Genomic DNA, 72,089 nt, shown 5'->3' on the forward strand with positions numbered 1-72,089 from the left:
GATAACTAATAAGACCTACTGCATAGCACAGGGAACTCTACTCAATACTTTGTAATGACCTATATGGGAAAAGAATCTAAAGCAGTGGATATACGTATAACTGATTCACTTTGCTATACAGCAGGAACTAATATAGCATTGTAAATCAACTATACTCCAATAAAAATTAAAAAATAAAAGTAGTGAAGTGGTGAAAAAAGTTAAAATATACAGTAAGTTCCTTACACATGAACAAGTTCTGTTCTGAGAGTGCGTTTGTTAGTTCAATTTGCTCACAAGTCCAACAGAGTTAGCATAGGTACCCAACTAACACAATCGTCTGTAGAGTACAGTACTGTAATAGGTTTATAATACTTTTCACACAAATAATACATAAAAGACAAACAAACACAAAAAAAGTAAAGAAAACATTTTTAATCTTATAGAACAGTACCTTGAAAAGGACAACAGTACAGTATAACAACTTGCACAAAAGGACACATTTGCATCTTTGGAAGTTTGCAACTTGAAGTTACTGGACCTAGCATGGAACTAGGTATTTGTCCAGAGAAAAAGAATGTATACATCTATACATAGATTTATATAAGAATATTCATAACAACTTTATTTAATAGCCAAAACTGTAAATAGCCCATATATCCATCAAAAAAGCTGTGGTATATTCATGCAATGGAATACTATTTACCAATTTTTATAAATGAACTGTTGATATACAGAACCACATGAATGAATCTCAAAATGCTTACACTGAGTGAAAGAAGGCAGCAAGAAATAAATACAAACTGTATGATTCCACTGAAATTAATTTTTTTTCTTTCTTTTTTCTTTAAGTCACTGTAATGTCCTACCCTTTGTGACCCCAAGGACTATACAGTCCTTGGAAATCTCCAGGCCAGAATACTGGAGTGGGTAGCCTTTCCCTTCTCTAGGGGATCTTCCCAAGCCAGGGATCGAATTCAGGTCTCCTGCATTGCAGGCTGATTCTTTACCAGCTTAGTCACAAGGGAAGCCCAAGAATACTGGAGTGGGTAGTCTATCCCTTCTCCAGCAGATCTTCCCAACCCAGGAATTGAACCGGGGTCTTCTGCATTGCAGGCAGATTCTCTACCAACTGAGCTATCAGTGAAGCCCAGAAGATGCAAACTAATCCATGTGGCAAAAACAGATCAGTGTTTCCCCTGAGGACAGATGAGACGAGCCAAGAGAAAAGTAGGGTAGGTACCAGAGGAATTCATGATCTTCATGGTCTGCAGTGATAGTTTCATGGGTGTACACAAATGTCAAAACTAGTCAAACAGTGTACATTAGATATACAAAGTTTATTGTATGTCACTTACACCCCCCCAAGTCTGGGTGTTTTTAAAGAAACAATTAAAAAAACAAGTGTGGCCCTGTTATTTCTCTGTTGAATCCCTTTTTATAAGGGTTCCCAAATCCTCAGACTGAAAACCAGAAAGTCTACTATAATGGTTAATTTTATGTGTCAAATTGGCTAGGCTGCAGGACCCAGATATTTGGCCAGATACAACTCTAGATGTTTCCACGAAGCTAATTTTTGGATGAGATTAACATTTCAGTGCTCAGACTCTGATAAAGGAGATTGTCCTCCATAATGTAGGTGGGTCTCATCCAATCAGCTGAAGGCCTTAAGAGAAAAACTGACCACCGCCCCCCCCCCCCCAAAAAAGAGGCAAGTCTGTTCTCAGACTACTTTCAGACTCAAACTATAACTTTTCCATGGGTTTCCAGGCTGCCAACTGACCCTGCTAACTTTGGACTTGTTAGTGTCTACAATTACATGGACCAATTCCAATAACACTCTTTCTACACACACACACACACACACACACACACACACACACACACACACCCCATTTGTGCTGTTTCCATAGTGAACCTTGACTAATACACTTGCTATAACCTTAAGTGCCCTACAGATCTGCCCCTCTGATATCTCTAAGCTTATTGCCTACCATCTCTACCCAGCTCAGCCCTGTCCAGCTGAACAGGCCCCTCAATGTCCCTGGAACAGGCCAGGCACCCTCTCACCTCAGAGTATTTCTAGGTGCTAATGTCCATGCTTGGAATACTTTTACCCAGATACCCCCATGGCTGGCTTACCTGTCCTCACTAATGTCTTGTTTTCTTGTTTGTTATCTTTCCAACAAGCTCTACCTCCTGGACCATACAATATTAAATTATGAACCCCATCCCCAGCATGCTTGCCCTCCCTTTTTATGCCTCCATTATTCACAGAAGTTTTTGCCTACAAGCAAAAGTTAGAATTTATTGCAGATGCAAAAATCATCTTCCATAGAGCTCACATTCCAATAAAGAAGCAGTAACAATTAAAAAATAGGTAAAGCTTATGGTGTGTTAGTTCAAAACTGCTATGGAAGAAAAAGGAGTGTTATGAGCAGAATCAGGAGTGCTGGAATAAAAAGTCTAAAAGGGGATCAATTTTTTTAACCTGTATTCCCAGAAAGTAGAAAATTGCCTGGTATATAGTGCCATGCAGTAAATATTTTTGTGTGCAAAAATTGTAAATTTATGCATTTAATTTTTTCCTATGAGAAGTGAGAACTCTGTTTGGGAAGAAGACAACACTCATTTTCCCAGACTAAAATTAATCAGACAGCTGAAGGCTGTACTCAACACAGAAATTCAATTTAGAGGGAAAATTATAGTCTTCCTAGAATGGGGAAATTTGGTAATTTGATTGACTACTCTGTGGTTCCCTATTGTCAGAAGCACAGTAAAATTAAAGTTTACTTCAGTTTTTTTTTAATTAGTTTATTTTCTATTTTTTAACTTTACAATATTGTATTTGTTTTGCCATACTTCAGTTTTAGCAAACCATCAAAAGCACTTTATAACTAGATACTGTATTGAAAAGGTAAGCATTCTGGACTTTATTGAAACTGCATGTGAGAAACTTAATATCTGTAGCTCTGGAAAACACTAAACAAGAAAGAAGAAATATGAAGTTGGTTTACATCTCATTTATTTCAACAGAAACTGCAGATTATAAAGAAAAGTTATATCACCTATTACTAAGGATGGTTCTTTAACCTAGCAAAAGAATATTACACAAAACTTAAACTGGTTCTACTTGAGATTCCAAATGTTCACCATGGAAAAGTAAAGTGCTATAACATATTTGAGAATCCTGATCATCTACCACGTTGAGATTAGAAACTCAGGACACGAAAATGTATAGCTTGGTCCAAAATAGAATTGTGTTTCATGCCTCTAAGCCTAAAACAAACCTGGTTTCACCGTTAAAACAGAAGTATAAAATGTCAGCATATTTTCCTTTTGAGAGTGATGGTTGGTGTATGTTGTCATCTTAAGTCTTTCTCTCTTCAGGAAGATAAAACAATAGTGTAGCATATTCAGAACAATAAGTCACATATCTGACTAATAAGGAATTGGGGGCTTTGAAGACCACAAGTTGCATGTGTGTTGCTGGCAATGCCATATTGAGGATTATGGAAGAATAAATGGGCAATCAGTTAAGTTCAGTTCAGTCACTCAGTCGTGTCCAACTCTGCGACCCCTTGAACCGCAGCACGCCAGGTCTCCCTGTCCATCACCAGCTCCCAGAGTCCACCAAAATCCATGTCCATTGAGTCGGTGATACCATTCAACCATCTCATCCTCTGTCGTCCCCTTCTCCTCCTGCCCTCAATCTTTCCCAGCATCAGGGTCTTTTCCAATGAGTCAGTTCTTCACATCAGGTGGCCAAAGTATTGGAGTTTCAACTTCAACATCAGTTCTTCCAATGAACACTCAGGACTGATCTCCTTTAGGATGGACTGGTTGGATCTCCTTGCAGTCCAAGGGACTCAAGAGTCTTCTCCAACACCACAGTTCAAAAGCATCAATTCTTCGGTGCTCAGTTTTCTTCACAGTCCAACTTTCACATCCATACATGACCACTGGAAAAACCATAGCCTTGACTAGATGGACCTTTGTTGACAAAGTGATGTCTCTGCTTTTTAATATGCTACCTAGGTTGGTCATAACTTTCTTTCCAAGGAGTAAGCATCTTTTAATTTTATGGCTGCAATCACCATCTGCAGTGATATTGGAGCCCAGAAAAATAAAGTCTGACACTATTTCCACTGTTTCCCCATCTATTTCCCATGAAGTGATGGGACTGGATTCCATGATCTTAGTTTTCTGAACGTTGAGCTTTAAGCCAATTTTTTCACTATCTTCTTTCACTTTCATCAAGAGGCTCTTTAGTTCCTCTTCACTTTCTGCCATAAGGGTGGTGTCATCTGCATATTGAGGTTATTGAAATTTCTCCCGGCAATCTTGATTCCAGCTTCTTCTTCATCCAGCCCAGCATTTCTCATGATGTACTCTGCATAGAAGTCAAATAAGCAGGGTGACAATATACAGCCTTGACGTACTCCTTTTCCTATTTGGAACCAGTCTGTTGTTCCATGTCCAGTTCTAACTGTTGCTTCCTGACCTGCATACAGGTTTCTCAAGAGGCAGGTCAGGTGGTCTGGTATGCCCATCTCTTTCAGAATTTTCCACAGTTTATTGTGATCCACACAGTCAAAGGCTTTGGCATAGTCAATAAAGCAGAAATAGATGTTTTTCTGGAACTCTATTGCTTTTTCAATGATCCAGCAGATGTTGGCAATTTGATCTCTGGTTTCTCTGCCTTTTCTAAAACCAGCTTGAACATCTGGAAGTTCACGGTTCACGTATTGCTGAAGCCTGGCTTGGAGAATTTTGAGCATTACTTTACTAGTGTGTGAGATGAATGCAATTGTGCGGTAGTTTGAGCATTCTTTGGCATTGTCTTTCTTTGGGATTGGAATGAAAACTGACCTTTTCTAGTCCTGTGGCCACTGCTGAGTTTTCCAAATTTGCTGGCATATCGAGTGCAGCACTTTCACAGCATCCTCTTTCAGGATTTGAAATAGCTCAACTGGAATTCCATCACGTCCACTAGCTTTGTTTGTAGTGATGCTTCCTAAGGCCCACTTGACTTCACATTCCAGGATGTCTGGCTCTAGGTGAATGATCACACCATCATGATTATCTGGGTCGTGAAGATCCTTTTTGTACAGTTCTTCTGTGTATTCTTGCCACTTCTTAATATCTTCTGCTTCTGTTAGGTCCCTACCATTCCTATCCTTTATTGAGCCCATCTCTGCATAAAATGGGCAATAGATATGACTAAAGTGAAAGGAATTCAACCAATAACATTGTGACCACACTTCAAGGACAGTTGGGAAGATGCTAGAGACATGTGTGGTGAACATGCAACTTTTCAAGAGGGTATATCTGACAAGGTCAGTGGGTGAAATAAGAACATGGTTAGGTGATTCTCATTGGATGAAAAAGTTATTGCTTCTAAAAAGAATTCGCAGAGCCAATTTCATGTCTCTGTTCCTTAGGCTATAGATGAAGGGGTTCAGCAAGGGGATCACCACTGTGTACATCAGTGAGGCAATCATGTCTTTGTCACTGGACTTGCCTGAAGAGGTGGAAAAGTACAGTGCCATAATGGTTCCATAGAATAGAGACACCACAGAGAGGTGGGAGCCACAGGTGGACAGCGCTTTGCAGATCCCCTTGGTAGAAGGGACACTCAGGATGGAGACCCCAATGAGACCATAAGAGACCAGGATGCCACTCAGTGGAAGAATGACAACCGCAGCCCCTGCAGTGAATATGACCAGCTCGTTGATGGAGGTGTCAGAGCAGGACAGCTTGAGCAGGGCAGCAAGGTCACAGAAGAAATGTGGGATAATGTTGTCTGCACAGAAGGACAGCTGAGCCAGGAGGATGGTGTGGGACAGGGCACTGACACAAGAGAGGAGCCAGGATCCAGCCAGCAGAAACATACACAGCCCCTCCCTCATGATGGTGGTGTAGTGGAGAGGGTGACAGATGGCCACGTACCTGTCATAAGCCATCACTACAAGAAGAAGGTTATCAATGCACCCAAAAAGTAGGAAAAAATACATCTGTGCTACGCACCCTGCATAGGGAATGGATTGGTCCTGGGTTTGCATGTTTATCAGCATCTTAGGGACGGTGACAGATGAGAAGGAGACGTCAGTGAGGGCCAAGTGGCTGAGGAAGAAGTACATGGGGGTGTGGAGGCGACGGTCCAGCCTGATGAGCAGGAGGATGAGCAGGTTGCCCAACATCGTGGTCAGGTACACACCCAGGAACAGGGCGAAGAACATGCCCTGTTGTTCTGGCAGGATGGGGAGCCCCAGGAGGAGGAACTCGGACACACTGCTCTGGTTCTCCCTCTTCATTCTCTTCTTAATTTATGCTGAAAAGTGGGGAATGTGGGAAATGTCAGTGAACATTCCATAATATCATAATGTCTTTTTTTAGTATGAAAATTCTTACTTTTTGCTACCTTTCTTTTTATGTCTCCTAATCGTTGGTGAATGAATCAGTCTGTCCCACTCTGGCTTTCATAATGCATCACACCCTCACATTAACCAAGTCTCTTTCCAAAAACACCAAAGGACATTATTCTTTATTCAATAAATATTTATCAACAAACAGCTTCATCCCATATTAAGCACATAATAATGAACAAGACATGAGAAGTCTCCATGTTTAGGGAGTTTGCACCTTTATATCAAGCAGGGTTCAAACCTCTGTAGTTTACTAGGATGAAAAACGTGAATGGAAATAAAAAGAAAAGTAAACAAGTGGGACCTAATTAAACTTTAAAGGTTTTGCACAGCAAAGGAAAGTATAAACAAGGTGAAAAGACAACCTTCAGAATGGGGAAAAATAATAGCAAATGAAACAACTGACAAAGGATTAATTTCAAAATTATAGAAGCGGCTCATACAGATCCATACCAGAAAAACAACCCAATCAAAAAATGGGCAAAAGACTTAAACAGACATTTCTCCAAAGAAGACATACAGATGGCTAATAAACACATGAAAAGATGCTCAACATGGCTCACTATTAGAAAAATGCAAATCAAAACTATAATGAAATATTACCTCACACTGGTCAGGATGGCCATCATCGAAAAATCTACAAAGGGAACCATCTCACACTGTTGGTGCGAATGCAAATTGATACAGCCACTATGGAGAACAGCATGGAGATTCCTTAAAAAACTAGAAATAAGACCACCATAAGACATATACCCCGAGGAAACCAAAATTGAAAAAGACACATGTAATCCAACTTCCATTGCAGCTGTATTTACAATAACTAGGACATGGAAGCAACCTAGATGTCCATCGACAGATGAATAGATAAAGGAGCTATGGTACGTATATACAAAGGAATATCACTCAGCCTTAAAAAGGAACGCATTTGAGTCAGCCCTGATGAGGTGGACGAACCTAGAGCCTATTATACAGAGTAAAGTTAGTCAGAAAGAAAAACAATTATTGTATACTAACGCATCTACGTGGAATCTAGAAAGATGGTACTGATGAACCCATTTACAGAGCAGCAGGAGAAGGGCACGGCAACTCCCTCCAGTATTCTTGCCTGGAGAATCCCATGGACAGAGGAGCCTGGTGGGCTACAGTCCATGGGGTCACAAAGAGTCAGACACGACTGAGTGACTAAGCACAGCACAGCACAATGGAAATACAGATGCTGAGAACAGACTTACGGACACGGCTGGGGGTGGGGAGAAGGAGAAGGTGGGAGGTGTGACGAGAGTACATGGAAACATAAATTACCAAGTGTAGAATAGACAGCCAATGGAAATTTGCTGTATGACTCAGGGAACTCAAACCAGGGCTTGGCAACAACCTAAAAGGGTGGGATAGTGAGGGAGGAGGGAAGGATATTCAAGTGGGAGGGACATGGGTATACCTATGGCTGATCATCTTGATGTTTGGTAGAAACAATGCAATCCTGTAAAACAATTATTCTTCAATTAAAAATAAATAAATATGTTTTAAAAATGTGAAATAAATAAATATGTTAAAAAGACGTGAATACCAGGTCAGAGGTATCAGTCATTTCCTCATCAAAAGGATGTGCAACTCCCTAAACTGAAACAGAATTACTAAAGCTTTGTCATGGGCTTTCAGTATAATTGGCTGCATCCTACTTGCTTTGAGTCACTTAGAATTCCCTGTTATCAAAAAGTGTCCAGGGACTTCCCTGGTGGTCCAGTGGCCAAGACTCCGCTCTACCAAAGCAGGAGGCCTGGGTTCAATCCCTGGTCAGGGAACTTGATCCCACACGCCTCAACAAAGTGTCCACATGCCACAACTAAAGAAAAAAAATCACACATGCCACAACTAAAAGGTTCTGCATGCTGCAACTAAGACTCAGTGCAGCTATATAAATTAAAAACAAAAAAAGTGGTCTCCAAACCAACAACAACAATAGTACCAAGCACTATTCCAAGTGTTTTACATGTACTTTCAAATGAAATCTTCATGATAACTCTAACAAATGAGTATTATTAAACACATTTTAGTCACAAGAAAGCATAAGTATGTAACATTTACTTTGCTTTTATTTTTATATTTTGGCTGCTCTGGGTCTTTTTTGCAGTTGGTGTGCAGACTTAGTTTCCTGGCAGCATATGGGATCTTAGTTCCATGATCTGGGATTGAACCTGCATCTCCTGCACTAGAAGGCAGATTCTTAACCTCTGGATCACTGAGGAAGTCTCAAGTGTACATTACTTAAATGTGCAAAGATACACACAATTAAGTGCAAAAGATGGAATCACAACATATGTCTATCTGTCCAGAATCTATCTCTTAACCACTCTGCATAGAAATTATATCCTCATTAATTAGAATATTCAGAGAAGCTATGTTATGTTAGTTACCTTTCTCCAAAATGTTCCTAACTCACTCTAAGAAAAATTTACCACTCATGTTTATACATTATACAATTTACAAAGGACTTTCACATGGATTTTAACCTCTCAAAGCAATAATTATATATTCAGGGACTACTTAGTTACACAAGGCAAATGTTATGTCCTCATCTTATAGATGTGAAAATGAAGCTAAAGAGATAAATGACTTACCTAGGGTGACTCAGCTCTTTCATGGTGGATTCCAGGTTTAATATTTCTTTGCAAGTTAGGTTACATGTAAGGATTACTAACCACATGGACCTAAAGAGGAAATCAAGACTGACATTCTCCCTGAAGCAGGGGAGCAGGACAATGAGTCCCCATCAGAGACTAAGAGGGAAGAACAAATCTGACTCCATATTGGATCTATTTAATTTACTTTAACATTTGTATTCTATTGTTTTTGCTACAAGCTAAGAATGTTGCCTAGGGACTTCCCTGGTGGTCCAGTGGCTGAGACTCCAAGTTCCCAGTGGAGAAGGCCTGGGTTCAATCCCTGGTCAGGAACTAGATCCCACGAAGATTGAAAATCTCGTGTACCATAATGAAGACCTAGAACAGCTAAATAAACAATTTAAAAAAAAAGGAAAGTTGCTTATAGCCTTAAATATAAAGGCTAGCCCATTCTCAAGGCTCTGATCTTTAAAGATATAATACGTTTCTATTCATATAAGGATAAAAAGTTGCAGAATAGAATAGCATTTGTCTTATTGGAGGTTTACAGGAACATCTTGACCTGACCTAAGTGGACAGCTGCAAAAACACAGGATTCAGACCTGAAGAAGTTTGCAACAACTAACCACATCCCCTTCCCTTTCAGTATAAAAGAAGCCTGAATTCTAACTGGGGGAAGATGTTTCCTTGGAACACCATCTTCTCAGTCTGCTGGCTTTCCAAATAAAGTAATTATTTCTTGCCCTAACAATTCGTCTCTCAATTTGTTGACCTGTCATGTGGCAAGCAGATTTATTGAGCTTAGACTCAATAACAGGACCACGAACTCTCTCAGGGGCACTGGCTTTTTTTTAGTTCACGGCCACCAAGGAAGACAGTGACTTGATTCTTACGGGGAAGCGTGGCTGCTCACCAGCACACATTGTGTCAGTCCTTGTCAAGAAACCAGAAGAAAGCAAGATGACCGGAACCAAACAGCAACCTTGATTCAAGTAGGAGCTTGTGAAAGAGGCAGCGGGCCACGAGCCCTGGAAAGGTCAGACCCTGATCTTGAAGTATGACACAGGGCCTCTGGATGGGGCTGTTGTCTTATTTTACCAGACAATGGTGAAAGAGGAAGCTCCGTGACACATCCATGGGGTTTGGGGCAACATAATAAAAATATCCCCTTTTTAATGAGTACCAATTATTTGCCAGGCTTGGTGCTGAATAATTTGTATGTATTGGCTCAAGTAATCCTCAAAATATCACTGTGAAATAAGAGCAGTTATTTCTTCTTTGCTAGGGAGGATTCTGAACCTCAGAGAATTGCAATCAGTTCCTAAGACCACAAAAACATTTAAGGGCCAGACTGAGGATCAGGCTCTGATCTGACACAGTGCAGACCCTGAGCTCATATCTGTTAGTATGTGGAAGCTACCCAGGGGTTTTGGAAATGCACGTGAACCTTCCCCACTCATTGCAATGATACGGCCACTGTTGAAAGACAGTTAAGGGAATATTTGGGTCATGGGGTGAGTCAGAAGCCCCTAAAAGTTGCACATGAAACACACATTCGTGTGCACACTTAAAACACTGATTTGTGATTTCTTGCCACCTGTGACTTATAGGACAGTAACTATGGCTTATAGATCAGTTATTCAAAGATTCATAAAAATAAATTCACAAAGAATATGTAAGATGGTACTCACAAAATAATCCATATAAATACACATAAACACTTGTATAATCTCAGCACAAACATAAAACAACCAATAACTCATAAAAATTATATATCAGATGTAAACTCTAACTCTGAATAGAGACTTGTACATGCAAACACACATATTAAATAACCAAAAAACACAAGGTCACACATATCACACAGAAGTCATATAAGAAGCACACCATGGCACAGACAGGCTTCTTCACAGTCAGGCAACAAACAACATACATGGTCACACACATATACTCTCATTGCAAAATGAAATGTTTCAAGGCTTCCCTGCTATCTCAGATGGTAAGAATCTGCCTCCCAAGCAGGAGACACAGGTTTAATCCCTGGGTGGGGAAGATCCCCTGGAGAAGGTAATGGCAACCCACTCCAGTATTCTTGCTTGTAGATTTCCATGAACAGAGGAGCCTGGTGGGCTACAGTTCATGGGGTCACAAAGAGTTGGATACAACTGAGTGACTTTCACTTTCAGCCTCCACTGATCTACACCCAATATAGGTGAAGGCGGTGAGTGAGACACTCAGGCTCCATTCACTAGGAAGACCTAGACACTGTGCTGTGCTATGCCTAGTCGCTCAATCGTGTCCGACTCTTTGCGACCCCATGGGCTGCAGCCCGCCAGGCTCCTCTGTTTTGGGGGGTTCTCCAGGCAAGAATACTGGAGTTGGTTGTCATGCCTTCCTTCAGGGGATCTTCGCAACCCAGGAATCAAACCCAGGTCTCCCACATTGCAGACGAATTCTTCCCAACTGAGCCACCAGGGAAGCCCCCAGTAAATACTACCTGTAGATAAAATGTAGAGTAAATACACACACACACAACTCATGAAGAAAACATACATGTATCTACATTAAGGAGCAAAGAAACATCACACAGAACCACGTGGAATGGTACGCAGACTTCCAGACACAGACACACCTTGCCCACCTAGAATTCCCAGCTCCCTCTGTCCTGTGCCACTCCTTAGTGAGTTCAGGCACCTTCTAATCCAAGCAGTTTCCCAAGTCTTGAGCTTCTGATGAGAACGCCAGGAACAAAAAAGTAAGAAGGAAGCCTCTGTGAGGCCATAACCTCCTGAGCTTCCTGTGTCTGTCCTTGAACTCCAGAGCTACAGGCAGGAGGAGACCATCTTACAAGCCTCAGAGAGGATTCCAAGAAGTCCCTCAGCTCTTGGTTGAGGAAAAAGTCAAAGTTGACTAATTGCCTCCAATTCCTACCAGACCTTGGGGAGGAGCCTGTGCAGGGGCTGAAGGGACTGAGCTTCTAAAGCCACCTGAGAGGGTGCCACAGACCTGAGGGATGCCCTGGGCTCTTCTCTGCCTGCTCCAAGTTCCAGCGAAGAAGTAGGAATGGCTTAGTCATCCTCCATCACTAATGCTGCCAATGCACTGGGTCAGCTTCTCCCAACAGCATAGAAAGTCTGGCTTCTGCAAACCCCCACACCACTTACACTTGCTACCACGTGAGCACAAATCTAGCTTTGACTTCACATCCTGCAGGAACCTTCTCTCCCTTGGGAAAGACTCCAGAGCATGGAGGGGAGCCTTTCTAAGAGAGTGTAGGGGAAGGAGATTGAGTCCTTGGTCTCAGTACTCAGAAGAACTGAGTCTGGGCTATGCCAGCTAACTGTTGGCCCTGAGCAAATTAAGTGCAGCCCTGTTTCATCAGCTGTATAATGCAGATAATAACTGCATTGTCGTCTTGAAGTTATTATTGAGATTAAATGAGATGATTCATGCTTAAACACACCATAAGTGCACCATAAACATCAGCTCTTGACATTATTATCTTTGTATCTTCCAAAAATATATAATTACATCTAGGATCATTGACACTGATATAGCACTCATATTGAATGATGAATGAATTAACTGATCAATGAATTCTGACTTAATCTATTAAATCAGATTTAATTAAATCTGATTCTTCTTAGTAAAAATCTTGCCCAAGATCCTTGACATGACTCATATGATCATTTATGTCTTCTTGATTTCTTAGATCTTTGCATATGAATCAAATGTTTTTCTATCATAGGCATGACCCTATGCTAGTTTTGTAAATCAATCCAGTTGTTGGGTCTGTGACCAATTACCTGTGTCCAGCACTTCTGGGTTACCTTGGTGAATGTTTCCACTCCAAGGCTCTAATTGGTTGGCCCTGAGGAAATTTACTTCAAAAGAAAAATTATAGTCATGTTCAGGTCACTGTTGATATCACTTGATGGACTCCCTTCACGTGGCCAATTAATAATGCCTGCTCTGACCCTGGCCATAAAAATATTTTGTTCTATTACTCAAGCTCAACTAGAGCAACAAGCAAAGTTTCAGCCAAGGAAAAAAATCTCTTGCGATTATGGGATGGATTCATGTAGATAACACCAGGCTATGGTAATTTAAGTTTAAAATCTCCTCTATGTAGTGAACAATTAAATCATACTAAGGATAATCAGTCTAGTAACACTAGGAAACTGGGCTGTGTACCTTATGGACAATGTCAACATATAATTTCCCTGAAAGATAAGGATGGTACAGAGTAGACCAAGTCAGATGACCTGGGATATACCGGGCTGCACCTCATGGAAGCTCTTAGCTTAATTCTTACTTATGACCGCTAGCTATGTTATTTGTATGGAACCTGTTTTACAAAATTTCTGCTTCTTACATTAAAAAAAAAGACCCTTAAGAGTGAGAGCAAAGTGTTTGTATCTTTATGTCTCATGTCAGTAGCCACCAGGGTGATGGTAGACAGCCCAAACCCACTTCCACATCTTGGTCCCTAAACATATATATTCTGCACACAACACTATACAATGGCCAGGACTAGTGTCTTAGCGCCCTCCTGGTCAGTTACCATGCAGGGCTCTTAATCAAATATGAGGAACTGAGAATTTATTTTGAATACTTGAGAAGAAAGGCATGAGTATCCCCAAAGATGAATTCTTTTTTTAATACAGTAAAGACAAGAATGTCATTTGATTACATAGGGATAATTCTCGGGCTAAATAGTATTGCTATGGTAACTGGTACGTATGAAGTGACTATAATTGTGCAGGAAAAACAACTTGGATGTACTTAAGTAAATCAAGAAACAGGTTCTGTAAGCCTCTATAAGGAAATATTGCCTAAAACATTCTTCTCGTGTCCCTTTCTTGAAATCCTTTCTGTCTCTGGGGGGTCTGGGACCTCTTAATGACAGTAGCTAACTTTTGCTACCTTATGTGTGTGTGTGTGTGTGTGTGTGTGTGTGTGTGTGCTCAGTTGCTCAGTCATGTCCCATTCTTTGTGACCCTACAGACTGTAGCCCACCAGACTCCTCTGTCCATGGGATTTTCCAGGCAAGAATAATGGAGCAGGTTGCCATTTCCTATTCCAGGGGATCTTCCCAATCCAGGAATCGAACCCACATCTTCTGTGTCTCTGGCATTGGCAAGCAGATTCTTTGCCACTGTGCCACCCGGGAAGCCCCTTTGCTACCTTAGGGCCCAGTTAAAACATATAGGTAGATATAGGTTAAAAATAATTTCTGTATTTTTAAAATATATATATATATAAACTTTTTAAAATTTAGAATATAAAATAAAGTGTAATTATTAGTTTTAGGACTACAATAAGTATCATTGGGGCCTATAAGTATGGCTATAAGATCAGACATTTTTCTCTTCCATTAAATGATAGCAGATACACTCAGATACACTTGGTTCAGTTTGAAAGCCTGCGAAAAAATATAAGAAATAACAAAGAATAGTCAGCTATCATTGAAATGGCAAAAACAAGATGCATATCCATAGAGAGGAAAGAAAAAACCAGGAAAGAATGTTTGGCCAACTGGGTCTTTAGGGAAAATTATGGAGCATCTGAAAACTCTCAAATATTTATCTGTGGAGAGTGTCTCTGTGTAACGTTTGCCAGTGTTTTTTCACCTTCATTTCCAGCTTAGATAAGTCATGGTTGCACCATTTCTGTCATTAAAATTGCTCAGTAAGAGTAACAGTCAAACCTCCTCACCCCTTAAGGTAGTTGAAAGGATTAAATGAGTTGAAACACATGATGTGCTTAGAACATTGTCTGTGTTAGTTGCTTAGTACTGTCAGACTCTTCGTGACCCCATGGACTGTAGCCCGCCAGGCTCCTCTGTCCATGGGATTTTTCAGGCAAGAATACTGGAGTGGGTTGCAATTTCCTTCTTCAGGGGGTCTTCCCCACCCAGGGATAAAACCCATGTCTCCTGTGTCTCCTACATTGCAGGCAGATTCTTTACCTGCTGAGCCATTGGGAAGCTCACCAATATAATGGTGATAATATAATAATCTATAATTACCATTATAGATAAAGACAATTCCTTGTGGTTATATCCAAATGTAGTCATCTTTGAATCTATCTTTCATACTCCCCTCTATTCCAATTCATCAACAACTCTTGTTGGTCCTAACTTACAGCTAATCACAGTCTTTACCGAATTTTTACTACTTCTTCTGTTATTATCCTAACCTCTTCAGTTCAGTTCAGTCGCTCAGTCATGTCCAACTGCACACGACATGCAGCACACCAGACTTCCCTGTTCATCACCAACTCCTGGAGCTTACTCAAACTCATGTCCATTGAGTCAGTGATGCCATCCAAACATCTCATCCACTGTCATCCCCTTCTCCTCCTGCCCTCAATCCTTCCCAGCATCGGGGTCTTTTCCAATGAGTCAGTTCTTTGCATCAGGTGGCCAAAGTATTGGAGCTTCAGCTTCAGCATCAGTCCTTCCAATGAATATTCAGGACTGATTTCCTTTAGGATTGATTGGTTTAATTTCCTTGCCATCCAAGGGACTCTCAAAAGTCTTCTCCAACACCACAGTTCAAAAGCATCCATTCTTCGGGGCTCAGGTTTCCTTATAGTCCAGTTCTCATATCCATACATGACTACTGGCAAAACCATAACTTTGACTAGATGGACCTTTTATCCTAACCTACCACTTAGAAAGGCAATGCCAAAGAATGCTCAAACTACCCCACTATTGCACTCATCTCACATGCTAGTAAAGTAATGCTCAAAATTCTCCAAGCCAGGCTTCAGCAATACATGAACCGTGAACTTCCTGATGTTCAAGCTGGTTTTAGAAAAGGCAGAAGAACCAGAGATCAAATTGCCAACATCTGCTGGGTCATCGAAAAAGAAAGAGAGTTCCAGAAAAACGTCTATTTCTGCTTTATTGACTATGTCAAAGCCTTTGACTGTGTGGATCACAATAAACTGTGGAAAATTCAGAAGGAGATGGTAATACCAGACCACCTGACCTGCCTCTTGAGAAACCTGTATGCAGGTCAGGAAGCAACAGTTAGAACTGGACATGGAACGACAGACTGATTCCAAATAGGAAAAGGAGTACGTCAAGGCTGTGTATTGTCACCCTGCTTATTTAACTTATATGCAGAGTACATCATGAGAAACACTGGGCTGGAGGAAGCACAGGCTGGAATCAAGATTGTCAGGAGAAATATCAATACCCTCAAATATGCAGATGACACCACCCTTACGGCAGAAAGTGAAGAGGAACTAAAGAGCCTCTTGATGAAAGTGAGAGAGGAGAGTGAAAAAGTTGGCTTAAAGCTCAACATTCAGAAAACTAAGATCACGGCATGTGGTCCCATCACTTCATGGGAAATAGATGGGGAAACAGTGGAAACAGTGGCTGACTATTTTGGGGGGCTCCAAAATCACTGCAGATGGTGATTGCAGCCATGAAATTAAAAGATGCTTACTCCTTGGAAGGAAAGTTATGACCAACCTAGACAGCATATTAAAAAGCAGAGACATTACTTTGTCAACAAAGATCTGTCTAGTCAAGGCTATGGTTTTTCCAGTAGTCATGTATGGATGTGAGAGTTGGACTGTGAAGAAAGCTGAGCACCGAAGAATTGATGCTTTTGAACTGTGGTGTTGGAGAAGACTCTTAAGAGTCCCTTAGACTGCAAGGAGATCCAACCAGTCCATCCTAAAGGAGATCAGTACTGGATGTTCATTGGAAGGACTGATGTTGAAGCTGAAACTCCAATACTTTGGCCACCTAATGCAAAGAGCTGACTCATTTGAAAAGACCCTGATGCTGGGAAAGATTGAGGGCTGGAGGAGAAGGGGATGACAGAGGATGAGATGGTTGTATGGCATTACTGACTCAATGGACATGGGTTTGGGTAGACTCCTGCAGTTGGTGATGGACAGGGAGGCCTGGTGTGCTGTGGTTCATGGGGTCACAAAGAATCGGACACGACTGAGCACCTGAACTGAAGTGAACTGTGCTCCGTTGGATGATGCTTTTAGTCTAGGCTAGGTTCAACTGCTTTCAGCAAAGTGTAAGTTGCTAAGTTGTGTCCGACTCTTTACAACACCATGGACTGTATAGTCCATGGAATTCTCCAGGCCAAAATTCTGGAGTGGGTAGCCTTTCTCTTATCCAGGGGACCTTCCTAACCCAGGAATCGAACCCAGGTCTCCCTCATTGCAGGCAGATTCTTTACCAGCTGAGCCACAAGGGAAGACTAAGAATACTGGAGTGGGTAGCCTATCCCTTCTCCAGTGGCTCTCCCGACCCAGGAATCGAACCAGGGTCTCCTGCATCGCAGGCAAATTCTTTACCAACTGAGCTATCAGGACTCACTCACACCTATCCAGTTACCTGCCAGGTCACCTGGGAACAGGTTGATTGCTAGCTGGAGCACCTTGTTTCTCCTCCATGTGGCCCCACATCTTCACACAGCCCAGCTTGGACTAGTTCACCTGGAGGTCTCAAGGTTCTGAGAGTGGCAGGAACACGATCTGCCTGGGCTTGGGACACTCACAACCTCACTTTCACTGAATCTATTAATCAAAATAATCACAAGTCCTGCCCAGATTCAATGGGTAGGGAACTCCCACTTGGAAGGAAGGGCTGCAAAATATTGTGGCCCTTTTTGCAATCTACTGCCGTCACCTACACAATTCTTCAAGGACATGTCTCTGAAAGCATCCTTAAGTGGGTAACTGTTACTTGGCAAAAATAATCCTCTTCCTATAAAGAATCCCCAGGGCCAATTTCATGTCTCTGTTCCTCAGGCTGTAGATAAAGGGGTTTAACATGGGTGTCACCACAGTATACATAACTGAAGCAATTATGTCTTTGACTTTGGGATTGTTTGCTGAAGGAAAGAAGTAAATCATTGCAAGAGTCCCATAGTACAAAAACACCACAAAGAGGTGGGAGCCACAGGTGGACAAGGCTTTGCAGACTCTCTTGATGGACGGGACTCTCAGGATGATGGCCCCAATGCAAATATAAGAGCCCAAAAGAGCACTCAATGGCAAGAAGGCAAACACGCCCCCCTCAGTGAAGATAACTAACTCATTGAGGGAGGTGTCTGAGCAGGTCAACTTTAAGAGGGCGGTGAGATCACAGAAGAAATGGGGGATGGTATTGTCAGCACAGAAAGACAGTCGGGAGAGAAGGAGAGTATGCAACAGGGCATGGACACAAGAGAAGAACCAGGATCCAGCCGCCAGTAAGACACACAACCCCTCCCTCATGATGGTGGTGTAGTGGAGTGGCTGACAAATGGCCACGTACCTGTCATAAGCCATCACTGTGAGAAGGAAATTGTCAAGACAAACAAAAAGTATAAAAAAATACATCTGTGCTATGCACCCCGCATAAGGGATGGATTGATCTTGAGTCTGCATGTTCACGAGCATCTTAGGGACAGTGACAGATGAGAAAAACACATCAGAGAAGGCCAAGTGGCTGAGGAAGAAGTACATGGGGGTGTGAAGGCGAGGGTCCAGCCCGATGACCAGGACGATGAGCAGGTTGCCCAGCACTGTAGTCAGGTACACGCCCAGGAACAGGGCGAAGAACACGCCCTGCTGCTCCAGCCGGATGGGGAGCCCCAGGAGGAGGAACTCGGACACGCTGCTCTGGTTCTCTCTCCTCATTCTCTTCTTAATCTCTGCTGGGGATAAAGGGAGTAGAAAATATCAAAGACTGAGATATAGTGATTGTTGTCACCATGGGTACATTACAGCCACGTGCTTTTTTTTTTTTTTTCCTGGAGACTGTGTCAAACTTCAGACAAACTGCATATTTTCCTGCTGGAATTTTCCGTCTGCACCCTTCTGGTCATGGAGTGTATGAGATTTCCAGTGGCAAACAAGACTTTCTTTCAAATGAGACTAATGTAAACATCTTCATTTATTCAACCATGTTCTAGACACTATTCTTGACACTGGGAATAGAACAGAAGATAACATGTAGTCACACACACACACACACACACACACACACACACACACACATCATAGACCTCAGAGACCAACATGACCTATACTCATTCTAGGTAAGAAACAGTCAGGATTTGTGTTACTTTCAAACAAACTAACACATACATACAACACAACGCATAAACATCACACCTAGCCTTGAGACAAAGCACAACCCACAAAAAAGCACAAACTATATACACACAGATACCATGCAGTCATGTAGTCAATTAAAACACACACACATAAACCTAGGCAGCATGTGCATGTAGACACACACACACTACCAGGAAGATTTTTTCAGCCCTTTATAATCTATCTAAATCCTTCCTACATACAGAGAGTCGATATACGATTCAGTTACCCACTGAATACACTGGGCTATACAAATACAAAGACACATTTGTTTACACACATTCCTGCATGAACATATACATTCAGTGTCAAGAGATGATTTTCCATCTTGCTCTGACCTGTGACAATACTTGGGGAGCTCAGACACCTCTGCTCAAGGCTGTTTCCTGAGCCTTCACTTGCTATGCAAGAAACCAGTATCCAAGGAACAAGAACTTCTCGTGACCTAAGGACCTTCTGAATGTTTCATGCCTATTTCTGAGCAGCAGAAAAATGAGCAAGAATATCCCCATTCACCAGCCAGGTTAATACTGGCAGGAAAACAATCCTGAGCTCTGATTAGAGAAGGAGCCTACCTGAGCTATTTACCTAATTTCCTGCCTTCCCCTGGAGAGGTAACTGTGAAGGGATTAGAGGATCTGAGCCAGAAGTCCCAGGAGAAGGTGACCTTGATGTTAATGTTGACGCCTTAAAAAGCAGAAGTGACCATGGTCACCTTGGCTTCTGAAGGACCCACGGCATGGAGCTAGACTCACCATGCATCACAGAATGACCCAGACAGAGTAAAGCCTGGTCCTTGCATATTCCCACATCACTGGCCTCAGTCTCCTTTAGAGCACATGTTCTAGGACCACCAGGAGAGCTTACAGGTCTCCCCACCTCTGCAGAGCAGGGGCTGAGGCTTGTTCAGACAGAAGCAGGGTGATGAGATTGATCCCAAGGGCTTTGGACACAGACTGATCCAAGATCAGTACCATCGCTGCCATTTACCTGCTGGGTGCCCTGAGCAAGACTGATCTTGTTCCTCAGATCTGATAATAGTACCTTGCTCATGAGGTTATCGTGAGGGTTAAATGAGATATTGCATGTAGAAGCACTAAGCCCAGCCAGTTTCCTGGAAACCAGTTGGTCTAGGGGATTAGTATCCTGGTCAATTTGCCAAATGAAACATTCCCGTTTGTCACTGTGACAGTTGCCATCACTGTGTAACCCACCAAACTAAGTCTTCATTTATTTTAAATTATGATAGTAACTAACTAAAAACAGGCCGTGGATGAGAGAGAGGCACACAAGACTTTCATTTTCATTTTTTACTTTTGGGAGTTGCTCTTGTTCCTTCATCAGTAAGGATGGTGGGAGGATACTCAGCTCTCTGACAGCAATGACAATGACAGAGTTCAAGTAGCAACCCCAAACCATAGGAAGCCAAATGGATTCAATTTTTGTAACAGGTTGGGTCTCAGTCAGGATTCTACAGAAAAGAGAACCAATGGGACATAGACAGAACCAATGGGACATAGATAACCTTGTATTATATGCATACATACATTCATACATGCATGAAACTGTGTGTACATGTGTATACACACTAAATATATATATTGTTTGAAATATATTTTAAATATAAACTAAATATATATTTTGTAAAAAATCTGGATTAAAACTCAACACTCAAAAATCTAAGATCATGACATCTGGTCCCATCACTTCATGGCAAATAAATAGGGAAAAAATAGAAGCAGTGGCAGACTTTATTTTCTTGGGCTACAAAATCACTGCAGATGCTGACAGTAGTCATGACATTAAAAGATGCTTGCTCCTTGGAAGAAAAGCTATGAGAAAACTAGACGATGTATTAAAAAGCAGAGACATCACTTTGCCTACAAAGGTCCATATAGCCAAAGCTATGATTTTTCCAATCAGTTCAGTCCAGTCGCTCAGTCATGTCTGACTGTTTGCGACCCCATGGACTGCAGCACACCAGGCTTCCCTGTCCATCACCAACTACTGGAGCTTACTAAAACTCATGTCCATCGAGTTGGTGATGCCATCCAACCATCTCATCCTTTGTCATCCCCTTTTCCTCCCACCTTCAATCTTTCCTAGAATCAGGGTCTTTTCAAATGAGTCAGTTTTTCTCGTCAGGTGGCCGAAGTATTGGAGCTTCAGCTTCAGGATCAGTCCTTCCAATGAATATTCACGACTGATTTCCTTTAGGATGGACTGGTTGGATCTCCTTGCTGTCCAAGGGACTCTCAAGAGTCTTCTCCAACACCACAGTTCAAAAGCATCAATTCTTTGGTGCTCAGCTTTCTTTACAGTCCATCTTCACAGCCGTTCATGACCACTGGAAAAACCATAGCCTTGACTAGATGGACCTTTGTTGGCAAAGTAATGTCTCTGCTTTTTACTATGCTGTCTAGGTTGGTCATAACTTTTCTTCCAAGGAGCAAGTGTCTTAATTTCATGGCTGCAGTCACCATCTGCAGTGATTTTGGAGCCCCCCAAAATAAAGTCTGTCACTGTTTCCATTGTTTCCCCATCTATTTGCCATGAAGTGATGGGACCAGATGCCATGATCTTAGTTTTCTGAATGTTGAGGGTTTTTTTTTTCTTTTCCAAAGGTGGACTGAATCTGCTGGGTTCTTTTATTTACTTAACCCACTTCACACACACACATATACACAACAGCATCATCATCAATTTAGGAAACTTTTCAACCACAGAACTTTCTTTTTGATCAAGTCACTAGAAAGTCGATTGCCCCTGATAATCAAATTGTTGTTGTTCAGTTGCTAAGTTGTGTATGACTCTTTGCAACCCCATGGAGGGCAGCACACCAGGCTCCCTGTCCATCACTATCTCCCAGAGTTTGTTTAAACTTATGTTCATTCAGTCAGTGATGCAATCCAACCATCTCACCCTCTGTCTCCACATTCTTTTGCCTTCAATCTTTCCCAGCATCAGCATCTTTTCCAATGAATCAGCTCTTCCCATCAGGTGGCCAAAGTATTGGAGTTTTGGCTGCAGCATCAGTCCTTCCAATGAATATTCAAGGTTAATTTCCTTTAGGCTTAACTGATTTGATCTCCTGGCAGTCCAAGGGACTCTCAAGAGTCTTTTCCAACACCACAATTTGAAAGCATAAACCTAGATCATTCAACACGGCCAAAAATGGATTTTCTCACTTCTGATTGTACTATTTCTAAGGTTACAGTGGACAGCAATCCATCTTGGCCAGGGAGGCCAGCAAGATCCACAGGGTGATCTCGAAAGGGATCTGCACGTGGGGGTAGTCCAGGTTGAACACTGGCAGTCGGCTTTCCTCGAACCGCGTCGTGCCCGGAGCCACCACGCTGGCGGGTCTGGGCGGGTTGGAGCTGGCGCCCCGGGCCCACGGCGCGTCCAGCAGGGTCTCGGCCCGGGCGCCCGCCGGCCCCGCCGCCTGCAGGAGCTATGGCAGTAGCAGCAATGGGGCCCGCTCGCTCCGCCCAGGGCCCCCGGGCTCCATGGGTTCGGCTCCACGCGCCACTGACCCTCGCGGTCGACCCTCGGTGCGCTCAGCGCGTCGCCCCGGAGCGGACAGCGCAGCCCGCCGCCGCCAAGAGGCCGGGAGTCTGCGGCGCACCGGCCGGGTCCCCGCTGCAAGCAGGCGCGGCGCCAGGTGGCCGCGAAACGGACGCTCGAGGCCACAACGCGGTCCCTCAGTGCCCTCAGCAGCCCTCCGCCGCCGGCCCATGCCCCAGCCTCGGTACGACGAGTCTGCAGGCCCCTGAATGTTGAGTTTTAAGCCAACTTTTCCACTCTCCTCTTTCACTTTCATCAAGAGGCTCTTTAGTTCCTCTTCACTTTCTGCCATAACAGTGGTGTCATCTGCATATCTGAGGTTATTGATTTTTCTCCCAGCAATCTTGTTTCCAGCTTCTGCTTCATCCAGCCCAGCATTTCACATGATGTACTCTGCATAGAAGTTAAATAAGCAGGGTGACAATATACAGCCTTGACGTTCCCCTTTCTCTATTTAGAACCAGTCTGTTGTTCCATGTCCAGTTCTAACTGTTGCCTCTTGACCTACATACAGGTTTCTCAAGAGGCAGATCAGGTGGTCTGGTATTCCCATCTCCTTCAGAATTTTCCACAGTTTATTGTGATCCACACAGTCAAAGGCTTTGGCATAGTCAATAAAGCAGAAATAATAGATGTTTTTCTGGAACTCTCTTTCTTTTTCGATGATCCAGCAGATGTTGGCAATTTGATCTCTGGTTCCTCTGTTTTTTCTAAACCCAGCTTGAACGTCTGGAAGTTCATGGTTCACGTATTGCTGAAGCTTGGCTTGGAGAATTTTGAGCATTACTTTACTAGCGTGTGAGATGAGTGCAATTGTGCAGTAGTTTGAGCATTCTTTGGCATTGTCTTTCTTTGGGATTGGAATGAAAACTGACCTTTTCCAGTCCTGTGGCCACTGCTGAGTTTTCCAAATTTGCTGGCATATTGAGTGCAGCACTTTCACAGCATCATCTTTTAGGATTTGAAATAGCTCAATTGTAATTCCATCACCTGCACTACCTTTGTTTGTAGTGATGCTTCCTAAAACCCACTTGACTGCATTCTAGGATGTCTGGCTCTAGGTGAGTGATCATACCATTGTGGTTATTTGGGTCATGAAGATCTTTTTTGTGCAGTTCTTCTGTGTATTCTTGCCACCTCTTCTAAATATCTTCTTAAGGATTGGACTATAAAGAAGGCTGAGAGCTGAAAAATTGATGCTTTCAAATTGTGGTGCTAGAGAAGACTTTTGAGAGTCCCTTGGACAGCAAGGAGATCAAACCAGTCAATCCTAAAGGAAATCAACTCTGAATATTCATTGGAAAGACTGATGCTGAAGCTGAAGCTCCAATAATTTGGCCACCTGATGTGAAGAGCCTACTCATTGGAAAAGACCTGATGCTGGGAAAGACAGAGGACAGGAGGAGAAGGGGGTGACAGCGATGGTTGGATGGCATCACTGATTCAATGGATGTGAGTTTGAGCAAACTCTGGGAGATGCTAAAGAACAGGGAAGCCTGGTGTGCTGCAGGCCATGCAGTTGCAAAGGGTTGGACATGACTTAGGGACTGAGCAACAACAACAACACATATATATAATATATAGTTTGAAAAGAGGCAGACAATCTGGATATTGTGCAGAATGTAACACTGCCCCACTAAATCAATGACATCACAGTAATTGGATCAGAAAACCAGGATGTTGCTAACAAGTTGGAGCTTTAGCAAGACACATTCAATCCTGAAGATGGGAGATAACCCTACAAAGATACAGGGACCCCTTCACATCAGTGTCATTTTTAGGTCCAGGGATCTAAGAGAGCAATCAGAAAGTTACGGCTGCATAGAATATTCCCTATAACCAGCTGACAGAGGTGGGGAAAGCCTGAATATGGTTTACAAGTGCGTCAGCTCGCTGTGTAAGGGCAGGTCAAAAATGAACAATGACTACACCGTAGCTCAATAATGGCTGCTTTGTAAGAGAGTCCTTAGCTTTAAGCTTTCGCTAGAGATAATCTTGGCCGAAGGAAACTGCTTCACCAAAGAAAATGCTTCTTTCCAGGACAGCCTTCATCCAGTCAGCAGCAGTGTCAACCATACTCCTTGACATTCGAGCTTCCGAATTCCCAGTAGGATCAGCTGGGACCTTCGATGGGACTTCATCACAACACAGCTTCTCCCTCTATCCAACCAGATACTGATCCCAAGAGCACCCCCTGGGGACTTCCCGGGTGGTCCAGTGGGTGAGACTCTGTCCTTCCACTGCAGGGGTGCCAGTTTCATCACTGGTCAGGGAACTAGGATTCTGCATGTTGTGTGATGGGCCAAAAAAAAAGCTGTCCCAAGAATGTGCATGCCCAGTCACTCAGTCGGGTCCAACTCTTTCAACTCAATGGACTATAAGGCACAAGGCTCCTCTGTCCATGCAATTTTTCAGGCAAGAATACTGGAGTGGTTTACCATTTCCATTTCCAAGGGATCTTCCCAACCCAGGGATTGAACTCTCATCTCCTCCATTGGCAGATGGATTCTTTACCTGGGAAGTGCAACCCAAGAGCAACACCTAATAAACACTCTGCATGCTAATCTCCATCTCAAAGTCAGCTTCCTAGAGAACCCATTCCTTATACACAAACACTCACACACACATACACAGTGTTCTATGACCTCTGATTACCCACAGTTGAGGAAACTATGGGTTTCCCTGGAGGCTCAGAGAGTAAAGTATCTGCCTGCAATGCAGAAGACTGGGGTTTATCTCCTGGGTCAGGAAGATCTCTGGAGAAGGAAATGAAAATCCACTCCAGTACTCTTGCCTGGAGAATCCCATGGACAGAGCAGCCTGGCAGGCTACAGACCACGGGGTCCCAAAGAGCCAGACATGACTGAGTGACTAACGCTTTCACTTTCAAAGTATGTCCTGGAGACTTCGTGCTAAGTTTAAAAGGCTCTGAAAATAGCCTCCTCAGGAGTCCCCTGCCCCCTTGAGGGCAGCTGCACTCAGTTTTGCTAGCCACTGTGATTTCTGTACCTAGAGAAGTCACAGAGCAAACACTCTAAAGGGACCAGGTTGTAAGAAGCACGTCATAGCTCCCTCACCAGTGAAGACCCAGAGGAGGCCAGGAGAGCTGAGTTCAAGCCTCTAAGAAGCTAACAGACAGGTTTCCCCAACCAAGAGAATTCCCGCCACAGTGTGTCTTGGCAGTTCCGCCTTCTATGACGAGAAACAGAGAAAAATAGAAAAGTACCGAGACAGAGGTTGAGAAAGAAGCAGGGGTGTGAAGCAGTATCAAGAAAATGGTTGGCACCTTTAAAACCTAGAGTAATCTGCTCTTTGTCCCTCCTCTCAACTCTTCATGCTTTTCACTGGCTAGAAGTTCAAAAAGATCATCTTTCTGATATGTGAACCTAACTAATTTGGTACAGGATGAAGAACAGATTTTTTTAAAAAAACAAGGAAAGATGAGAAGATATCTGGATATGAAAAGTGAGCATCAGTAGACTGATGTTCCACCTAACCATCCACCTCAATCAGGTACTTATTTCAGCCTCAAAATTCAGCTTTTGAGTTTGTTTCCGTTCCAAAAAAACCACATGGACACTGTATAAAACAGAGTCTAGCCTAACATGTAAGACTAACTTTGTATGTTATGATCACCCTGTTTGACCACTGGGCCCGGGTATGTTGTTATTCCATGATTCTTGAGAAGCAAGTCCCCAATAAGTGAATAGTGGGAACTTGGTAGAAAATAAAAATATTTCCACTCCCAGACTCATCCAAGGCTTTCAGAATAATGCCCTTAGATTCTCGCTTTCAAAAATTCCTTCCATTTTTTAAAGTACTCAACATAGATGAGCACAGGAAATCCAACCTTACTTGACCACTTTGAATCTTCTTCATCTCACACTCCCTAGGCGTTCCCTTCATGAATAACTTTTTTGAGGATGTATGCTGTACAAGGGAGAAGGCAATGGCAACCCACTCCAGTGTTCTTGCCTGGAGAATCCCGGGGACGGGGGGCCTGGTGGGCTGCCATCTATGGGGTCGCACAGAGTCGGACACGACTGAAGCGACTTAGCAGCAGCAGCAGCAGCGTGTTGTACAAGCTGCACTTATACATGCTATTTTATTATCTCTTTAGAATTCCTAAGATCACTTAGTGAGCAAGAAATGAAGGTCAAGCACAAACCCTCACCTTCTGCTTCCAAATTCAGTGCACTTTCTATTAAACCCTCAATCCCATATACTTTTAATGTCCCCCCGAAAGACCAAATTTTCCCTTATTGTTGGCAGTGAATCCTGCCTATTAGAATTTTCAAATTCTACAATCTGTTCAACACAGAAAATACAGATTTTCCATTGTACATAACAAAGCTCTGTTTTTAATGTGACATTAAAACACATTTAAAGAAAACAATGTGTGTTTGTCAAAATAGAAAATAAATAAATGGGGAAAAAATAGATCCTAAGAGTGATTGTTTCAGATATATACTTTTATAGCTTTATGAAAATATGACAAGATGGCAGAGTGGTTAAATCTTGAGATTTAGAATTAGTTTAACTGAGTTTGAATGACCTATTACTTTCCCTCTATATCTGTTTCCTTATCAGAAAAATATAAGAATAACAGTCTACGCCTGACAAGGTTGTCATGAGAATTAAAGTACAACCTATACAAAGTAAGTGCTTAATTACAGTTCACTCTCAGATTATTCAAAGCATAGACAAAAGTACAATCTAAAAGACTGTCGTAAACTGATAACCAAGTTAATTTGACCATTAGAGCATTTGAGTGTCAAGACTAGAGTCATTTTAATCAGATTCATCAATTTTGAGAACATGTAGAAATACTTGATGGGGAAAAAGTCATTGGCAATGATGATAATGGGGAGAAGACAGTGGTATCAAATGTTTACTCTGTCCTGGAACTGTTCTAAGTGCTTAAGCACAAGCTATTGTGAAAACCTCATGCAAATCTTATGAACATTGTTCTATGTGCTCAGAAGCTCAGTCAGATTGGACTCTTTGCGACCCCATGGACTGTAGCCTGCCAGTCTCCTCTGCCTGTCCATGGGATTCTCCTGGCAAGAATACTGGAGTATGGTGCCATTTCATTCTTCCAGGGGACCTCCCGACCCAGGGACTGAAAACATGTCTCCTGCATCTCCTGCACTGCAGGCTGATTCTTTACCATCTGAGCCACTACGGAAGCCCTTTCAAGGATATATACACAGGTAGATAAACAAGTGGATGATGGAATTGAAGGATGTGCTTGCTTAACAGTTGGGTAACCAAGATCTGGGAACATGATTAAGTTTAAGGAGCTAGAGAGAAAATTAAGTAACAAATTACATTTTAAAATAAAGGTTTGCGTGGAGTGGTAGTATAATTTGATATTCACAAAGGATTATTGCCTTCTAAATAAGTGCCTCTGAAGGTAAAACAAGCACAACAGTAAAACTTAGTTGGCTTAGGTCTATTGTTCCTTTGATTTCTCTGTTGATTACTTTATCAAGTCCCCTTTTTGGAAAGGTAGTTCAAAGACACATTTTAACTTGCCACCACTGAAAATTTGTTTAGATATACAGAGAAAAATCAAACCACCTTGTCCGAAATAAAGAAATTCGCCGCCTTATTTCTATTGGTCTCTATATGTTTGTGCCATGCCGGGTTGTGCTCGGTCACTTCATTCGCGTCCGACTCTTTGGGACCATATGGACCATAGCCTGAAAGTCTCCTCTGTCCGTGGGATTCTCCAGGCAAGAACACGGGAGTGGGTTGCCATGCCCTTCTCCACGGTATCTTCCCAATCCAGGGATCAAACCCAAGTTTTGAACCCAGGTCTCTTAGTCTTCTGCATTGGCAGATGGGTTCGTCACCACTAGTGCCACCTGCGAAGCCCTCTCTATAACCTTGTGTGGCTTTATTTTTCTTTATAAAATGCAGAAGTAGCTGATGATAGATAGGTAGATCCATATATAAATAGATCCTCTGTTACAACGCAAGATCCACAGATAGTCCTGATTATGCCGTATTCACAATTGTTTCCCCACTCCCAGAAAATTTTTCACAGAATAGGTGCTCAAAAAACAATTATTTCTAGATTTAAGATTAAGCTCACTATGGAAGATTCCTGGGCCTCCTTGGTGGCTCAGAGGTAAATCGTCTGCCTGCAATGCAGGAGACCTGGGTTTGATCCCTGGGTCGGGAAAATCCCCTAGAAGGAAATGGCAACCAACTTCGGTACTCTTGCCTGGAAAATCCCATGGATGGAGAAGCCTGGTAGGCTACAGTCCATGGGGTCGCAAAGAGTCGGACACAACTGAGCGACTTCACTTTCACTTTTCATTTTCAAGGAAGACTGAACTCTAGTCTTCTTCAAAAGTTCTTGCTATCAATACAAGAAGCATGTGAAGTCTTAGAATTGAGAAAGAAGGGCAAGTTCAAGGACCACAAAGGTGACAAGTTGCCTATGTGGTAGCTAGTCACAACCCTATAGGTAGAAAGTGAAGGTAAGAAGAAGCACAAACTTGTTGGCTTGTTGATGGTTTCAGTCATGGAGATGTGTGTTACATTATAGGAATCTTCTCTGTTTTAGTTGGCTCCATGATCATGGAAAGACTCAACCAAACCAGCAGTGTCTCTGAGTTCATCCTCCTGGGACTCTCCTCCCAGCCTGAGGACCAGAAGCCACTCTTCATCCTCTTCCTCACCATGTACCTGGTCACCATAACAGGGAACCTGCTCATCATCCTGGCCATCTGCTCTGACCCCCAGCTGCACACCCCCATGTATGTCTTCTTGAGTGTCCTGTCTTTCACTGACATTTGGTATACAACAACCATTGTCCCCAAGATGCTAGTAGACTTTCTGTCAGAGAAGAAGACCATCTCCTATGCTGGGTGTCTGACTCAAATGTATTTTATATATGCCTTTGGTAACACTGACAGCTGCCTTCTGGCAGCCATGGCCTTTGACCGCTATGTGGCCATCTGTGGTCCCTTCCATTATGTCACCATCATGAGCCACCACCACTGTGTCCTGCTGGTGGCCTTCTCCTGCTCACTGCCTCACCTCCACTCACTCCTACACATACTTTTGCTGAATCAGCTCACCTTCTGTGACTCCAATGTTATCCATCACTTCCTCTGTGACATCAACCCTCTGTTGAAATTGTCCTGCTCCTCCATATTTGTCAATGATCTCACAGTAAAGACAGAAGGACTGGTTGTTTTGGTGACCCCCTTCCTATGCATTGTTTTCTCTTATGTGCGAATCTTCATTTCAGTTCTCCGGATCCCCTCAGCTGCTGGGAAACGCAAAGCCTTCTCCACCTGTGGCTCCCACTTGACTGTGGTGATCCTGTTTTATGGAAGCATCTTTTATGTCTATTTACAGCCCTTGTCCCGGTACACCGTTCGGGACCGAGTGGCTACAATTGTCCACACGATTCTGTCCTCCATGCTCAACCCTTTCATCTACAGTTTGAGAAACAAAGACATGAAGAGGGGCCTGGGGAAGCTGATGGGCAGGAGGAAATCCTAGCCAGAAGCTTTCTGGACATGTTCATGGGTGTTTCTGCTGGTTTCTGATACACACAACAAACACTTGTAAGTCAGCAGGTATAACTCACATGTGTCATGGATGTTCGATTGTGTTCACTTCTTTACATGTGCAACTATCAACTATTGAGACTCTATTATGATTAGTAATAGGCTCTAGGTCTACCAAATTCCTGATTCCAGTTTTCATATATCTACATCTCTCTTCCTACTGAAAGTTTGCACATGTTACGAGCCATGTGGGATGCTGGGACTCGTGCCTCTGGAGGAGAAAATTCAATCTGGGGCCAGAGATGAGACTTGATCACTAGAAGCTTTTGCATAATAAATCTTTATTAATGTATGAAAGAGATAGAGAAAGCTTCTGACAAAGACATCAGAAGGAGACAGAAAGAGTGCCCCCTTGTTAGTTTTTAGCAAAGGGGTATGCACCTATTAACAAGCTGCTAATTATAGAGAGGAAACACCTCAAAACTGAGAGAGTTGCACCAGGCCCCTCACCCACAACATGCATTTTAAGATAACATTGGCACAAGGTGAGTCATCCCCAGCCATAAAACAATTGACATGAATGTTGAAGAAAGGCAGATTTCTAAGAAAATACATAGTTTATTAACAAGCTTAAGAAAGACATTTACATGAGAAAATGCATTGGTTAGCTCAAGGTTTGAGATAAAGTTGAGTTCAGGTGGAACCAGTTGTCACCATGGCAACACAGAGTTAAAAGAAATTTTTTTAATTTTGTGTAGAGAAGGAAAAAAAAATGTCTGCCACTTGCAGTTTGTTTCCTCCTGCCTCTTAGGGGACCTCTGGCCTTCCTCAGTTCAGTTCAATCACTGAGTCCTGTCCGACTCTTTGTGACCCCATGGACTGCAGCAAGCCAGGCCTCCCTGTTCATCACCAACTCCCGGAGTTTACTCAAACTCATGTCCATTGAGTCGGTGATGCCATCCAACCATCTCATCCTGTCGTCCCCTTCTCCCGCCTTCAATCTTTCCAAGCACCAGAGTCTTTTCAAATGAGTCGGTTCTTTGCGTCAGATGGCCAAAGTATTGGAGCTTCAGCTTCAGCATCGGTCCTTCCAATGAATGTTCAGGACTGATTTCCTTTAAACTGACTGGTTGGATCTCCTTTCAGTCCAAGGGACTCTCAAGAGTTTTCTCCAACACCATAGTTCAAAAGCATCAGTTCTTTGGTGCTTTCTTTATAGTCCAACTCTCACATCCATACATGACTACTGGAAAAACCATCGCTTTAACTACATGGACATTTGTTGGCTAAGTAATGTCTCTATTTTTTAATATGCTATCTGAGTTGGTCATAACTTTTCTTCCAAGGAGCAAGCGTCTTTTAATTTCATGGCTGCAGTCACCATTTGCAGTGATTTTGGAGCCCCCAAAAATGAAGTCCATCACTGTTTCCATTGTTATCCCATCTATTTGCCATGAAGTGTTGGGACCAGATGCCATGATCTTAGTTTTCTGAATGTTGAGCTTTAAGACAACTTTTTCACTCTCCCTGCCAAGGCTTTAATACTCTCACTACCTTTCTCTTCTCCATGAACCCAAATCTTTATTCATTTGCTGTAAGTGCTGTTGAAACCTCTGTCTTCCCACAAAATTTCCTGAAACTGATTTATTTCTGACCAATGACTTTTGATTCCCATAATATCCTGTCATTTTCAGTGTAATTTCTGTGATAAACTAGCTTTTTGAAAGTCATTGCAGTGATTCAGAAAGAGAGAAGGAGAGAGACAGAGACAAGATTGAGACTCTTACGAAACTGAAACTTCCAACAAGTGAGCAATGTGTCTAGTGCAACAGTTATACAGGGATTGTGCCTCTTCTTTCATATTTTTGACAGCAGAATGTTCTGGGTTCTATAGTCAGCAAAAGCCTAACTGTTAGCCCCACTAAGCCACGTGACCTAGTAGTTCAGCACTCAACTGCCCTGATAATCAGGCCAGGGTGCATGAGGCTGAGTTGCCTCTGGGCCTTTATCCTGATCATCTGGTATTTGTGCCTCAAGACACTAGTGTTATCCCTTCTCTTAGCTTCAGTTCCCTTTAGAGATTCCCCTATTGCCACCATCATAACCATCCAGATCTGCCTGCATCCCAGGGAAAGAGTTGTATGAACTTAGAATTAATTATTCTAAGGAAAATATTAAAACTCATAAGTGAATGTTAAATGCAGATAAAACTAGGAGAGTCTAGAACCAGACAGGGACATACTGGGGTACTTAGGGAAGTGGAGTCATCTAGGCAAGGACTTTGTTCTGTTCGCTTTTGTTTCTTCCTTTATTATCTATTATTACTCAGTGCTTTTAGACTTTATTTTTTATCTGAATATTTTATCATTTATTATTCTCCTACATTCTTCCTGGAGCTATTATTCAGTAGGTCTCATGTGGGCATGTGAATCTGCATTTTAAGGAGCACCTCCTAGAAAGACTAATCTGGTCTTTATGTGGGAAACTGCATGACTGAAAATTTCTGACCACTCCCTATGTCCTGCTGTTTGTAGTTCTGGATTCATGACTTCAGTATCCTGTAATCTACATGTATACAGACACTCACTGATCGCAACATTTTTCATAATAGAAAAAATTAGAAAAATTAGAAATAATCTAAAAGCATATCAATAGAGAAATAGATAAATAGTGATTCAATTTTTCCATAGAAAGAAATGACATATAATAGGTACAAATAAGGAGGTATATCTCTAGCATTGACCTGAAAAGGCATTATGAATATACACCAAAATGTTTATAAGTAAACCTATTATGGTAAAAAAAAAAAAAGTATATGTGTGTGTGTGTGTGTGTGTGTGTGTGCGCATGGGTGAGTGTACATTTTTGTGTATCTGGTGAAATTATATACCAAGTAAGAAAACACACACCCTTATACACACACAGTTCAGTTCAGTTGCTTAGTCGTGTCCAACTCTTTGTGACCCCATGGACTGAAGCATGCCAGTCTTCCCTGTCTGTCAACAACTTCTGGAGTTTACTCAAACTCATGTCTATTGAGTCAGTGATGCCATCCAACGATCTCATCCTCTGTCATCCCCTTTTCCTCCTGCCCTCAATCTTTCCCAGTATCAGGGTCTTTTCAAATGAGTCAGTTCTTTGCAGCAGGTGGCCAAAGAATTGGAGTTTCAGCTTCCTCTGCCTTTTCTAAAGCCAGCTTGAACATCTGGAAGTTCACAGTTCATGTATTGTTGAAGCTTGGCTTGGAGAATTTTGAGCATTACCTTACTAGTGTGTGAGAAGAGGGCAATTGTGCGGTAGTTTGAGCATTCTTTGGTATTGCCTTTCTTTGGGATTGGAATGAAAACTGACCTTTTCCAGTCCTGTGGCCACTGCTGAGTTTTCCAGATTTGCTGGCATATTGAGTGCAGCACTTTCACAGCATCATCTTTTAGGATTTGAAATAGCTCAATTGTAATTCCATCACCTCCACTAGCTTTGTTTGTAGTGATGCATCCTAAGGCCCACTTGACTTCACATTCCAGGATGTCTGGCTCTAGGTGAGTAATCACACCATCATGATTATCTGGGTCATGAAGATCTTTTTTGTACAGTTCTTCTGTATATTCTTGCCACTTCTTCTTAATATCTTCTGCTTCTGTTAGGTGCATATGATTTCTGTCCTTTATTGAGCCCATCTTTGCATGAAATGTTCCCTTCGTATCTCTAATTTTTTTGAAGAGATCTCTGATCATTCCCATTCTATTATTTTCCTCTATTTCTTTGCACTGATCACTGAGGACTTTCTTATCTCTCCTTGCTATTGTTTGGAACTTTGCATTCAAATGGGTATCTTTCCTTTTCTCCTTTGCTTTTCTCTTCTCTTCTTTTCACAGCTATTTGTCAGGCCTCCTCAGACAGCCATTTTGCTTTTTTGCATTCCTTTTTCTTGTGGATGGTCTTGATCCCTGTCTCCTGTACAGTGTCACGAACCTCCATTCATAGTTCATCAGGCACTCTGTCTATTAGATCTAGTTGCTTGAATCTATTTCTCACTTCCACTGTATAATTGTAAGTGATTTGATTAAGGTCAAACTTGAATGGTCTAGTGGTTTTCCCTACTTTCTTCAATTTAAGTCTGGATTTGGCAATAAGGGGTTCATGATCTGAGCCACAGTCAGCTCTCGGTCTTGTTTTTGCTGACTGTATAGAGCTTCTCCATCTTTGGCTGCAAAGAATATAATCAATCTGATTTCGGTGTTGCTTCCTTCATACTGTTCATATTGTTCATGGGGTTCTCAAGGCAGGAATACTGAAGTGGTTTGCCATTCCCTTCTCCAGTGGACCACATTTTGTCAGAACTCTCCACCATGACCTGTCTGTCTTGGGTGGCCCTACACAGCATGGCTTAGTTTCATTGAGTTATACAAGGCTGTGGTCCATGTGATTAGACTGGTTAGTTTTCTGTGATTGTGGTTTCAGCTGTCTGCCCTCTGATGCCCTCTCTCAGTGTCTACCATCTTAGTGGGGTTTCTCTTACCTTGGACTTGGGATATCTCTTCACGGCTACTCCAGCAAAGCGCAGCTACTGCTCTTTACCTTGGATGTGACGTATCTCCTTATGGCTGCCGCTCCTGACCTTGGACGTGGGGTATCTCCTCTTGGACACTCGCTGTTCCAGCTGTTTAGTTCTGTAAACCATCCTGGGCCATGCTCAGTAAATCTTTAATCCAATTTTCTGTTGATGGGTGGAGTTGTGTTCCCTCCCTGCTATTTATCTGGGTCCAAACTATGGTGGAGGTAATGAAGATAATGGTGACCTCCTTCAAAAGATCCCCTGTATGTACTGCTATACTCAGTGCCCCCAACCCTGCAGCAGGCCATCACCGACCCACGCCTCCGCTGGAGACTCCTGGATGCTCACAGGCAAGTCTGGGTCAATCTCTTGTGTGGTCACTCCTCCTTTCTCCTGGGTCCTGGTGCACACAGGATTCTGTTTGTGCCCTCCAAGAGTCTGTTTCCCAGTCCTGTGTAAGTTCTGGCAGCTCTATGGTGGGGTTAATGGCAAACTCCTCCAAAAGGGCTTATGCTATACCCAAGTCTGCTGTACCCAGAGCCTCTGTCCCCATGGAATACAGCAGTCTACTGCTGACCCATACCTCCACAGGAGATGCTCAAACAGTTCTGTCTCATTCTCTGTGGGGTCCCTGGGTCCTGGTGCACACAAGACTTGTTTGAGCTCTCTGGGCATCTCTGGCGGGAATGGGGTTTGATTGTAAATGTGAATTTGCCCCTCCTACCATCTCGCTGGGGCTTCTCCTTTGCCCTTGGGTATGGAGTATCACAGCTGCTCCAGCACCTATCGTCTTACTGGGGTTTCTCTGACCTTGGACCTGGGGTATCTACTCACAGCCGTTCCAAGGAAGCATAGCCACAGCTCCTGACATTGGACGTGGGGTATCTCTTCACGGCTGCTCCAGTGCTGTGCAGCTGGACACACACACACACACACACACACAAATACATATATTCTTATACAACAAACTAGAATTTTGTGCATATTTATAATATCAGAATTTGTTAGACAGGGACATATGACTAACATATGACATATGACAGGGACATATGACAAGTATGACTCACATGTGGCATAGATGTTGGGATGTGTCCACTTGTTTACACATGCAACTATCAACCATGGAGACTTTATGATGATTCAGTATTAGGATCCAGGTATACCAGAATCTTAACTTCCAGTTTTCATATATCTATGTCTCTCTTCCTACCTTTCTCTTCTTCAGGAAACCACATCTTTATGTGCTTTAAGTGCTGTTGAAACCTTTGTCTTTACCCCAAATTTCCTGTGACTGATTTACATCTGTTCAATGACTTTTGATTCCCTTAATATCCTTCTACTTTTAGTGAAATTCCTGTGATGAACTAAATTTTTTGAAAGTCATTCAGTGATTTAGTAAAAAGAAGCATTTAGATGGAGAGTGACATGATTGAGATTCTTATAAAACTGAAACTTCCATCAAATGAGGAATGTGTCTGGTCCAACAGTTATACAGGGATTGTGCCTTTTCCATATATTGTGCCTTTTTCCGCATTTTTGACAACAGGATGTTCTGGGCTCTGTAGTGAACAAAAGTTCAACTCTTAGCCCTGCTTAGTCAAGTGACCTATTAGTTCAGCATACATCTGTCCTGATAATCAGGCCAGGGTGCATGAGTCTGAGTTGCCTCTGGGTTTCTAGTCATCTGGTATCTGTGCCTCAAGGCACTGGTTTTGCCCCCTCTCTTAGCTTCAGTTCCCCTTAGAGATTCCCCTATTGCCACCATCATAACCATCGACATCTGTCTACTTCCCAGGGAAAGAGATGTATGTACTTAGAATTATTCCCAGTAGCTTTTGAGCAGAGACTTACAATCCACATGTGAACACTGACGGGAGATGTAACTAAGAGCTCCCAGTATCATGCAGAGATACGTTAGGCTGCTCTGGGAAGTAGAGAGTCACCTAGGCAAGGAATTTATTCTCTTCATTTTTGTTTCATCCTTTATTCTCCATTATTTACTCTGTGATTTCAGGCTTTATTTTATAACAATATTTTATCGTTTATTAATACTATTCTCCTACCTTCTTCCCAGGGTTACTATTCAGTAGGTCATATGTGGGGCTTGTGAATCTGCACTTCAATAAGCAGCCCCTAGAGGAAACTAACCGGGACTTTAAAAAAAATTGTATTTATTTTATTTGTTTATTTTTGGTTGTGCTGGGTCTTCGTTGCTGCGTGGGCTTCTCCAGTTGCTGTGAATAGGACTACTCTCCCTTTGTGCACAGGCTTCTCTTCTCATTGCGGTGGCTTCTCTCGTTGTGGAGCCCGGGGCTCTGGGTGCACGTGGGTTCAGTAATTGTAGAGCGTGGTCTCAGTTGCTCCGCAGCCTGTGGAATCTTCTCGGACTAGGACTCAAACCCGTGTCCCCTGCCTTGGCAGGTGGATTCTTAACCACTGAAACCACCAAGGAAAACCCTAAACTGGTCTTTATGTGAGAAGCTTCACGACTGAAAATATCTGATCACTCCTTATGTCCCATTGTTTGAATTTCTTAAACCCATGCCTCTAGTAATACCCTATGAACTGTATAAAGCTACGTGTAAAGAAACACTCGCTGTTTCCAGCATTGTTTATGAAAGTAAAAAATTAGAAAAATTAGAAACAACCAGTTGTCCGTCATAGGGAATTAGATTAATGGTGCCTTTTTTCCATGGAAAGTATATGTAATAGTTACAATAATGAGATGTATATCTATCACTGACCTGAAAAGCTCTTATGAATACAAAGCAGAATGTTTATGAGAAAACTTGCTAAGATAAATATATAGGAATGTGTATATACACTTGAGTATATATAAGTGGATATGTTTTTGTTACTGGTGACATTATTAATATATGCTATTAATATATTAAGAAAAAAATCATCCCATTTAAAATAGTTAGCTCAACACTATAAAATTGTATGAAGTATGTTGTTGGATTTAATGTTTGAATATATTGTTTCCCTGTTTGTGGATAAAAAGTAAATTAATAATCTGCATTAAATTTTTTAATAAAATATCTAAATCTAGGAAAGAACAATGGACTAAGAAAGAAGGAAATAATGTTTGCTTTTTAGTTCGTGCATATTTGTATTGTTGGAATTTGTTGAGGGGACATGTAGTTTTTTGTCTAATTAAAGCATTAATCACTAAGACAATTGTAATAAAATCTTCTGCTCTTTTGTTCATCTTCATCATTTTTATTTTGTTTAATCCATTTTGAGTTTATTTTTCTATATGGTGTTAGAAAGTGTTCTAGTTTCATTCTTTTACAAGTGGTTGACCAGTTTTCCCAGCACCACTTGTTAAAAGAGATTATCTTTTTTCCATTGTATATTCTTGCCTCCTTTGTCAAAGATAAGGTGTCCATAGGTGAGTGGATTTCTCTCTGGGCTTCCTATTTTGTTACATTGATCTATATTTCTGTCTTTATGCCAGGACCATATTGTCTTGATGACTGTATCTTTGTAGTATTTATTGCTGTATCATGTTTAAACAGCAATAATGTCATGTCAGCATAGGAAAGAGGAGATATAAAGGAGGTCAGATCAGGAAAGGGACTCCCCCATTCAGTGTCCTGATTCTCATACTGGGAGGAACTAAATAAAGAGGAAAGACTCAGTGCACGCAGCAATCGCAACTCTACACAACAGAGAGTTATCAGCATCAACACTTTGTCTTTGGAAGAGAAAATATTGATCTTAACACTTTTCCCCAAGACTAAGCATGACCATGGACCTATGACTATGTCCCTAGAGTCAGTTTGAGTGAGGTCCAAGAAATTTCATTTCTAACAAGTCCTCGAGTGATGTGACATACTAAGAAACAATACTGCGAGAATCACTAGTCTGCCAGATATCAAGGCTCACTATATACCTATGGTAATTAAGGCTCTGTGGATACTGGTGAAGGGCTAGACAACAGACAGCTAGCATATGATTGAGAACCCAGAAATACACCCACACGTTGTTATACACTTGACTTATGAAGGAGGCACTGAAGAGCATCTTTTCATGAATGGAGCCAAAAGTGTTGGACATTCACATGGAAAAATAAAACTAGATTTCTACCACACACCATATGAAAAACTTAACTCCTGATGAATTACAAACTTACATGTGAAAACCAAAAGCTACTAGTTTTGAGAAAATAATATCAGAGACTATCTTTGTCTTCTTAAGATAGAAAAATATTCCTTCAATAAGAAACAGAAAGAAAGTACTCACCACAAAAGAAAATAGTAAACTGTGTTAAAATCAAAGGACATCATAGAAGAAAAAGACAAATAACAGAATGGTAAATGATACTTGAAATCCACAAAACCAACAAAACACTCAGATTAAGAGTACATAAATACCCCAAGAAATCAGTATGAAAAGCAGGCAGAGGCAGGAGTTGAGGGGGATGGGCATCCATGAAAAAAGAATTGAATAAACATTTCACAAAAGAGAAGGAAATCTAAATGACCAATAATCATGAAAAGATGCTGCATTTCATTAATAATCAGAGAAATTCAAATTGAATCACAATGGGAAGCCATGTCACACCAATAGATAACAAAAATTAGAATTCTGAGGATACTATTAAGGGTTAAAAAAATATTTAGAAATATAAAATTGTGCTTTAGTAAGAATATGTGTGTGTGTTAGTCACTCAGTCGTGTCCAACTCTTCACTATCCCATGGACTGTAACCCATCAGTCTACTTTGTCCCTGGACGTTTCCAGGCAAGAATACTGGAGTGGGTTGCCATTCCCTTCTCCAGGGGATCTCCCTGACCCAAAGATTGAACTTTGGTCTCCTGCACTGCAGGCAGATTCTTTACCATCTGATCCACCAGGGAAGCAGAAATATAAATTGGTACAGTCAATTTGGGAAACAATTTGTTATCATCTTTGTAGTACAGGTAAAGATACAGCATGGTGACTTGGGTTAACAAGACTGTGTTATATATTTGAAGTTGTTATGACAATAGATTTTAAAAGTTGTCACTACAAACATCGTAACTATGCATGTTAACTATCATTATTGTGGTAATCATTCTGTAATAAAAACATCTATCAAATCACTGTGTTGGACAACTTAAACAGCATCATGTGTCCATTATATCTTAATAAAGCTGGAACAAGTAAATAATACTTGTCAAGAGGATGAATGAATAGAAAGACAGACACATGAATACTAAGTGGAGGAGACAAAACCCAAAGCCAAGACTTTCTGTGTCTACATTATTTATTCTTGATATGTAGACTCAAGTTTAAAAATAAACTCACCTCAAAGGAAAAGGACCCATGGGTATTGCATGAGGCAGTGGTTTATTTTGAGGGCAGTAGCCGAATGTACTTTGTTTCCTGTAACTTTGCTATGGATGATGTTCACCAAAATACACCATATTTTCTGTATAAATTTCAAAAGGAAATTTTCCCTCCTATTTTCATGCCAAGAAGCGGTGTTAGCCTCATTTAGTAAAGGAAGAACTTGAGGCTTCTATAGGCTAAGTAACTTTTTAAATGTAACTACTAACAGAAAAGGGCAGTATTCTAATAAATATGTCTTTTCCTCAACACTAAACATCAAACACTGCTCTGAGACTAAACTCTGAAAACACATGCATTTTTATCCAACACCCATTATTTGCTACATATGACAATCTCCTTTGCATGGCTCTGGGCTTTAAACATACATAAATGTTAACTGCATACCACAAGGAAAAACGTCTAGTCCACATGCCAACCCAGAGACTGGACAGCACAGACACTGACAGCACACAGACCTCCCACTGCATCCCCGAAAGCTTTAACCTTCCAATATGTTAACCGATGACCTGCCAGGATCTAGAATACACATTTGAATCTCCCCATTTGAATCTCCTAAAATAAAAATATTCACCCCTAAAAGTATTTGTTCATATAAAACATAGTTGGGGAAACTGAAGCATGCCCATGAGATAGTACACTAAGGTTCAGAAGATCTGAGATTAGTCCCAACATCTGAACAAGAAATCTCAAGGGTCCCCTGTCCCCTTGGAGTCAGCAGTGCTGGCTGTGATTTCCATTCTGCTCTCTGCCTACAGAGATCCCAGGACAAACTCTCCAGAGAGGTCATCACACCTCAACAACCTCAGCCTAACAAGCACCCCAGAGGTCAGCAGAGAGGTCTGCAATTCGTGAGAAGTTGGCTGGGCTTCCACAATCAGGAGAGTCCTCCCACTGGAGTCAGAGCATCTCTGCCTTCTGAGATCTGGAGCTGGCAGAAGCAGTAGTGGGCTAGGGACCAGGTGTTAGGTAAGAAGTCGGGGTTGAGGTCAGGCAAGGAAAACGTGTTGTCCCTTTGGAGCAGTATATCAGCTCCTCCTCCATCCCTGCTTCTCTCCTTGTCGATCAGTCCAGAAGTACAGGGGAGACACATGCAGAAGCTGAGCTTTGGCTGAGAAGCAGACCTGACCTGATTAACAGACGTGGTGCACATCATCTTCTGGAGCGGTTGGGAAGGAAAGAAAAGCATCTGGACGTGGAGGTGAGCTTCAGAAGCTGGCCACTCACTTGGCTACTCCAACCCAGTTTGGTACCTTACTCTTTTCTCCCTGATACTTTCAAATTTTTCACGGATTGAGTAGTCACAGGTCCATGGAGGTAAAACTTCCTTTTGGAATTTGGTTTTAAGTCCATCCAGTTGGACTTCTAGGCCATATATACCATTTGTTTTTGTGGAAACAAAACCACACCAGCAGAAAGAAAAGAGAGAAAAAAAAAAAAGATTGGAATCTTCGCCTGATCCACTCATCCTCTGCTTTTAGAATGTTCTTTCTCATTCTCCAAACAGAAATCTTCCTCCTTGTTTCAAGTCATCAGCCTGGGTGTTCCTCACTTCTCTGACCTAGAGCAATCAATTCCACTAATTCACCAAATCTCCACTGATTTTTGTATTGCACATTCCCCAGGCAGCTCTTTCACAAATAACTCACTTTTGAATATTGATCTGTGTGTGATATACTGCTTTACAGACATGGTGTCTCCTTTGTTATTCATAAAACATCAGGAACCAGCTTGTGAGCAGGTGATGCAGGATAAATCAAACCCCTGACTGTTTGTCGTCAGCAGAGGGCACTGTCCACTGCACGACACCAGCTCCACACACCATACACACCCCAGTCATACATGGCCAATTTTTTCCACCCAATTTGGCCAGTTAATCATGGATATTCAAATTTTCAAATTCCACCGTCTCTACAACACAGAAAGATAGGCCAACTCTCTAGCAAATACAAGGATAAATTCTGAACATGGGAGAAGAAAGTGTGTCAGAGGGTAAAAGGGCAATTTCAGTGGGAAATTTTCAAAACAATAAAAACAGTGCCTACGTTGATAGACTATTAACATACCAAAACTAGAGGAGGGGTAGCTTAACACTGGAGAGCATAGACTTTCAGTGAGCCAGCTTGGAGTTCAAATCCTGATTGCCTCTTACGTCCTTAGTGAACTTCAGCAAACCACTTCACCTCTGTAAGCCTTAGTCTCTTAAAATGCTTCATAAATTGTTGGGATTTAGTGGCATCTTTATCATAAACTTGGTGCATAACACTTACTCATAAATATTGGTCATTATTATTAGCTTTAATTATTGATTCATCCAATTATTCAATGCATAAACAAATATTCCTTCCATAAAAACCTGCAAAATCTTGAAATTAGCCAGACAATTTGGCAGTGAGGGATATGATACTTCATGTACATAAATTAGTTGATTTTGAGAACATCAAGAAATAGAAGATAAAGGAAGGTGACACAGGGACTGATGAGGCTCAACAGCTTCTCCTGTGTGCTGACAACATGCTCGTCTCTCTTCTAAGGGTTCTCATGCATTATCCCGCTAAATCTTCATGAGAATGTGAATATTTGTGTCCTATATTACACATGAAGAACTTGAGGTTTAAAGATGTTTAATAACTTAAATAAAAATATGAGCAGTTAATTGTAAATGAAGTAGTATACTAATTTAACAAGGTTAAATAAATTAATATATCAGTAAATAAATTAACATATAATATATGACTTTAAGGCCTTCCCAGGTGGCGCTAGTGGTAAAGGATCTGCCTGCCAGTGCAGGAGTTGTAAGAGAGGGGGATTCAATCCCTGGGATGATCTCCCTGAGAAGGGAATGGCACCTCACTCCAGTATTCTTGCCTGGAAAATTCCGTGGGCAAAGGAGCCCAGCAGGCTCTAGTCCTTGGGACCTCAATGAGTTGGACATGACTTGACGACTGAGCACACACACACACGAGGCTTGATGTCCTGGGTGTGACTGGAAGACACATATTCACGTGTTTCTCATAGGTATCTTTGAATAAATGTATGAGAGAAGAAATTTTTAAACATGAATTAGTAACAATGGATGCCCTTCTGTACAAAAGTGGTTTAGGACAGGGGATTAATGAAAAGAAGAACGATTTACGAAAGCGGAGAGACGTGCACAGACTGATGAGAGTAGCCGTGAGCTAAGGAGGGCGAACCTCTCATTCTGTGTGCAAACAAGGGAAAAACACTGTTGAATTGGATTCAATATTCCTCTCAGATATTCACTGTTGATTATTTTGGCAAATGCTTATTTCTATCGAAGACATGGAAAGTCTGGTTTTATAACAACTGAATTTGCTTTGATAAAGAATGGGAGTCCTGTGACTTCAATCTCTAAAATACTCCCCACCCCCAATGATCTCTATCTGCTTATACTAATAATATCCTATTTTTTAACAAATGTATCGTTCAGTTCAGTTCAGTTCATTTCAGTTCAGTCACTCAGTCATGTCCAACTCTTTGCGACCCTGTGGACTGCAGCACGCCAGGCTTCCCTGTCCATCATCAACTCCCAGAGCTTGCTCATACTCATGTCCATCCAGTCGGTGATGCTATCCAACCATCTCATCCTCTGTTGTCTCCTTCTCCTCCTGCCTTCAATCTTTCCCAGCATCAAGGTCTTTTCCAATGAGTCAGTTCTTTGCATCAGGTGGCCAAATCATTGGAGTTTCAGCTTCAGCATCAGTCCTTCCAATGAATATTCAGGACTGATTTCCTTTAGCATTGACTGGTTGGATCTCCTTGTGGTCCAAGGGACTCTCAAGAGTCTTCTCCAACACCATAATTCAAAAACATCAATTCTTTGGTGCTCAGCTTTCTTTATAGTCCAACTCTCATATCCACACATGACTACTGGAAAAACCATAACTTTGACTAGATGGACCTAGTAAATGTCTCTGCTTTTTAATACGCTGTCTAGGTTGGTCATAGCTTTTCTTCCAAGGAGCAAGCATCTTTTTATTTCATGGCTGCAGTCACCATCTGCAGTGATTTTGGAACCCAAGAAAATTAATTCTGTCACTGTTTCCATTGTTTTCCCATCTATTTTCCATGACATGTTGGGACTGGATACCATGATCTTAATTCTTTGAATGTTGAGTTTTAAGTCAGCTTTTTCACTCTCTTGTTTCAATTTCATCAAGAGGCTCTTTACTTTTTCTTCCCTTTCTACCATAAAGGTTGTATCATCTGTGTATCTGAGGTTATTGATATTTCTCCCAGCAATCTTGATTCCAGCGTATGCTTCATCCAGCCTGGCATTTAGCATGATGTACTCTGCTTATAAGTTAAATAAGCAGGATGATAATACACAGCCTTGATGTATTCTGTACCACTACGTGTATGTATTGCTGCCTGATATTATGTTACATATACTGTTTGTGATCATCTGACTTATCACCCAAGCTACATGAATTACACAAAGGCAAGAATTTCTGTACTACTGCTGTATTCCCAGTAGGGACACATATTTCCCAGACTGGGAAATAAGGAATTTGAATCAAGGGGTCCAGCTATGACAGTTTCTAAAGGAAAACCCTTCTTCTGTTCCTTCAGGTTTCAGCCTAAGGCCCTTATGATGACATGGATTTGGGAAGGGAGGACCACATCAAGGCACCATTAGTGTAACAAGCCTTCTCAGCACAGCTGCTAACAGCGCCCAAATAGAGGAAAACAAAGACTTGCTGGTTCTTGTGATTTGGGTTGTGGAATTGGAGCATGATAAATAACAAACCTTCTTGTACATAACTAGACCCAAGTCAATGGAAAGACTCAACCAAACCAGCAGTGTCTCTGAGTTCATCCTCTTGGGACTCTCCTCCCGGCCTGAGGACCAAAAGCCACTCTTCATCCTCTTCCTCATCATGTACCTGGTCACCATAACAGGGAACCTGCTCATCATCCTGGCCATCCACTCTGACCCCCAACTGCATACACCCATGTATTTCTTCTTGAGTTTCCTGTCTTTTATTGACATTTGCTTCTCAACAACCATTGTCCCCAGAATGCTGGTGAACTTTCTGTCGGAGAAGAAGACCATCTCCTATGCTGGATGTCTGACCCAGATGTATTTTGCATATGCCTTGGGTAACACTGATAGTTATCTTCTGGCAGCCATGGCCTTTGATCGCTATGTGGCCATCTGTGATCCCTTCCACTATGTTACCGTCATGAGCTGCCACCGCTGTGTCCTGCTGGTGGCCTTCTCCTGCTCACTGCCTCACCTCCACTCACTCCTACACATACTTCTGCTGAATCAGCTCACCTTCTGCAACTCCAATGTTGTCCACCACTTCCTCTGCGACATCAACCCTCTGCTGAAATTGTCCTGCTCCTCTATATTTGTCAATGATCTCACATTAAAGACGGAAGGACTGGTGTTTTGGGTGACCCCCTTCCTATGCATTGTTTTCTCTTATGTGCGAATCCTGGTAGCAGTTCTCAGGATCCCCTCAGCTGCAGGGAAATGCAAAGCCTTGTCCACCTGTGGCTCCCACTTGACTGTGGTGATCCTGTTTTATGGAAGCATCTTTTATGTCTATTTACAGCCCTTGTCCAGCTACACTGTTCGGGACCGAGTGGTAACAATTGTCTACATGGTTCTGACCTCCATGCTCAACCCTTTCATTTACAGTCTGAGAAACAAAGACATGAAGAGGGGCCTGGGGAAGCTGATGTGCAGGAGGAAATCCTAGCCAGAAGGAGGAAATCCTAGTCTTTTGGGGATATGTTCATGGGTTTCTCTGAGGCTCTAGATCCTGTTTCTGCTGGATCCTGGTACACATAATAAACTCTTGTAGGTCAGTAGATATGACTCACATGTGTCACGGGTTTTGGGTTGCACCCACTTCTTTACACATACAACTACTAACCATGGAGACTTTATGATGATTCAGTAATAGGCTCCAGGTCTACCAAAATCTTGGCTTCCAGCTTTCATATATCTGCAACTCTCTTCCTGTCTTCCTCTTCTCCAGGAAACCACATCTTTTTCATTGCTCCAAATGCTGTCAAAACCTTTGTTTCCCACAAAATTTCCTAGAACATACATCTGTTCAATAACTGTTGATTCTCTTAATATAATTTGGGTTTTAATGTAATTTCTGTAATAAACTAGCTTTTTGAAAATCGTTGCAGCGATTTAGAAAATGCAGTAGCTAGGCTCAGTCAGTGATAAGACCGAGACTCTTAAAAACCTGAACTTCCACCAAGCGAGGAGTGTGTCTAGTGCAACAGTTATACAGAGATTGTGCCTCTTCCTTCTTCCATATTGTTGACAGCAGGATGCTCTGGGCTCTGTAGTGAACAAAAGCCCAACTCTTAGCCCTGCTTAGCCAAGTGACCTAGCAGTTCAGCGCACAACTGCCCTGATAATTAGGCCAGGGTGCATGAAGCTGAGTTGCCTCTGGCTCCCTACCCTGGTCATCTGGTATTTGTGCCTCAAGGCACTGGTCTTGTCCCCTCTCTTAGCTTCAGTTCCCCTTATAGATTCCCCTATTGCCACCATGATAACCAACCAGATCTGTCTGCTTCCCAGGGAAAGAGTTGTTGTATGTACTTATAATTAATTATTCTAATGAGAGTATTAAAACCCACATCTGAATGTTAAATGCAGATAAAATTAGGACCTTCTAAAACCAGACAGAGACATACTGGGGTGCTCTGGGAAGTAGCGTTATCTAGGAAAGGACTTTATTCTGTTCACTTTTGTTTCTTCATTTATTCTCTATTATTACTCTAATAATAATTTTAAAATAAGTATTTTTAAAATAATTTTAAATTTAAAATTTTTAAATTTAAAAAATAGAGTGATTTTAGGCTTTATTTTATATCTGAATATTTTATCATTTATTATTCTTCTACATTCTCTGTGGAGCTATTATGCAATAGGTCTCATGCAGGCCTGTGAATCTGCATTTTAAGGAGCACCTCCTAGAATAACTAATCAGGTCTTTATGTGGGAAGCTGCATGACTGAAAATTTCTGACCACTCCCTATGTCCCATTGTTTGTATTTCGGAACTCATGCCTTCAGTAATGCTATATCAAGTGTATAATCTACATATATACAGACACTTATTACAGCATTTTTCATAATAGAAAAAATTAGAATAATCTAAATGCCCATCAATATAGAAATAGATAAATAGGGTTCAATTTTTCCATAGAGAGAAATAACCTGTAATAGGTATATCTCTAGCACTGGCCTAAAAGCCATTACGAATATAGACCAAAATGTTTATAAGTAAACCTGTTAGGGTAAAAAAAAAAATGTATGTGTGTGTGAGAGAGAGAGAGTGTGTGTATTTTTGTGTATCTGGTGAGATTTTATATGCAGTAAGAAAACATATACCCTCAGACACACACACACACACACACACACACACACACACACACATATACTCATACAACAGACTAGAAGTTTGTGCATATTTGTAACATCAGAATTTGTTAAATGGGAACATGTTCTTTTTGTATTTGTTCTTTTTGTCCTGTCCTCCATGCTCAACCCTTTCATCTATAGTTTGAGAAACAAAGAGGGGCCTGGGGAAGCTGATGGGCAGGAGGAAATCCTAGCCAGAAGCTTTCTGGACATGTTCATAGGTTTTGCTGCTGGTTTCTGATACAAACAGCAAACTCTTGTAAGTCAGCAAGTATGACTCACATATGTCATAGATGTTGGATTGTGTCCACTTCTTTACACATGCAACTATCAACCATGGAGACTTTATGATGATTCAGTAATAGGATTTAGGTCTACCACAATCTTGACTTCCAGTTTTCATATATCTACATCTCTCTTCCTACCTTCCTCTTCTCCAGGAAACCACATCTTTATTCATTTGCTTTAAGTGCTGTTGAAACCTAGGTCTTCCCCCGAAATTTCCTGTAACTGATTTACATCTGTTCAATAACTTTTGATTCCCTTAATATCCTTCTGCTTTTAGTGAAATTTCTGTGATGAACTAGTTTTTTGAAAATTGTTGCAGCGATTTAGAAAAAAGAAGCAGCTAGACGGAGAGTGACATGATTGAGACACTTATAAAACTGAACTTCCACCAAGTGAGGAATGTGTCTTGTCCAACAGTTATACAGGGATTGTGTCTCTTCCTTCTTCTATGTGTTTGGCCACAGGGTGTTCTGGGCAATGTAGTGAACAAAAGTTCAACTCTTTCCCTGCTTAGCCAAGTGACCTAGTAGTTCAGCACAAAACTGCCCTGATAATCAGGCCAGGGTGCATGAGGCTGAGTTGCCTCTGGGTCTCTACTTTGGTCATCTGATATTTGAGTCTCAAAGCACACTGGTCCTCTTGACCCCTCTCTTGAAGCTTCAGTTCCCCTTAGAGATTCCTCTATTGCCACCATCATAACCATTAATACCTGTCTACTTCCCAGGGAAAGAGTTGTGTGTACTTAGAATTATTCCCAGTAGCTTTTGAGCAGAGACTTACAACTCATATGTGAGCACTGACGGGAGATGTAACTAAGAGCTCCCAGTACCATGCAGGGATATGTTAGGCTGCTCTGGGAAGTAGAGAGTCACCTAGGCAAGGACTTTGTTCTCTTCATTTTTGTTTCATCCTTTATTCTCCATTATTTACTCTGTGATTTTAGGCTTTATTTTATAACAATATTTTATCGCTTATCAATACTATTCTCCTACCGTCTTCCCAGGGTTACTATTCAGTAGGTCACATGTGGGGCTTGTGAATCTGCACTTCAATAAGCAGCCCCTAGAGAAAACTAACAGGGACTTTTAAAAAAATTGTATTTATTTTATTTGTTTATTTTTGGTTGTGCTGGGTCTTCGTTGCTGCATGGACTTCTCCAGCTGCTGTGAATGGGACTACTCTCCCTCTGTGCACGGGCTTCTCATTGTGGTGGCTTCTCTCGTTGTGGGGCACGGGCTCTGGGCATGGGTTCAGTAATTTGTAGAGCGTGGTCTCAGTTGCTCCGCAGCCTGTGGAATCTTCTTACTACCACTGTATAGTCATAAGGGATTTGGTTTAGATCATACCTGAATGGTCTAGTGGTTTTCCCTACTTTCTTCAATTTAAGTCTGAATTTGGCAATAAGGAGTTCATGATCTGAGCCAGTCAGCTCCCGGTCTTGTTTTCCTGACTGTATAGAGCTTCTCCATATTTGGCTACAAAGAATATAATCAATCTGATTTCGGTGTTGACCATCTGGTGATGTCCATGTGTAGTCTTCTCTTGTGTTGTTGGAAGAGGGTGTTTGCTATGACCAGTGCGTTCTCTTGGCAAAACTCTATTAGCCTTTGCCCTGCTTCATTCTATACTCCAAGGTCAAATTTGCCTGTTACTCCAGGTGTTTCCTGACTTCCTACTTTTGCATTCCAGTCCCCTATAATGAAAAGGACATCTTTTTTGGGTTTTAGTTCTAAAATGTCTTGTAGGTTCATAGAACTGTTCTACTTCAGCTTCTTCAGCGTTACTGGTCAGGGCATAGACTTGGATTACCGTGATATTGAATGGATTGCCTTGGAAACGAACAGAGATCATTCTGTCGTTTTTGAGATTTCATCCAAGTACTGCATTTCGGACTCTTTTGTTGACCATGATGGCTACTCCATTTCTTCTAAGGGATTCCTGCCCACAGTAGTAGATATAATGGTCATCTGAGTTAAATTCACCCATTCCAGTCCATCTTAGTTCGCTGATTCCTAGAACGTCAACGTTCACTCTTGCAATCTCCTGTTTGATCACTTCCAATTTGCCTTGATTCATGGACCTAACATTCTAGGTTCCTATGCAATATTGCTCTTTACAGCATCAGATCTTGCTTCTATCACCAGTCACATCCACAAATGGGTATTGTTTTTGCTTTGGCTCCATCCCATCATTCTTTCTGGAGTTATTTCTCCACTGATCTCCAGTAGCATATGTTAAAATCAAAGCATGTCATAGAAGAAAAAGACAAATAACAGAATGGTAAGTGATATTTGAAATTCACAAAACCAGCAAAGCACTCAGATTAAGAATACCTAAAGATCCCAAGAAATTAGTATGAAAAGCAGGCAAAGCCAGAGGTTGAGGGGGATGGGCATCCATGAGAAATGATTGAATAAACATTTTCACAAAAGAGAAGAAAATCTAAATGACAAATAATCATGAAAAGATGCTGCTTTTCATTAATAATCAGAGAAATTTAGATTAAACCATAATGGGAAGCCATTGCACACCAATAGATAACAAAGCTAGAATTCTGAGGATAACTATTAAGGGTTTAAAAAAATATTTAGAAATATAAAATTGTGCTCTAGAGGAATATGTGAGTGTATGTTAGTTGCCCGGTTGTGTCCAGTTCTTCACGATCCCATGGACTGTAGCTCCTCTGTCCATGGAATTCTCCAGGCAAGAATACTGCAGTGGGAAGCCATTCCCTTCTCCAGGGGATCTTCCTGACCCAGGGATTGAACCTGGGTTTCCTGTACTGCAGGCAGATTCCTTATCATTTGAGCCACCAGAGAATTAGAAATATAAGTTGGTACAGTCAATTTGTGAAACAATTTGTTATCATCTATATAGTACAGGTAAAGATACAGCATGATGACTTGGTGTAACAAGACTGTGTTATATATTTGAAGTTGTTACGACAATAGATTTTAAAAGTTGTCACTACAAACATTGTAACTATGCATGTTAACTATCATTATTGTGGTAATCATTCTGTAATAAAACATGTATCAAAACACTGTGTTGGACACCTTAAACAGAGTCATATGTCCATTATATCTCAATAAAGCTGGAATAAATAAATAATACTTGTCAAGAGGATGAATGAATAGAAAGAAAGACAGAAACATGAATAGTAAGTGGAGGAGACAAGACCAAAAGCCAAGACTTTCTGTCTCTACATTATTTACTCTTAATATGTAGACTCAAGTTTAAAAATAAACTCACCACAAAGGAAAAGGACCCATGGGTATTGCATGAGGCAGTGGTTTATTTTGAGGGCAGTAGCCGAATGTACTTTCTTTCCTATAACTTTACTATGGATGATGTTCACCAAAATACACAATATTTTCTGTATAAAATTCAAAAGTTAATTTTCTCTCCAATATTCATGCCAAGAAGCAGTTTTACCCTCATTTAATAAAGGAAGACACTGAGGCTTCTGAAGGCTAAGTAACTTCTTAAACCTAACTACTAACAGAAAAAGGCAGCATTCTAATAAATATCTCTTTTCCTCAACACTAAACTTCAAACATTGCTCTGAGACTAAACTCTGAAAACACATGCATTTTTATCCAACACCCATTATTTGCTACATTTGACAATCTCCTTTGAATGGCTCTGGGCTTTAAACACACATAAACGTTAACTGCATACCACATGGAAAAATGTCTAGTCCACATGCAAACCCAGAGACTGGACAGCACAGACACTGACAGCACACAGACCTCCCACTGCATCCCCTGAAAGCTTTAACCTTCCAATATGTTAACCGATGACCTGCCAGGATCTAGAATACACATTTGAATCTCCTAAAATAAAGATATTCACCCCAATGAGTATTTGTCCATCCTTGATAAAACATCAGTTGGGGAAACTGAAACAGGCGAATGAGATAGTGCACTGAGGTTCAGAAGCTCTGATATTAGTCCCAACATCTGAACAGGAAATCTCAAGGGTCCCCTGTCCCCTTGGAGTCAGCAGTGCTAGTTGTGATTCCTATTCTGCTTTCTCTGCCTACATAGATCCCAGGACAAACTCTTTGGAGAGGCCATCACACCTCAACAATGTCAGCCTAACGAGTACCCCAGAGGCCAGCAGAGCAGACCTCAGACTCATGAGAAGCTGGCTGGGCTTTCTCAATCAGGAGAGTCCTCCCACTTGAGTCAGAGCATCTCTGCCTTCTGAGATCTGGAGCTGGCAGAAGCAGTAGTGAGCTAGGGACCAGGTGTTAGGTAAGAAGTCGGGGTTGAGGTCAGGAAAGGAAAACGTGTTGTCCCTTTGGAGCAGTATATCAGCTCCTCCTCCATCCCTGCTTCTCTCCTTGTCGATCAGTCCAGAAGTACATGGAAGACACATGCAGAAGCTGAGCTTTGGCTGAGAAGCAGACTTGACCTGATTAACAGACGTGGTGCACATCATCTTCTGGAGCGGTTGGGAAGGAAAGAAAAGCATCTGGACGTGGAGGTGAGCTTCAGAAGCTGGCCACTCACTTGGCTACTCCAACCCAGTTTGGTACCTTACTCTTTTCTCCCTGATACTTTCAAATGTTTCACAGATTGAGTAGTCACAGGTCCATGGAGGTAAAACTTCCTTTTGGAATTTGGTTTTAAGTCCATCCAGTTGGACTTCTAGGCCATATATACCATTTGTTTTTGTGGAAACAAAACCACACCAGCAGAAAGAAAAGAGAAAAAAAAAAGATTGGAATCTTCGCCTGATCCACTCATCCTCTGCTTTTAGAATGTTCTTCCTAATTCTCCAATCAGAAATCTTGCTCCTTGTTTCAAGTCATCAGCCTGGGTGTTCCTCACTTCTCTGACCTAGAGCAACCAATCCCATTAATTCACCAAATCTCCACTAATTTTTGTATTGCACATTCCCCAGGCAGCCCTTTCACAAATGACTCACTTTTTAATATTGATCTGTATGTGATGTACTGCTTTACAGACATGATGTCTCTCTTATTATTCATAAAACATCAGAAACCAGCTTGTGAGCAGATGATGCAGAATAAATCAAACCCCTCACTTTTTGTCTTCAGCAGAGGGCACTGCTCACTGCACCACTCCAACACTAACACCAGACAGGCCCTAGTCATGCATGGCCAAATTTTCCACCCGATTTGGCCAGTTGATCATGGATATTCAAAATTTCAAATTCCACCATCTCTACAACACAGAAAGATAGGCCACCTCTCTATCAAATACAAGGATAAAGTATGAATATGGGAGAAGAAAGCATGTCAGATAAGGAGGATAGAAGGGCAAACCATGTAGGAAATTATCAAAACAATAAAAATAGTGCCTATGTTGATTGTGATAGACAATTAACATACCAAACCTAGAGGAGGGGTAGCATAATACTGGAGAGCATAAACTTACAGTGAGCCAGCTTGGAGTTCTGATTGCTCTTCACGTCCTTGAAAGTGAAAATGAAAGTCGCTCAGTCGTGTCCGACTTTTTGCAACCCCATGGACTATACAGTCCGTGGAACTCTCCAGGCCAGAATACTGGAGCCTTTCCCTTCTCCAGGGGATCTTCCCAACCCAGAGATTGAACCCAGGTATCCCACTTTGCAGGTAGATTCTTTACCAACTGAGCTATCAGGGAAACCTTAATGTCCTTAGTGAACTTCAGCAAACCACTTCAACTCTGTAAGCCTTAGTCTCTTAAAATGCTTCATAATTCCTTAGGATTTAGTAGGATGCTTAATATATACTTGATACATAATACTTACTCACAAATATTGGTCATTATTATTAACTTTAATTACTGATTCATCCAATTATTCAATGCATAAACAAATATTCCTTCCATAAAAACTTGCAAAATCCTGAAATTAGCCTGACAATTTGGCAGTGAGGGATGTGATGCTTTATGTACATAAATTAATTGATTTTGAGAACATCAAGAAATAGAAGATAAAAGAAGGTGACACAGGGACTGATGAGGCTCAACAGCTTCTCCTGCGTGCTGACAGCATGCTTGTCTCTCTTCTAAGTGTTTTCATTTGTTATTTCATTAAATCTTCATGAGAATGTGAATATTTGTGTCCAATATTACACATGAAGTATTTGAAGTTTAAAGATGTTTGATAACTTATAATATAAGCAGTTAATTGTAAATGAAGCAACATATTAATTTAACAATGTTAGATAAATTAATATATCAATAAATAAATTAATATATAATATAAGACTTTAAGGCCTTCCCAGGTTTTGCTAGTGGTAAAGGATCTGCCTGCCAGTGCAGGAGATGTAAGAGACGTGGATTCAATCCCTGCGAAGTTCTCCCAGAGAAGGGAATGGCACCTCACTCCAGTATTCTTGCCTGGAAAACTCTATGGGCAGAGGAGCCTGGCAGGCTATATAGTCCATGGGGCCTCAATGAGTTGGACACGACTGAGCGACTGAGCACATACACACACACACAAACACACACACACACACACACACACGGCTTTAAAATGCCTCAAAGTTCCAGTGCAATATGTCCATTTAAAATGTATTAAAGAATACACTGCCTCTGAAAATCAGTTTAAACACTTTAATGATATAAGTATATTCATTGTAGAGATTTTTATGGTAACCAAGAATTTATAAATAACCAATGTCTCAAAATGTTTGAAACTTCCAATGTAATGTGTAATTCACAAAGTATGGATGAATATGCTGGCTCTAAAAAATTTCTTTAAAGAACGTTTGCTGATGTAAGATCTATCATTATAGAGTATTTTGTAGTGGCAAGAGAGGCAATCTTGATGTCCATTATTAGGTAACTGGGTATGACTGGAAAACACATACTTACATGTTTCTCATAGGTATCTTTGAATAAATATGTGAGAGAAGAAATTTTAAAACATGAATTGTATAGTTAACAATAGATGCCCTTCTGTACAAAAGTGGTTTAGGACAGGGGATTGATGAAGGGAAGGATGATTTACAATAGAGGGAGGCTTGCACAGACTGATGATAGCAGCCGTGAGCTAAGGAGGGCCAACCTCTCATTCTGTGTCCAGACAAGGAAAGAAACACTGTTGAACTGGGTTCAACATTCCTCTCAGATATTCCCTGTTGATTATTTTGGCAAATGCTTATTTCTTTTGAAGACATGCAAAGATAAAGTTTAATTTTATAACAACTGAAATTGCTTTGATAAAGAATGGGTGTCCTATGACTTCAATATCTAAAATACTCCCCACCCCCAATGATCTCTATCCTCTTACACTATTAATACCCTATTTTTTAACAAATGTATTGCTATTTGATATTATATTACATATACTGTTTGTAATAATCTGACCTAACAACCAAGCTACATGAATTACATAAAGGCAAAGATTTCTGCTTTGTTACTGTATTCCCAGCAATAGGAATTTCTTAGATTTCCCAGACTAGGAACTAAGGAACTTGAATTAGAGGTTTCTAAAGGAAAACTCTTCTTCTGTTCCTTCTGGTTTCAACATAAGGCCCTTATGATAACATGGATTTGGGAACGGAGGACCACATCAAAACCATGAGGGTAACAAGCTTTCCCAGCACAGCTGCTAATAGTGACCAAACAGAGGAAACAAAGACTTGCTGGGTTCTTGTGATTTGGGCTGTGGAAATGGAGCATGATAAATAACAAACCTTCCTGCATCTAACTAGACCCAAGTCAATGGAAAGACTCAACCAAACCAGCAGTGTCTCTGAGTTCATCCTCCTGGGACTCTCCACCCGGCCTGAGGACCAGAAGCCACTCTTCATCCTCTTCCTCATCATGTACCTGGTCACCATAACAGGGAACCTGCTCATCATCCTGGCCATCTGCTCTGACCCCCAACTGCACGCCCCCATGTATGTCTTCTTGAGTGTCTTGTCTTTCACTGACATTTGGTATACAACAACCATTGTCCCCAGGATGCTGGTGAACTTCCTGACGGAGAAGAAGACCATCTTCTATGCTGGATGTCTGACCCAGATGTATTTTATATATGTTTTCGGCAACACTGATAACTGTCTTCTGGCAGCCATGGCCTATGACCGCTATGTGGCCATCTGTGATCCCTTCCACTATGTTACCACCATCAGCCGCCGCCCCTGTGTCCTGCTGGTGGCCTTCTCCTGCTCACTGCCTCACCTCCACTCACTCTTACACGTACTTCTGCTGAATCAGCTCACCTTCTGCAACTCCAATGTTGTCCACCACTTCCTCTGCGACATCAACCCTCTGCTGAAATTGTCCTGCTCCTCTATATTTGTCAATGATCTCACATTAAAGACGGAAGGACTGGTGTTTTGGGTGACCCCCTTCCTATGCATTGTTTTCTCTTACGTGCGAATCCTGGTAGCAGTTCTCAGGATCCCCTCAGCTGCAGGGAAATGCAAAGCCTTCTCCACCTGTGGCTCCCACTTGACTGTGGTGATCCTGTTTTATGGAAGCATCTTTTATGTCTATTTACAGCCCTTGTCCAGCTACACTGTTCGGGACCAAGTGGCTACACTTGTCTACACAGTTCTGTCCTCCATGCTCAACCCTTTCATTTACAGTCTGAGAAACAAAGACATGAAGAGGGGCCTGGGGAAGCTGATGGGCAGGAGGAAATCCTAGCCAGAAGGAGGAAATCCTAGTCTTTTGGGGATATGTTCATGGGTTTCTCTGAGGCTCTAGATCCTGTTTCTGCTGGTTCCTGGTACACATAATAAACTCTTGTAGGTCAGCAGATATGACTCACATGTGTCATGGATATGGGGTTGTGTCCACTTCTTTACCCATACAACTACTAACCATGGAGACTTTATGATGATTCAGTAATAGGCTCCAGGTCTACCAAAATCTTGGCTTCCAGTTTTCATATATTAGCATCTCTCTTCCTGTCTTCCTCTTCTCCAGGAAACCACATCTTTTTCACTGCTTCAAATGCTGTTGAAACCTTTGTTCCCCACAAAATTTCCTAAAACTTAACATATATCTGTTCAATAACTTTTGATTCCCTTAATATAATGTGGCGCTCAACGTAATCTGTAATAAACTAGCTTTTTGAAAGTCGTTGCAGTGATTCAAAAAAGAAGAAGCAAAGAGAGAGTGACAGGATTGAGACTCTTAAGAAACTGAAACTTCCACCAAACGAGGAGTGTGTCTAGTGCAACAGTTACCCAGGGATTGTGCGTCTTCCTTCTTCCATATTGTTGACAGCACAATGTTCTGGGCTCTGTAGTGAACAAAAGCCCAACTCTTAGCCCCGCTTAGCCAGGTGACCTAGTAGTCAGCACACAACTGCCCTGATTATCAGGCCAGTGTCCATGAGGCTGAGTTGCCTCTGGGTCTCTACCCTGGTCCTCTGGTGCCTCACACATGCTTCAAGACACTAGTCTTGTCCCCTCTCTTAGCTTCAGTTCCCTTAGAGATTCCTCTATTGCCACCATCATAATCATCCAGATCTGTCTGCTTCCCAGAGAAAGTATATACATTAATTCTATGTACTTAGAATTAATGATTCTAAGGAGAGTATTAAAACCCACATGTGAACGTTAAAGGCAGATATAACTAGGAACTTCTAGAACCATTCAGAGACATACTGGGTGCTCTGGGAAGTAGAGCCGTCTAGGCAAGGACTTTATTCTGTTCACTTCTGTTTCTTCCTTTATTCTCTATTATTACTCAGTGATTTTATACTTTATTTTACATCTGAATATTTTATCATTTATTATTCTTCTATGTTCTTCCTGGAGCTATTATTCAATAGGTCTCATGGGGCCTGTGAATCTGCATTTTAAGGAGCACCCCGTAGAAAAGACTAACCTGGTCTTTATGTGGGAAGCTGCATGATTGAAAATTCCTGACCACTCTTTATGTCCCATTATTTGTATTTCTGGACTCAAGCCTTCAGTAATGCTATATCAACTGTATAATCTACATGTATACAGACACTCACTGATTGCAGCATTTTTCATAATAGAAAAACTTAGAAAAATTAGAAATAATCTAAATGCCTGTCAATAGAGAAATAGATAAATAGTGGTTCAATTTTTCCATAGAGAGAAATAATCTGTAATAGGTATCCATAAGAAGGCATATCTCTTGGACTGACCTGAAAAGCCATTATGAATATAAACCAAAATGTCTATGAGTAAATCTGTTAGGGTAAAAAAAAAAAAAGGTATATATCTGTGTGTGTGGGCGGGGGGTATATTTTTGTGTATCTGGTGAGATTATATACCCAGTAAGAAAACATACACCCTTATACACACACACACACACACACACACACACACACACACACATATACCATTATACAAAAGACTAGAAGGAAATAATGTGTGCTTTCAAATTTGTGCATTTTTTAGCATCACAATTTTTAAACAAGGAATATATTTTTTTGTAAAAATAAACACCAAAGTTAAGAGTAGTGTAGTTGTTCATCATCATTGAGTTTTGTTTTGTTTAAGTAGCAATAACATCACATCATGATAGGAAAGAGCTGATATAAAAGAGGCCGGATCACCAATGGGACCCTCCATTGAATGGTCTGATTCTCATTTTGATGAACTAGATAAAGAGGAAACACTTCATGCATGAAACAATCGCACTTCTACACAACATAGGGTTTTTGCTATCAACACTTTGGGTTTGGAAGAGAAAATCCTGATGTTACACTTTTCTCCAAGACTGGGCATGGCCATGGAGCTATGGCTATGTGCCTTGAGTAGTCTCAGTGAGGTCCAAGAATTTTCATTTCTAACAAGCCCTCAGGTGATGCCACATACTGATTAAGAAAATACTAGTCTACTAGATATCAAGACCCACTATAGACCTATTGTAATGAAAGCTATGTGGATATTGGTGAAAGACTAGACAAACAAGACAGCTGCTATAAAATAGAGAGCCCATAAACACACACACCCCTCCCCCTGTTGGTATACACTTGACATGAATGAGGCGCATCTTTTCTTGAGAGCAGCTTAAGAGAGTTGGAAAATCACATGAGAAAATGAAATTGGATTCTTACCACATACCATATGCAAAAATTTACTCCTGATGAATTACAAACTTACATATGAAAACCAAAAACTAAAAATTTTTAGAAAGTAATAGAGGAGAATATCTTTTTTCCTTAAGATAGAAAAATATTTCTTTAATAAGAAACAGAAAGTAAGCACTAACCATAAAAGAAAATTGTAAATTAGACTATGCTAATATCAAAGACATCATAGCAGAAAAAGACAAACAACAAAATAGTAAAAGGTATTTGAAATTCATAAAACCAATAAAACATTCAGATTAAGAGTACATAAAGATCCCTAGAAATCAGTAAGAAAAACAGGCAAAGCTGGGGGCTGAGGGAGATGAGGGTCTATGAAAAAAAATTCAATAAACATTTCACAAAAGAGAAGAAAATCTAAATAACCAATAATCATATGAAAATATGATGTGTTATTTTAATAATCAGAGAAATTCAAATTAAATCAAAATGGGAAGCCATTGCACACCAACAGATAATAAAAATTAGAATTCTGAGGATAAATATGAAGGGTTTAAGAAAATATGAAGCAATATAAAATTACGCTGTTAGTAGCATAATAATTGGTACAGTCACTTTGGGAAACAATTTGCTATCATCTATATAGTTCAAGTAAAGATACAGCAAGGTGATTAGGTTTAACAAGACTGTGCTGTACATTTGAAAATTGTTATGACAATCGATTTTAAAAGTTGTCACTACAAAAATCAAAACTATGGATATGTTAACTAACATTGTGGTCATCATTTTGCAATAAATACATCTGTCAAAGCACTGTGCTGTACACATTAAACAATATTCTATGTCCATTATTTCTCAATAAATTGGAAATAAACAATATTTGTCAAGAGATTAAATGAATAGAAAGAAAGACAGCTACATGAATAGTAATTAGAAGATGTAGGACCCAAACCCAGGACTTTCTGTCTTTATAGTATTTACTCTTAATATGTAGATAAAAATTTTAAATTAAACTCACAGGTAAGGAAAAAGACACACATGTGTTGTATGAAGCACTGGTTTATTCTGAGAGCAGTAGCAGAAAGTACTTTTTTCCCTATAACCTTGCTGTGAATGATATTCACCAAAATATACAAGTATTCTCTGTATAAAATCCAAAAGGAAATTTGCTCTCTGATTTCAGTGCCAAGAAGAGTTATATCTTCATTTAGCAGAGGAACAATCGGAGGTTCATAGAGGATAAGTAACTTCTCAAAAGCAGCTGCTAAGAGGCAAGACCAGCATTCTAACAAGTATCTCTTTTCCTCATCGCTATATGCAGAGTACATCATGAGAAACGCTAGGCTGGAGGAAGCACAAGCTGGAATCAAGATTGCCGGGAGAAATATCAATAACCTCAGATATGCAGATGACACCACCCTTATGGCAGAAAGTGAAGAACTAAAGAGCCTCTTGATGAAAGTGAAACAAGAGAGTGAAAAAGTTGGCTTAAAGCTCAACATTCAAAAAACTAAGATCATGGCATCCGGTCCCAACACTTCATGGCAAATAGATGGGGAAACAGTGGCTACAGTGGCAGACTTTATTTTGGGGGGCTCCAAAATCACAGCAGATGATGATTGCAGCCATAAAATTAAAAGATGCTTACTCCTTGGAAGGGAAATCATGACCAACCTAGACAGCATATTCAGAGAAGGCAATGGCAACCCACTCCAGTACTCTTGCCTGGAAAATCCCACGGATGGAGGAGCCTGGTAGGCTGCAGTCCATGAGGTCGCACAGAGTTGGACATGGCTGGAGCGACATAGCAGCGGCAGCAGCAGACAGCATATTAAAAGGCAGATACATTACTTTGTCAACAAAGGTCCATCTAGTCAAGGCTATGGTTTTTCCAGTAGTCATGTATGGATGTGAGAGTTGGACTATAAAGAAAGCTGAGCACCGAAGAATTGATGCTTTTGAACTGTGGTGTTGGAGAAGACTCTTGAGAGTCACTTGGACTGCAAGGAGATCCAACCAGTCCATCCTAAAGGAGATCAGTCCTGGGTGTTTGTTGGAAGGACTGATGTTGAAGCTGAAACTCCAACACTTTGACCATGATGCAAAGAGCTGATGCAAAGAACGGACTCATTTGAAAAGACCCTAATTCTAGGAAAGACTGAGGGTAGGAGGAGAAGGGGACAACAGAGGATGAGATGGTTGGATGGCATCACCGACTCAATGGACATGGGTTTGGGTAGACTCCTGCAGTTGGTGATGGACAGGGAGGCCTGGTGTACTGTGGTTCATGGGGTCACAAAGAGTCAGACATGACTGAGCGACTGAACTGAACTGAACCCCAAAACTCTGAGACTAAACTCTGAAAACATATGCATTATTTGATCCAAAGTCCCTTTGCTATATGATAATAACCATTGCCTGACCCTGTGATTTAAACATATATACACTCACATTAGCCTAATCCCACATACAAAAATGTCTAATCCATGTGCCTCCCCAGACACTGGAAAGCACATTCACACCATTGAACTACCCCTCACTGAATATCCTAAAAATTGCAACCTTCTCATTTTGACTTGTCTTCCCCAGATCTAGAATACACCTTGGTAGACATCTGAATCCCCCAAAATTAAAGTATTCACCTACATAAATATCTGTTCATCGCTCATAACTCATAGTTTAGAAAACAGAAGCATGCCCTTGAGATGTCACAGAGAGGTTAAGAAGCTCAAAGATCAGTCTCAACATCTAAACAGGAAGCCTCAGGGGTCCTCTGTCCCCTTGGAGACAAACCCCCTAGAGAAGTCATCACACCATAACATCCTTAGCCTAATAAGCATCTCAAAGGCCCACAGAGCAAACCTCAGACTTGTGAGAAGCTGGCTATGTTGCCACAATCAAGAGAGTCCTCCCACTTGAGTCAGAGCCTCTCTGCCTTCTGAGATCTGGAGCTGGGAGAGCAGCAGTGAGTTAGGGACCAGGCATTAAGAAAGAAGGTGGGGTAGGTTGAGGTCAGGGAAGGAAAATGTGTTACCCCTTTGGAGTAGTATATCAGCTTCTCCTCCATCCCTGCTTGTCTCTTTGTCAATCAGCCCTGAATTTCATGGGAGACACATGAGGAAGCTGAGCTTTGACTGAGAAGCAGACACGACCTGATGAACGGACATGGTGCACATCAGCTTCTGGAGAGGCTGAGAAAGAAAGAAAAGCATCTGGACATAGAGGTGAGCTTCAGAAGCTGTCTACCCACTTGGCTACTCCAATCCAGTTTGGTACCTTGCTTTTTTTTCTCCCAGATACTTTCAAATATCTCACAGATTGAGACATCATAAGGTCCAAGTAGAAATTCCATGTGGCATTTGGTCTTTAGTTCAACCGGTTTGATCTCTAACCCATTTATACCATTTGTTTTATTGGAAGTAAAACCCCACCAGTAGAAGGGAAAGAAAAGAAAACCCATCGTATTCACAGCCTGATCCACTCACCCTGTGCTTTTAGAACTATTCTTCCTGATTCTCAGATCCAAAACCTGCCTCCTTTTTTCTAGTCATCAACCTATGTGTTCTTCACATCTGTGACCTGCAGCACCCAATCCCATTAATTCACTAACTCTCCACTAATTTTTGTATTCCACATTCCCCAGGCAGTCCTTTCATAAATACCTCATCTTCAAATATTGATCAGTGTGTGATACACTGCTTTATAGACATAGTATCTCAGTTGCTATTCATTAAACATCAAGAATGAGTTTGTGAACAGGTGATGGAGGACAAATTAAACTCCCGCAGTTCAACTTCAGTCCAGGGCACTGTCCACTGCAGGACCCCAACTCCACACACAGCGGTCACACATAGACAAATTTTTCCACCTGATTTTGGCTAGTTTATCATGGAGATTCAAAATTTCAACTTCCTCCATCTCTACTTCACAGAAAGATAGGCTACTCTTTTGCAACTCCAAAGATGGATTCTGATCATGGAAGAAGAAACATTGTCAGTTAAGGGAGGTGGAAGGGTAATTCATGTAGGAAACTGTCAAAATGAGGAAAACAGTGTCTGTGCCTGATTGTGATAGACAATAAGTATACCAAAACTAGAGGAGAGGTACCATAACACTTAAGAGCATAAGCTTGGTGTTCGATACCTGATTGCTATTCAACTCCTAGTAACCATGAACAAACCGCTTCACCTCTGTTAACCTTAGTTTCCTGAAACAATGCATGCTTCACAGTTCCTCATATGGGATTTAGTCAAATGCTTAGCATAGGTTTCATAGGGAATATGTATTTGTATTTGTAAACACTGGTTGTTATTTTTTGCTTTAACTACTGATACACTCAAATCACTAGATGCATGAACAAATATTCCTTCCATAAAATCTTGCAAAATGATATCATGCCATGAGGTAAGGAGGATTAGCTTCCCATTCTGTGCCCAAACAAGGAAAATAAAACAATGTTGACCTAGCTTCACCATTCTTCTTAGACTTGCCCTGCTGGTTGTTTCAGCAAACCCTTACCAGTTTCCCAGACTTGCAAAGTTAAATCCAATAGGATAACAACTGAATGTGCTTTAGAAGGAATGATGGTTCTGTGACTTCTGTGTTTCACCATCCACACCACCCAGCCATCTCCATTGTCTTATAATACCCGATTTTGTTAACAAAACTTCTCCTTACCTGATATAATGTTACATATTCTGTTTGTCGATGATCTATCTCCCAAAATACAACATGAACTACACAAAGCAAATGGTTGGTTGTTTTTTTTTTGCTATGTTCCCATTAGGGAAGCAGAGTTTTTCCCAGAATAGGAACTAAGCAACTTGAATCAAAGAAGACCACTCTGATGGATTCTAAAGGAAAACTCTTCTGTCCCAACAGCTTGCAATATAAGGTCCTTATGATGCCCATGGATTTGGGAAGCTAAGACCACATCATGGATCATGAGGATGACAAGCTTTCCCTGCACACCTGCTGTGAAAGTGAAAGTGTTAGTGGCACCATGGACTGTCGCCTGCCAGACTCCTCTGTCCATGGAATTCATCAGGCAAGAATACTGGAGTGTGTAACAATTCCCTTCTCCAGGGAATTTTCCCAACCCAGGGATTGAAACCAGGTCCCCTGCATTGCAGACAGATTCTTTGGGAAATTACAATTGCTAATGGTAATCAAAAGAGGAAATAAAGACTTGTTGGGGTCTCCTGATTTGGACAATGGAATTGGAGCATGTGAAATAACAAAACAGCTTGCACATAACTTAGACCCAAGTCAATGGAAAGACTCAACCAAACCAGCAGTGTCTCTGAGTTCATCCTCCTGGGGCTCTCCTCCCGGCCTGAGGACCAGAAGCCACTCTTCATCCTCTTTCTCATCATATACCTGGTCACCATAACAGGGAACCTGCTCATCATCCTGGCCATCCGCTCTGACCCCCAGCTGCACACTCCCATGTATTTCTTTTTGAGTTTTCTGTCTTTCACTGACATTTGCTTTACAACAACCATTGTCCCCAGGATGCTGGTGAACTTCCTGTCACATAAGACCATCTCCTATGCTGGGTGCCTTACCCAGATGTATTTTATATATGCCTTGGGCAACACTGACAGTTGGCTTCTAGTAGTCATGGCCTTTGACCGCTATGTGGCCATCTGTGATCCCTTCCACTATGTCACCACCATGAGTCACCACCGCTGTGTCTTGCTGGTGGCCTTCTCCTGCTCACTGCCTCACTTCCACTCACTCTTACACACACTTCTACTGAATCAACTCACCTTCTGTGACTCCAATATTATCCATCATTTTCTCTGTGACCTCAGCCCTCTGATGAAATTATCCTGCTCCTCCACATTTGTCAATGAAATTGTGTTAATGACAGAAGCATCTGCCTTTTTGGTGACTCCTTTTCTATGCATTGCTTTTTCTTACATACGAATCCTCATCGCGGTTCTCAAAATTCCCTCAGCTGCTGGGAAACACAAAGCCTTCTCCACGTGTGGGTCTCACCTTACTGTGGTAACACTCTTTTATGGAAGCATCTTCTACGTCTATTTACAGCCTGTGTCCACCTACACTGTCAGGGACCACGTGGCAACAATTGTCTACACAGTTCTGTCCTCCATGCTCAACCCTTTTATCTACAGCCTAAGAAACAAAGACCTGAAACAGGGTCTGAGGAAGCTGGTGGGCAGGAGGAAACCCCAGGCAGCACCCTCTTGATGAACACACAAAGGAATCTTCCCCATTTGAATCTGGTTTCTACTGGTTCTTGGTGAACAAGCAAGCTCTTGGAGGTTAGCATTTTTAACCCACGTGAGAATAGGCATTGTGGTCAATTACATCCATTGATGAAGACCCATTATTTGACTTTGCTTCTGCTTAAATCATGATCTTCTTCCTCACTGTTTCTCCTCTTTGCTATGAAGACTCATCATATTGCATCTTCCAGATGAGATGCTTTAAACCAATCTTTTTCCCACAGATATTTCCTGAACAAATTTCTCATTTCAAGATTTATCCTCCAAAATCCTTCACATTTCAGTGTATTGCTAAAAATAATTACTTAATTTGTAGCTGTTGGATGCCTTTGCAAACATTTGAAAGGGGAGACGGAAGGAGAGGAGGAGGAGAAAGAGTACATTTCAGCTAACTTTCACTTTGAATATTTTTATAATTCCTTATTTTTCTCATTCAAAAATGTTTCCTTATTTAAAACTTAAGTTTTCACTTTTTCTCCTCTTCGTTTTTCTATTCCTCCCTTATTATATTGCTATGACTTTATTTCTTTTCAATTTCATCATTTTTTAACCAAACAACTAAAAATTGCTAATGACCAGAAAGAATAAGAACCAAGAAATTATCCATTCCACAGGGGAAATGCTGAAACCTTTCCTCCCTCCATCTATCACTAAAGTATGTTTTAAAATATATAATTTAATACTTATTCTAGAAACTTCAAGTCTTAATAATCTCACAGAAATATTACCATAACCGTATGTTGAGTATAGAGATTTTATTTGAGTGAATATCAGTTTTTAATATAAAAATAGGCCAAAAGATAAGATCTTATGAACAGGAAATAAATCAATTATGATTAATTGCATTATTGTTTTTATGTGTAAGGGCTGTATTAGATGGAGAATGGGAGACATTTGTGTTTCAAAAAATAGTGTGCACCCATAAAAAGTCAGGAGTCTGATCTTCAAAGCAGAAAACTTTTCCACCTCATCATAATAAAAATAGTGCAAACTCCAAGTAGCAGACAGATTATATAGTGACTTATTTGGTAATTGCTGTTCAGTCGCTAAGTCATGTTCGACTCTGCCACCCCATGACCTGCAGCATGTCAGGCTTCCCTGTCCTTCACTGTCTTCTGGTGTTTGCTCAAACTCATGTCCATTGAGTACATGATGCCATCCAACCTTCTCTTCCTCTGTCGCCCCTTTCTCCTCCTGCCCTCCATCTTTCCCAACATCAGTTTTTTCCAGTGAGTCAGGTCTTTGCATCAGCTGGCCAAAGTATTGGAGCTTCAGCTTCAGTATCGGTCCTTTCAATGAATAATCAGTGTTGATTTCCTTTAGGATTGACTGGTTTGATCCCTTGCTGTCCAAGGGACTCTGAAGAGTCTTCTCCAGCACCACAGTTGAAAAGCATCAATTCTTCAGCAGAAATGGACGAAAGAAGCAGCTCTGGAGAGTCTCATCTTGCTGCATGCCTATAGACGGTGGTAGAGCTGAACCAGAGCTGATTATCCAGAGAAGCCCAGTTTGGGGTAGGACAGGTAGTAGTCAGAAAAAGTTGAAGAATTAAGGCAGTTGAAGAGAGATCACCTAATGAAAAATAAAGGCGGGAAAGAGATTCAATATTCCTTTCTTAAGAAACTACCTCAAAGCAAGAGTTTAGTGTTCTTAACTGTTTATCTCATGTGTAGTGCTGAGTCATGGCCAGTACAAGAGATGTTCCAGGATTAATTTTTCCATGAGAGGAAGGATTGGGCCAAACCCACACTATAACAATTTTCAGAGACCTTTTATTTTGTTGTTGTTCAGTTGCTAAATTGTGTCTGACTCTTTGAGACCCCATGGTCTGCAGCACTCCAGGCTTCTCTGTTTTTCACTATTTCCTGGAGTTTGCTCAAATTCATGGCCATTGAGACCTTTTATATACAATTTATGTACAATTTAGAGAGACGACATCAATGGGTTCCTTAAAGACCTGCCTGCTAAGCTGCTGCTAAGTCGCTTCAGTCGTGTCCGACTCTGTGCGACCCCATAGACGGCAGCCCACCAGGCTCCGCCATCCCTGGGATTTTCCAGGCAAGAACACTGGAGTGGGTTGCCATTTCCTTCTCCAGTGCATGAATGGGAAAAGTGAAAGTGAAGTCACTCAGTCGTGTCCGACTCTTAGCGACCCCATGGACTGTAGCCTACCAGGCTCCTCCGTCCATGGGAATTTCCAGGCAAGAGTACTGGAGTGGGGTGCCATTGATCTGCCTAAACAATAGTAAATTGGGATTATCACTTTAGTCACATGTTGTTATGTTTGCTATAGCACTAGGAGGATGCCTGCCTTTGAATCTCTGTGACATACTGTGACTGTAAGGTAGTAACTGCTACTTTATGTTTCTGTAACCAGAATAACACCCTGGTTAAAGCAAGTACTTAACTATGAGAGAGACACATTACTCTCCTCTGCCTGACACATTGGAATCTAATTTGGTCTTTTAACTACACCAAATTTGAATGTGGATGGAAAACAATACTGGAAAGAATTTTAAAAGTTAAAAATGGAACTGCTACATGATCCAGCAATTTCACTTCTGGGTATTTACCTGAATAAAACAAAAACACTAATCCAAAGAAATGCACCCTGATGTTCACTGAAGCATTATTTACAATAAAGAAGGTATGAAAGCTAACTAAGTGCTCATCAGTAGATGAATAGATTTAAAAAAAGATGTGGTGTGCATGAAACAGAGCAGGATGCTATTGTTGGGCGGTGTCCATCCTCACCACCACCATGTCCTCTGCCTGCCTTTTGTCTGTGGAAAAGTTTAATCAAAGAATAAGTTGAATCAGAGAAGAAATGCAGAAACAAAGAAAAACAGTCAAAGGAGACCAAATAGTAATAATGTGGTCATTAAGCATGAACTAAAGTCAAGGACCTTTAGTTCTTTCTCAAGGGCTGTAGATAATATTCTGAGCCATATTCTGCCAGCTGTCTTATAGATACTAGAATACCACGTGGAGAAGTTAACTACTTGATGACCAGACTGCACCCAGGACATGAGGGGCCACAATTCTGAGAATGGGCTGAAAAGAAACGGGAACATATGGACCCTGAAACTGAAGATTAACTGTACCTAAAACAACCAGGATGATGCTGGTCAGACTAATGATGACCAATTTGAAAATGACTACGCTGTTTCTATATGTAGCTCGCTCCCCACCCCCTTGCCACTCTGTCTGTAAAAGCTCTCACCCCCTGCTTGTTGGGGGCAGGGTGGAAGTCGGCCTTTGGACAGATGTTGGCCACCCTCCCTCACAGTTGCCGGCACCTGAAATAAAGCGAACTTTCCTTCCCACCAACCTGGTCTGTCTGTTGACTTTTGAGAGGTGAGCAGCCAAACCCCACATACCTTTCAGTAACATGCATATAAAATGGAATATTACTCAGCTATAAAAAATGAAACCTTGCGACTTGCAACAAGATGGATAACTCGAGGATATTATGCTAAGTGAAATAAGTCACACAGAGAAAGAAAAATACCATACGATATCACTTTAATATGGAATCTAAAAAACAAAACAAAATGAAAACAGACTCATAAATACAGAGAACAAATGGGTGATAACCAGAGGGGATTTGGAGGGGAGGGGGAAAATGGAAGGGGATTAAGAGATACAAGCTTCCAGTTATAAATAAATAAGCTGCAGAGAGGCAATATATATCATAAGAAGTATGGTCAATAATAATGTAATAACTCTGTATGAGGACAGATGATTACTGATTCACAGATATAGAGAACAAACTAGTGGCTACCAGTGGTGAGAGGGAAGAGGGGAAGGGCAATATAGGGATTTTTTTAAGGGTTATTATGGAATTATGTGAAATCATGTAAGTGAAACTTCAAAATTGTAAAGCACTATATAATTTAAAGAATCTTTCATTGAATAAAAACAAGGATCTAAATAAAACAATTTCCCCTTAAAAAAATAAAACAGAGAAAGACAAGTACTGTCTGATAATACTTATATGTGGACTATTGAAAAAACAGACTACTGAAAAAAAGACACAGATTCATGGAACAAACTATAGGTTAGCAGTAGGGAAGAGGGGAGGGAAGAGGCAAGATAGGGGTAGAGAATTAAGAGTTACCAACCACTATGCAGAAAATAAGTAACCTACAAGGACATATTGTTCAGCACATGGAATATACCCAATATTTTATAGTAACTATAAATGGAATATGACTTTAAAAATTATGAATCACTGTGTTGGATACTCAAACTTATATAATATTGTACATCAACCATACATCGATTTGAAAAAAAATTTTTTTAATTTCTGAATGAGCAGATATGAAAGTTCTCACCAAAACAAGTCAATAAGTTGTAACCATGTAAGCGTATGGATGTGTTAATTGACATTACTGTAGTGATCATTCTTCAATAAATACATGTTCTGTGTGAGGCAGTGGTACTCTGAGGGTGGTAGCAGAATGTGTTTTATTGTTGTAGATATTATTCACTGTAATATACAATATTCTCAGTATAGAACTCAAAAGGAAATTTCATTTCTTGTTTTGGTGCCAGAATTGTTACACTAATTTTTCAGCTGAAGAACCTGAAGCTCATAGAGGCTAAGAAGCTTATTAAAAGCAAATACTAAGGGACAAGGCCAATATTCTAGTAAATATCTCCTTTCCCCAACACTTAACTTCAAAACACTGCTCTTAGTCTAAACTATGAAATACATAACATTTTTTCCAAAGCTCCTTGGCTAAATGTGATAGCAGCTTTTGCTGGAACCTGCCCTTTAAATATACATTAATGTTAACCTAATCCCATCTAGTAAAATATTTAATCCACATGCAGACAGACAGTGGAAAGCATGTACACACCATTGATCTACCCCCACGGAATCCTCTGAAAACTGCAGCTTTTTCACATTGACTTATGACCTCCCAACACCTAGAATACACCTTGGTCCACATCTGAGTCTCCAAAAATAAAAGTATTCACCCACATAAATATTTGTCCACTCTTGATAATCCATAGTAGAGGAAACTGAAGCATGCCCTTGAGATGTCACAGTGAGGTTTGGAAGCTCTGAGATTAGTCCTAACATCTAAATAGGAAGCCTCAGTGGTCCCCCTGTCCCCATGGAATCAGCAGTGCTGACTGTGATTCCCATTCTGCTTTCTCTGCCTACTCTCTACTCCCTCTCTGGGGACCAACTACCCGGAGAAGTCATCACACCTCAACTACCTCAGCCTAACAAGTGCCCCAGAGGCCAGTAGAACAGATCTCAGACTCATGAGAAGCTGGCTGGGCTTCCTCAATCAGGAGGGTCCTCCCACTTGAGTCAGAGCATCTCTGCCTTCTGTGATCTGGAGCTGGGAGAAGCAGCAGTGAGCTAGGGACCAGGTGTTAGGGAAGAAGTAGGGGTTGAGGTCAGGGAAGGAAAACATGTTATCCCTTTGGAGTAGTATATCAGCTCCTTCTCCATCCCAGCTTCTCTCCTCTTCAATCAGCCCAGAAGTACATGAGGAAGCTGAGCTTTGTGTGAGAAGCAGACTTGACCTGATGAGCAGAAGTGGTGCAGATCAGCTTCTGGAGGAGCTGGGAAGGAAAGGAAAGCATCTGGACATGGAGGTGAGTTTCAGGAAACTGGCCACGCACTTGGCTACTCCAATCCAGTTTGGTACCTTACTCTTTCCTCCCAGATACCTTCAAATATCTCATGGATTGAGAAGTCATAAGGTCCAAGTAAAATTTCCATATGCCATTTGGTTTTAACTCCATCCACTTGGACCTCTAGGCTAGCTATACCACATTTTTTAAAATGTTGGCTGCACCGGGTCTTAGTGGCAGCATGCAGACTCCTAGTTGAGGCATATGAATTCTTAATTGTGTCGTGTGGGATCTAGTTCCTTGACCAATGATCGAACCCAAGCCCCCTGCGTTGGCAGCATGGAGTCTCAGTCACTGGACCACCAGAGAAGACCACCAGGCAGACCACCACATGTTTTAACGGAAGCAGAGAACATAAGCAGAATAAAGACAAAAACTATTGTATCCCCGGCCTCATTCACTCACCCTGTGCTTTTAGAATGTTCTTCCTGATTCTCAAACCCAAAACCTTCCTCCTTTTTTCTAGTCATCAGCCTGAGTGTTCCTCAGATTTACAACCTGGAGCATTCAACCCCATTCATTCACCAAATCTCCACTAATTGTCGTACTGAACATTCCCCAAGCAGCCCTTTCACAAATGACTCGTTTTTTTAACATTGATTTGTGCGTGATAAACTGCTTTACAGACAAAAACAAGGTGTCTCCCTCATTATTCACAAAACATCAGGCACCAACTTGTGAGCAAGTGATGCAGGACAAAACAAACCCCTACTTTTTGTCTTCAACCCAGGGCAGTATCCACTACAGGGCCACAGCTCCACATACCAGACACATCCCAGTCATGCATGCCCAATTATTTCTGCCTAATTATGGCCAGTTAATCATGGATAATCAAATATTCATATTCTGCCATTTCTACAACACAGAAAGATAAGTCACCTCTCTTGCAAGTAAATACGGGAGAAGAAACATTGTCAGTTAAGGGGAATAGAAGGGTAATTCATGTAGGAAATTATCAAAATGAGAAAACAGAACCTTGCCTGATTGCGATAGCAAATTAATATACCAAAACTAGAAGAGATTTAGCACAATGCTTGAGAGCATACACTTAGAGTGAGTCTGAAATCAGAGTGAGGTTCAAATCCTGATAGCTATTCACTTCCTTAGTGACCTCGGGCAAATTGCTTCATCTCCAAAAAACTCAGGCACCTGATAACAACACACATCTCCAAATTCTTTATTGTGGGGTTTAGTGAGATGTTTAGCATAAGCACGACATCTAAAAAACTTTCCATATTGGTTAATAACAATATTCACTTCATTTGCTCACTTAGTCGCTTAGTCGTGTTGACTCTGCATACTTTGGACTGTAGCCCCCCAAGTGGCTCTGCCCATGGG

General features: G+C 41.3%; 6 protein-coding genes across 6 annotated transcripts; 4 read left to right on the plus strand and 2 right to left on the minus strand.

The window, feature by feature from the left end:
• Positions 1 to 5,354: 5,354 nt before the first annotated feature.
• Positions 5,355 to 7,498, minus strand: LOC145545903 (olfactory receptor 1J4-like). The gene is made up of 2 exons (XM_081591253.1): positions 7,422 to 7,498; positions 5,355 to 6,313 (listed from the first exon to the last, which is right to left on the minus strand). The coding sequence occupies exon 2, from the start codon at positions 6,294 to 6,296 to the stop codon at positions 5,355 to 5,357; it is 942 nt and encodes a 313-aa protein (XP_081447379.1). The 5' UTR covers positions 6,297 to 6,313; positions 7,422 to 7,498.
• Positions 7,499 to 17,752: 10,254 nt separating this feature from the next.
• LOC145545028 (olfactory receptor 1J4-like) lies at positions 17,753 to 18,694 on the minus strand. Its single transcript, XM_081588515.1, has one exon. The coding sequence runs from the start codon at positions 18,692 to 18,694 to the stop codon at positions 17,753 to 17,755; it is 942 nt and encodes a 313-aa protein (XP_081444641.1).
• A 10,611-nt stretch (positions 18,695 to 29,305) lies between these two features.
• On the plus strand, positions 29,306 to 30,244 carry LOC145545029 (olfactory receptor 1L8-like). Its single transcript, XM_081588516.1, has one exon. It carries the CDS (start codon positions 29,306 to 29,308, stop codon positions 30,242 to 30,244), a length of 939 nt encoding a protein of 312 aa, XP_081444642.1.
• Positions 30,245 to 44,930: 14,686 nt separating this feature from the next.
• On the plus strand, positions 44,931 to 45,875 carry LOC145547402 (olfactory receptor 1L8-like). The gene has a single exon (XM_081596920.1). The coding sequence runs from the start codon at positions 44,943 to 44,945 to the stop codon at positions 45,873 to 45,875; it is 933 nt and encodes a 310-aa protein (XP_081453046.1). The 5' UTR covers positions 44,931 to 44,942.
• Positions 45,876 to 55,523: 9,648 nt separating this feature from the next.
• LOC145547468 (olfactory receptor 1L8-like) lies at positions 55,524 to 56,468 on the plus strand. Its single transcript, XM_081597058.1, has one exon. It carries the CDS (start codon positions 55,536 to 55,538, stop codon positions 56,466 to 56,468), a length of 933 nt encoding a protein of 310 aa, XP_081453184.1. The 5' UTR covers positions 55,524 to 55,535.
• A 7,642-nt stretch (positions 56,469 to 64,110) lies between these two features.
• LOC145547203 (olfactory receptor 1L8-like) lies at positions 64,111 to 65,055 on the plus strand. Its single transcript, XM_081596132.1, has one exon. It carries the CDS (start codon positions 64,111 to 64,113, stop codon positions 65,053 to 65,055), a length of 945 nt encoding a protein of 314 aa, XP_081452258.1.
• The last annotated feature ends 7,034 nt before the right edge of the window (positions 65,056 to 72,089 follow it).

Source organism: Giraffa tippelskirchi, chromosome 4 (genome assembly GCF_054371585.1).
Source record: "Giraffa tippelskirchi isolate mGirTip1 chromosome 4, T2T-mGirTip1v1.2.pri, whole genome shotgun sequence".
NCBI lineage: Eukaryota > Metazoa > Chordata > Mammalia > Artiodactyla > Giraffidae > Giraffa > Giraffa tippelskirchi.

Excerpts from the sequence above, each read along its gene's own strand:
- LOC145545903 (XM_081591253.1), bottom strand. The coding sequence starts at position 6,296 with ATGAAGAGGGAGAACCAGAGCAGTGTGTCCGAGTTCCTCCTCCTGGGG.
- LOC145545028 (XM_081588515.1), bottom strand. The coding sequence starts at position 18,694 with ATGAGGAGAGAGAACCAGAGCAGCGTGTCCGAGTTCCTCCTCCTGGGG.
- LOC145545029 (XM_081588516.1), top strand. The coding sequence starts at position 29,306 with ATGATCATGGAAAGACTCAACCAAACCAGCAGTGTCTCTGAGTTCATC.
- LOC145547402 (XM_081596920.1), top strand. The coding sequence starts at position 44,943 with ATGGAAAGACTCAACCAAACCAGCAGTGTCTCTGAGTTCATCCTCTTG.
- LOC145547468 (XM_081597058.1), top strand. The coding sequence starts at position 55,536 with ATGGAAAGACTCAACCAAACCAGCAGTGTCTCTGAGTTCATCCTCCTG.
- LOC145547203 (XM_081596132.1), top strand. The coding sequence starts at position 64,111 with ATGGAAAGACTCAACCAAACCAGCAGTGTCTCTGAGTTCATCCTCCTG.